General features: G+C 36.2%; 1 protein-coding gene across 2 annotated transcripts; it reads right to left on the bottom strand.

Moving 5' to 3' along the window:
* Positions 1-33,614: 33,614 nt before the first annotated feature.
* On the bottom strand, positions 33,615-67,159 carry LOC121327840 (male-specific lethal 3 homolog). 2 transcript variants are annotated; one of them, XM_041272089.1, is made up of 14 exons: positions 66,953-67,159; positions 65,296-65,378; positions 64,689-64,784; positions 61,222-61,322; positions 55,809-55,906; positions 53,427-53,522; positions 53,205-53,327; positions 51,733-51,893; positions 50,490-50,648; positions 45,576-45,838; positions 43,794-43,903; positions 43,069-43,168; positions 42,675-42,759; positions 33,615-36,481 (listed from the first exon to the last, which is right to left on the bottom strand). In XM_041272089.1, exons 1-14 carry the CDS (start codon positions 67,049-67,051, stop codon positions 36,382-36,384), a joined length of 1,674 nt encoding a protein of 557 aa, XP_041128023.1. In that variant the 5' UTR covers positions 67,052-67,159; the 3' UTR covers positions 33,615-36,381. The 2 variants fall into 2 exon arrangements, with proteins under 2 accessions (XP_041128023.1, XP_041128024.1); XM_041272090.1 differs by lacking the exon at positions 53,427-53,522 and having other exon boundaries at positions 66,953-67,157.
* Positions 67,160-72,089: the final 4,930 nt, after the last annotated feature.

Genomic DNA, 72,089 nt, shown 5'->3' with positions numbered 1-72,089 from the left:
ATCTAATATATATATATTATATATATTTTTTAATAATTTCAACCTTTTGTGTACATGCACAAGAAAACGGTTTTATTTTTGTACACATTGCAGCTATAGCTATACAACACAAGAACAGTAGAGTACAACATAAATACAAAAGTATTTATGAAATTTCGACATAAGAGTCCATTGAGTCCACTGGATTATGTTGGACTTTGTGTACCTTTACTGTTACTTTAAAGTTGCTGTTTATTTTTAATATTCTGGTGTGCATTGCATTTATATAGTGTAAGGGTTTGGCACAAGTGATTAGGTTAAACAGGAAATGAGGTAGCCATTGAAATAGTAGTGCTCTTAAGCACTTTCACTATGAAACAAATGATTTTTAAACACAGTCCCACATTTGGTAGCTTCCCCAGCGCATCGCTACAGGACTCCACTTACAGGCCAGATGCAGCCTTTTATACGCACACACCTGCATCATTGAAACCAATTGAATAATTCATGAATTAATTGGCCGACCAATCAAAGTTCACATTTTACTCCACATTCTCACATGGAAAACAAGGCTAAAATTAACCCTTTCCTGGGTTCAGACACCACACACACATTTAATACACACCATGTATAAAGCAATAAAATTAACACATTTAAATGTGAAAGTAAGGATATTAAAGATAATAATGTTATTCATGTAGCTGGTGGAATAACTATGTGCATTTATACTTTAGAATACGAAAACTAGGACCGGTGCATTTTATAATGAAAACAATAAATCACATAAATGCACAAGTACAAGTGAGGGTTTCACCTCCTCACAATGAGTCGTCCAAACTTTTCTAAAATGTATTTTCATATAGTATATCATCCCTGAACTTATTATATTCATTTCATTTTTAACTGTCAGATGAAGTTTCTGTATGACTGTAAACTAGGTAGTGAAAGAAAAACGTTGTATCTTTGTGAAGACTAAGAATTACATGTAGTCTCAGATTGGAGCAGAAGCCTATTTTGCTTTGTAATCTGAAACAAATTTTTATTTTACATCAACGTCTTGTCTGTCTGGGAGTGACCTCCAGTCTATATAAATCCCGAAACCTTCCCTGCAGCTTCTTAATGTCTTGCAAAGTGGTTGGAATTGGATAAGTGCATGGTTTGGAAGGTGTGTGTGGGGGGTGGGGGGGTGGTATGCAGTTAAATCTAGTAGTATATCATTTTTGTTTCATCCATAATTTTACTCGTACAATGAACAAGATCTATTCAGTATAGCTAAAAGAAACAGAATTAAAAGAACATAGCACAATTGTCTGTCATGCTCTATTACATTGTCAATTGCTAAGCTGTTCTTTATAGCCCTAAATAAATTATGACTAACTGTTTACTGTTATGGATGAACTGCAGTATGACAAGAGCCACTAAGTTTATTATAGTTTTTTTTTTTTTTTTTTTTTTTTTTTTTTTGCAAAATGCTTGATCACTTTTCTTTCAGAGCTTGTTTTTGTTTTGTTTGTGTTTTCCTGACTGTATACGATACATCAGGCTGTGCATGTTACAGCATACCCCCTTTCCACCATGTAGGCATAGTTTTCAGTTGGTTATTACTGTTTGCTAAAATGTAAGATTTTGGGTGTCTTGGTTATCAATAGATCTATGGGGAATGAAATACAATAAACAGAAATCTTTTGGGTTACAAAAGCACATAGGATTTAGAATATGAGTTTGGTTACCCTTGTTCACATTAATGGCTCAAAATTTTGATTTGAAAAATCAAATATCCCCCTTGTTCATCATATGGCTGTGATCTGGTGCCAGAAATATAATCAGAACGTGTCTAAAAGTCTGTGGTTCATTCACAGGAATGACTGTTTATTCTGGTCTGTTCCAGAGTTGGTGAGACTGAACAAGCCGACACTGGGGTAGCAGGTAGTGCAGAAAAGAGGGTTTGGAGCAGAATGTGGCAACAGCATAGGAGGCTGTGGGGTCCAGTGGTTAAAGAAAAGGATTTGTAACCAGGCGGTCCCCGGTTTAAATCTGGGCTCACTCGCTGTTTGACCCTGAGCAAGCCACTTAATTGCCTGTGCTCTGTCTTTCAGGTGAGAGGTTGGTGTAAGTTCTACAGTGGTCTACATACACTCGTATGTAGACCACTGTAGAACACATGGGAAGCAATAAACATACATTGAATGCAAGAAAATGTAAACAAGATGAGTCCGAAACAGCAGGGCCATCGACACTGAAACAAACCACTGAGTTTGGATCATTTCAGCATCTTACAACTGCCAAAGAACAGCATGAAACTGTTGTTTCAGATTTTGTCAAAATGTGTGTAAAAGCCGGCATTCCTCTGTACAAAGTGGATCAATCAGTAGTTCGAGATTTTTTCAGCGAGCACATTAGGGAGATGTTGCCATTCCAAAGTAAGACCAATTGCAGCTGGAATACTGCAGTTTTATTTTAACAATAGCCGTCAAGCTGACAAAAACTAACTCGGAGTCGAACTAACATGAATATATATATATATATATTATATATATATATATATATATATATATATATATATATATATATATATATATATATTTTACAACAGGGAACTACTTGTAATATTTGAAGTTAAAAAAAAGTATGTATGTTTGTTTTATTAATGGCACTAATAAGCTTGTAACTTGCTTAGAATTTGAAAGTGTAACCATTTATTTATTTATTTAGCAGACACATTTATTCAAAGCGACTTACACATGTTACACTGTAATACAAGGTTACAGTTTAAGAATAATTAAACTAAAATACAATACACATCAACTGTAACAATAACTACAATAAATACTTCTTGTGTTAATTGTTACCCAATAGTACTGTTTGTGTGTCTTATAATGTGGCAGAGAAAACCCTTTTGTTTTACTCATGGAATAACGCAGATTTTTCTTTTTTTTTATCAGAGAATTAATTTTTTTATTGCAGTAAACTTGGATCCCTGCTCATAACTCCCAGGCCATCACACAATCCTTCAAGTGGTGAGGTGTCTGGTGGAAGGAAAACTCAAATTATTCAGTCCTTGCTTTGATGATGCTAAAAAGAACACAATAATAAACACCAATGAAAATGACAGATGTTCTGTACTACAAAACACCGGAACTCACAATAAACTACAGCTTGTGTTCCTATTTCATCCTGGGGAAGCAAGTTCCAGATGGCTTAATCCGATTTATATGCATTCCTTACTCTAAAACCTCAATTTTCAAATAAACCTACTATTGTATTCACTCATCACCAGCAATTATGCCAATGGTCTCTTTAAAGGGAAGGGGTCAATGGTTACACTCTGGTGTACCAAATGTGCTAAGGTGGTTCTACCTGCTTCCAAGACCTTAAAGTAGGGTTACCATATAACTCCATATAGGAGGCTGTGTTGTCAAGTGGTTAAAAAAATTGGATTGTAACCAGCAGGTACCGATTCAAGTCCCAGCTCAGCCATTGAGTCATTGTGTGACCCTGAGCAAGTCACTTAACCTCCTTGTGCTAAGTCTTTGGGGTGAGACATTGTTTTAAGTGACTCTGCAGCTGATGCATAGTTCACATACCCTAGTCTCATATCTTACAAAATGCTTTGTGATGGTGGTCCACTATGAAAGGCGCAATATAAAAATGAAGAGATTATTATTATTATTATTATTATTATTATTATTATTATTATTATTATTATTTACTAGGACTGTTTGGGACAGCTCAGGCTTTTCAACTCACATCGCAATGCATTCTGGTACTTTTAACTGTCTCAGGTAGCTTCCACAACAGCACTACACTTACTAGAATACATTGGGGTGTGAGTTAAAAAGCCTGAACTGTCCTGGTGTACATGGAGTCATATTTAAACCCTAAATCCACAAGGATATTGTTAAAAAGACACCAGAAAATGATACAAAGTGAATCTAAACAACAAGAAAACATTAGTTAAGATAACGTGGGTATAACACATACCAAGTGGCTTATTAAGGTCCCAGCTCAGCCACTTTAAATTAGAATTTTGCAAGGAAATGCCCAAAAAAATCTGATCATTCTGTCTTAATGTTGCATCTACAGAAGTAATGAGGACAAGACAATAGATAACACAGACATGTTCCAAATACCTTTGATAAACACCTATGTGGCTAAAGTGGGAAAATGGCGTAAATATCTAAACAAAATAAATGACTGAAGTATAACTTAGAGCTGGAATAGCATGTTAGTAAAAGTAATACTGTTTTTTACCCATACTAACAACTAGTTTTTTTTAAGGAACGAGGCTATCCTTGGAGAAGGCTTGCACATTTTTTCTTTCCAGATTTCCAGCTCCTTATCACTGACCCACTTGAGTTATGGAGTACAAACAAACATATTGAAGGACGGCTGGGATTTAAATTTTGACTCTGTGCAACTGTATACTGCAATATGTGCAACATTTAATACATTTTGCTCTTTTCATAATTCATTTTCAGCACCTTGGACAGCTCCCGTATCAGTTTGATGAGTGGGTTTAGCATGGATGTATCCACTCGTTGATTTAAGTTAGGGTGTTAGATGTCTATGCCTTATTTGTTTCACTGCTTGGGTGCATACATTTTTTAGTAAAGGTGAAAGTTTCTCACACACATGATTCAAGCACAAATAAGTCTGCACTTTACAAATATGAAGTTTGTCAATAAGACATCTTACAAGTTATTTAGGAAGTCAAATCATTTATGGTTTCATTTACTATGCCAATTCCAAAGCTTTGTTCTCATGCATATTTAAATTGGATTTAAATATAATATCTAATTAAAATTATATTTACATGTTTAGATACATTATGTATGTTTTTTGTACTGTTTATTAAAAATGCTGATTGAAAAGCTGCTCTGATGCACACATTTTCTTTTGCAGCTCAATGGCTGTCATCCCTTTGGGTACAAAAGTTAATAAATTATTGATTACAGTGAAACTAACATGATCCCCAGTACGTTTATGTTGTATAATTAAACTAAGTATGCATTTAAACCTTAAAAGCAACTCTTAGAGTTGCATGGACAGTTTTTTTTTTTTACGGTGCTGGAAAATGTTACACGTCTAGTGGGTTTCACTTTTATACATGTAAAGGTTGATAAATAAAATATCAATAGGGTGTCTAAGGGATGCTACTGTACAAGTAAATTTATTGACCACCTGAAAACAGTTAACAAGAGAATTTCTGAACATGACAGGTGCCAAACCACCCTGTACATTTGAGATCATGAAAAATGCTGAGTAAATTATATGATATTCTACAATCTCCATGTTGAATAATATTTAGAACTTAATTCAAATGGAAGCTATTTAGAGCTTATGAGCAAAAAGTCTTTATTTCATCCTGACCTTGTTCAGACTCCAGTACAAGTGATGTTGGTATTAATAAATTTAACACACTTACATCTACAGTTTGTGTACAACAGAACAGTATTATCACAAGGGTTTTGTTAATTTATAGATGAAAATATATCAGCCCTGTATATGATATTTAAACTTGCATCAATAATGATCAAAAAGCTGTTCAGATACCTTATCAGACACACAATGAAAAATTGTTTAAAAGATACAGTACAATAAGCGCCAAAATATGGGCCACTTTGTGGTCTTCTCTGTACTCTGGGTTAAATTTGTACTTATGCTGCAAAGTACCCATTCACCATTGCTCCCCAAGTATTGTTTTTGTGGAGTAACAGCAATTAAATTGCCACTGGACAATGGAAAAACTATTTCCTGTTCAGATTGTGTGCTTACAGTTACACAGGCTTTAAAAACAGTACTCACTACTTTAAAACAGCAAGATACTTAACATTTTGTTAACTCATTGTATTCTGCAATGACATATCTATGACTCATTTTACTTTATAAAAAAATAATTCCATTATGTTTTTTGTTTTGTTTGTATAAGCTGCTTTATTTATTTTTTATGAGAATATAAGGACTTCTGCAGTGGCTGGAACAAGGGGCTTAAACCCACAACCTATCATAATCCAGCTGCCCTAGTCAGTGATTATATCCTTGTTAATTTAGTTGTGTATAGAGCGAAGAGACAGAAAATGAGTTTTTCTGTGAGCTATAGGTTGTGTCAATATAACATTTTACCATGTGATACTTGCTGAGATACATTTGTTTGGAGACACAAATCCTGTAGGGTATGGCAGGACTGTTCCAGCTGTGAAGTTCCTCTGGAAAACATCAATGCATTGCATACATGCTTTAAAAGGAAAAGCAGATTCTTAAGGATCCAATAGCAAAATAGATGCAAAATATATTCTTATTTATGCCATATAACATTTTACTTTAAAAAAGGGCATGCATAAGGGCATATCATTTATTAGTTTTTCCATTTGTATGAGCGCTAAGCAAGTCTTTAAAACACATTTAGCAGTACTTATTAGATGGTACTATTGTTCCTTGGTACCTACAGTAAACACTTCCTCTCCAATAGTGGAGCAGCAGTGTGACCATGTGACAAACAGTGCTTCATCGGCCAATCAGGTCAACCACTACCAATGAGCAAACCAACCGTTTCATCTTCACAAATGAAAGGAAAAACAGATGTGTCCCATTGCAGTCACACCACTTGAGCATCTCCATGTAGCTTATGACTAGGGAAGCTGGGAGGGCTGGCTCTCCACAATATTGTTGATATTTCAATCAAACTAAAATCCAATCCACCAGCCCTTGCTGGCAATTCAACAGCCAGTCTTGTTTTAGCTGAGCAAAGTAGTCCTTTAAATATGTGTTGCTCCCAACTGTGCTTTGTGCAATTTCATTTTATTGTATGTTTTAATAGAACATAGTCCTTCCTGGCTTTGCTTTATCTGTGTGAATCAGCCCCAGAAGTTAATTTAGTATTTTGAAAATATCAGTATAACCTCTTCAGGACTGATCATAATAACTAAACCAGCAATATTAAGATCTGACCTACTGTATTAAGCTGTTAAGAATCATATACTATTACGGAACCCATTTGATAGAGTATAACAGGTAATTTCTTGTGTTTAAATAAACACAATTTATTAAGAAGATTATTCATTAAGTTTCAATCTGCTGCGTTGTATTAAAAAAAAAAAAAAAAAAAAAAAAAAAAAGCAATCCTTGGTGGCTTGAAGGCGAATCCTGAGAGCTATTAACCACAGCTAGTTATTAATTCCCCTGGATATTAATAATTGCTGATGCTATTATAAGCAGTCTTATTTTGTGTTCCATGTTGATTTCTGTAGAAATAAGGACAGGCAGAAACCAATGAGAAGTGTTGTTAAATTTAAAATTTGTATCCAAAGGCAGTGCTCTGACCTGCTATAGGTCACTAAGCATTCTTGTTGCACACACTGAGAGCAGTCTGATGGCATCTGAAAGACAGCTGGTGTGATTTACATGCTGTGGCAATCTGCTGTGCTTCTAAATGTGCCTCAAACCATCATACTAGGTGGCTGGTTCTAGTTTGTCACTTTAAAGCTTTTAGAATACACAATACAGCTATTAAAAAGCTACCAACTGACTCCCAGTTAAAAAATAACTAAATAAATAAATACATAAATAAATTAAAAAAGTGGGAAAATATGTGTTTGAGTTAAACTTTGTAACTTGGAAACAAAATGTAAACCCTGCCATGTTCCAGCAAAACACAAGTAGATTTGTGCCTTTGCTTCAGCTAGCACAAGCCATATGGCAGCACAGTTAAGAAACCGACAGATGAACCTTGTGGGTACCTGGCTACCTGTAGTCCTGAAACAAGAACATGTAACACCAGGGGGGCTGTGAATGAAGGTATGGTGCCAATTCATTTCAGAAATCCAAAACAAAAACATGCTCAAAATTACTTAGATGAGTTAGGAGCTGTTAAATGGGTTTGTTTATTGCTACTACACTATTTTAAAATGTGTGGCAAACTTACAAATCAGAAGGCATGCAAAATTCCTTACCTTACTGTTCTCAAGCCAAACAATGTGGTAGCTGCACTTAATAATATACTGGGCAATAGAAAGTAATGCAGTAGGGGAAATACAAATACAACCCATCCAAACCATGACAACATGATGAGTAAAAGCTGTATAGCAGTTACCAATACCAAAGAGATTGTCTGGAGAGGGGGTGCTCTGGAGTTCTACTGAAGGGGTTATTTGGGGTCCACTGTCACTGCACAAAATCACCCTTGTGGCTGAATTTGAGAAACAATGTTCTTATCTATAGTATATACAGTAGTACATATAAGTTTACTGCAGTATACCATGATAAAAGTAAACTGCATAGGTATAGTACATACATGAGAAACTAATACATGCCTCCAACCCACCAAAATGAAGATTATTTTAAGGTAACACTGAAACACTTTCCATTCATTAACAGTAACAGATGGTGTTATTAAGCTTGCCAGCCACTGAAGCATCAAATATTATTCTGTGTTTTGTTGAAAGTAATGATGTTATTTCAAGTACAAAGCTTAGTTTAATTGACTACAAAAACGTATTGTTTTTTTTTTTTTTGTTCATAAACTGTTGTTCATAAACTGCATTAGCTTACATTCAGACTGTAATCTTATTAATATTGAAAAGCTTATACATTTACATTTTAGGCATTGCACAAGTTCTATATTGACGAGTTGTCACACGTATTCAAATTATTCAGGGCATTCTTTACATAAATGTTGAATTTTGCATTTATAAGTGCATAGCTTGGTGGGGTCAAGGACTCTCCAGAGGAAAGCTCTGCTGTTTATTTTTCAAGCAACAGCTGCATTTTGAAACATACACAAGTCAACACTGTATGTCTTGTCCTTCAATTGAATGAGCAATGCTTATTAATTCATTCTAATACAACCAACAACCCTTCACCCACTTTGGATAGTTGCCCGCCATTGTCTTTGTCCACTATATGAATCATTTACAAGGACATCATTCATATTTTATTTGGCGAATCATACCATGTACTGTATGTTGTTTAAAATACAATATATGAAATCAATCACATCATGATTAATTATCCTATATGGATATGCTAGAGCAGGGGTGCAAATTTGGCATAGTGGTGATAGATTTTAGCACCAGAGTAGCTCATATAGCACCAGCAACATTACATTCTGTTTAAAAAAACATTATCTTAGCAACCATACATGGCAGTTTCTCATTGGGTCTGGACTACTCACATGACCCACCCACACGAGAGAAGGTTTGTGTCATGTGGAAAGTTGAGGGCTCTCTGGTGTTAAACTTTCAAAACAGTTTAGCACACATTTTTTAAAATGATATTCACTCCGGTACATATACATTATATGAGAGATTCTGGATCCAGCAGGATAATGATCAAGCTCCAGAATGTATTTATATACAGTATTTATACACAACAAATGTTGAGAGATCTATCATCAAATAGCTGTTTTGTATTCAATGCTGGAGAGTGAAAATATATACAGGTTTCTTTCTACACAGCTAAAGAAGGGATTTTGTCTGAAATGTTCTGGAATAAATTATTTTGTAATCATTTAAACCTTTTGTGCACACCTAAAGAAAACCTTTTCATTTGATTTATCTATATACAGTTATGGCCAAAAGTTTGGCATCACCCTATAGAATTAATTAATTTTGCTTTATAAAATTGAATGAGACCTGCTGAATAATGTTACGTTAACATATTGAATTACAAACTGCTTTGTAGTTTTCAATATACTGTACTACCGCTTCCGGTAGACACTTGCGATATAATTTTGTAGTTTCTTTGATTACATGATGTTCAATGAAATATCCAAATTATGTTCTATAGCAGAGCAGGGAGGGGTTAAAAATCCTCCCTGCCATACGTGTATATTTAATTGTTAATTATTTTGGCAGTTGGCATAATAATTGTAAATTAGAGCCAGCTGCCCATACTTGTTACTGTGGGGCATATAAACCACACAGGTTGTTAATTCCGGACTGCTGAGTAAAAGGGAGCAGAGGGCTGTGTGAGCTGGTTCCGAGCAGTCTTCATAGTGAGTACATGTGTGTAATTTGTTAAACCATGTGTTTTGTTTTTGTGTGGTGGGGAAATGGTTTAGACGTCTAATTTTATAGCAAGGGTTGTTCCTAGAAGTTTAGTTAGCTCTCCTAGGGTGCTAGGTGTTTATTTTGTTTTTGTTTATTTTGCATTATAAAAAGTGCAAACAGTAGTAAGAGCAGCTTTCTCATAGTATAATGTTTTGTTTTGTTTTGTTTTGTTTTTTTAATTTTAGGTGATGAGACTTTTGGCCATAGCTGTGTGTGTGTGTATATATATATATATATATATATATATATATATATATATATATATATATATATATTATATATACTTAACCTCCACCATTGTTATTTGTTTTTTAAACATTCTGATCATTGGACAGAAAGACGTTTCCATGTCTACTGTTAAAGTGAGTTCCCGTAGCACACTTACAGCATGATTTTCAATAATGAAATAAGAAATAGGTTGCAAAGTGATTTCTAAAAGCTGCTTTGGGTCACATAAAAATCATGTGACATGGTTATGTTACTCAGGCTTTAAAAATAATTTTGTGACCTAGTTCTTATTTTGCCCCTTTTGAAAATCATGATGACAGTATCACCCACGAGTGCATAGAGGCCCAGATATTCAAAGTGATACGCAATCCCCTTGCAAAATTTGTGTCTCACAATTTTTTTCCTAAATTTACTAAATGGAGAAATGAAACGATGGACCACAGGATAGTATAGGCTAGTCAACATATAACTTAAATAAAAAAATATATATTGCAGTGACATTCTAACTGGATAAGTGTCAAAATGAAGGAGATAGACAAAATTTCTCTGTACCATCAAACTCCAATCTTTATTTTACAGAAAAGCACCTGTCAGCCGGTGTTCTGAGTAGCTCCGACCCTTGCTCCTTACACTATACTATAGAAGAGTGGAGTGTAAACCAAACCCACAATGCTGAGAACACTGCTCTATTCGGAAGACCCGAAGATGGGAATCTCAGCATAGAGCCGGCCAAGAACGTTGCCTGTGGATGCAGTCTGCACATGCAATGTTGGCTAAATGCATGTAATGTAAACCTTCTGCGCATTGCAAGCCTGTTACGCTAATCACAAAATTTACAGTGCAGAGTAAAAGTTTGTGAACCCCTTTAGATTTTCACATATTTATAACCTAAAATGCTATTAGATCTTAATCTAAAATATAGATTAAGATCTAATAAGGTGTGTGTATGTATGTGTGTGTGTGTGTGTGTGTGTGTGTGTGTGTATATATATATATATATATATATATATATATATATATATATATATATATATATATATATTATAGTTGTTAGTGTCTGAAAGCATTCGATTGCAGTAAATCTTTATTTTACTTCTCCAAACGAACACTGATGAAGGCTGTAGCAGCTAAACATACCAACTGTCCTCCCTTTCTTTTCTTAATAAACTAAAAGCATGTTTCATTTTTAAATGGTTTTATGCTGATTCACAATGTAGAGTGGTAGTGTTCATTTAAGTATTTGACCTGCTGGCTTTGAGAAGCCTCTTCAAAAGTCATTTTTTTCTTGAGTAGTTCGTGGTAATTAATATAGACAGAAAGACAGCATAATATATCATTGTAGGATTAGTAATAAGTAAAAAAACAAAGATAAAACAACAAGGATACATGTTCTAATCCAAGCCTATCAATGTAGCATGGCCAGGTCCTGTTGTAGGTGCGTACCCAGGGTCTGGAAAGTATGGGGTTGATTTCAAAGAATACTATGGAGATTAAAATGGCCAAGTCAAGTATATAATTTTTGTAATAGTTGTACCTGTTACATTAATAATGTCAGCCCCTATTGTGCTTTGTTTGACTAAGACCTTCATAATATACTTAATCTGAAACTGCCCACATCAATAATAATCGACACCAAAACTGGTATAAACGTGACATGTCAGCATGAGGCTTCGACTGAACATATTTAACACAACTGCTCTTTTTAAAATAAATAAATAAATAAATAAAACCTTGGATAATATTAAAACTGTAAGCTTGCATTTATCCGCATGTAAATTATCCCAGCATATCCTGGTACCTGCCACACCACTTAAAGAATAGAAGGACCTGTGGCAGATCAACGCTTGTTTCAACCAACCATCTTTTTAATAATACTTCAGTCTTCTGGTCAGTGGCCAAATACATTGCCCTAGTTATTGAATATGGATCAAGTGATGGATGATTCACAATAAAGTTATAATGCATATCTTCTTCAGAACATTTCCCCCCAGGTATAAATAATCTTTGGCACAGCATAACCTATCAATACATCAGAGGTATGTGCATGAGTTGAGAGGGCCAACATCTTCATTTCCGAGAAATAAACTCCTATCTGATTACAATAAGGGTTTATATAAAACCGCTCTTAAGCTAAATCTATCTGATTATACTGGTAGAGTGCATGCTTTCACAGATAAATAGAAAATAGGGAAGTAGGACATTATAACCAAAATCTGCTACACAAAGGGCGAAAATTATTATTGTAATATTGATATTCACTATTATTAGTTATGCCTTCACAGTATGTGAAAGTGTATTGTTGATGGCACACCTACAGCAATACTGTTTTCTTTGTGTTACGAAACCCTTTCTTTGTGATACATTTTATTGATCTGTACATTGTAATATATTAATAATATAGATATAATTTTAAAAAAATGCATTGTCATGAGAAGGGCTTTACATTATAAGCTGAAAGTTTGATTTTGTCCAGGGAAAGAGTCGCAGCGAGAATCCATACAAGACTGACCCCTGTAGTTTAAAGGAGCTAGTGCACATAGAGTAATATTTCAGTTATTTAAATGATTGTACAAACTGGCTCTTTTGTATATGTATTAGGATACTGACTGGGCTGGCAAGCACAACAGCCTAATTTACTATCTCTTAGGGTCATTCTCCCCTGGAGGCCTGGGCTGAGTCATGTTCATTTCACATGTTAAATGGCAAGGGTCCACAGGGAGTCCCCAATTAAAAGCATTGCCATTCAGAGAGAAAGGTTAACCATGCCAACAGGGTTAGAATCCTGTTCAGAAATGGCTTGGGGGTGTCAGATTAGCCCTCAATAAACTTTATCTATAACACAAAACCACAACACACTGGCACAATTTGATGATACCCATGAATTAGGCAATCTAATAAGACAAAACCTGACTCAGTACTTCCAGGGACACTAAATTCACAAGAACCTAATTATAAGTAAGAATTAAGGGAGCGAAACAACTGAGCAGGAAGTGGACAAGTTATTAGAATTTCACACTAATTCATTCATACATCATATGTGCATACACAAAAAAAAATTGAATGGGTACAAAGATATGTTATTAAAAGACTATACGAAGGAGAAATACTTTGTTGGTAGAATTTGTTAAGAATGACTGGAATCTATAAAATGCAGTTTTCTCATTCCATTGTGAAGTCACTGAACTTTATCAAATGGGCCATCTGTCTCTCCCTGTACTGGATCTTCTGTACCTTAAAGAATGAAGACATGTCAATAAATCACCATGGGCAGCCAGTAGATAACTGATTCAACAAGTATGGAGCTACTGATACACATTATTATTTAATTATTACTGCATGTAATTTATTTAGGCCACAGGGGTCCATTAAGCATAACAAACTAATCATGCACACAAATGTGTGTGTTTCAGATTGCAAGTCTGTCTAATTGTTTGCTCAATCCTTCTATGAGGCTCGAGTCATACTTAGTTCTCCATGTTTGAGAACTATATTTCCATATAAATTTGGATAAGCAGAATTTGAGTTTGAAAAAATATGCAGTCCATAAAATTACAATTATGTGGGTCTCAACCTTGAACCTTGATTCAGATTTACGTCTATCATTTTCCAAGGTTAAAACTGAGGACCACTTCCCGCCGTTCGGCACCTGGCTTGCATACAGTAGTTCAGTTTCAAATCCATTATTACAAGAATCTGGGAAAATTCAAAGTGAATTGAGAGCACAGATGAGTTGAAAGATAGATAAAGCTACTTCAGAATGTAAAAGCATTGGTAATGGTAGATAGGATTGACACTGAGCAAGTTTATTATCACAGTTCTTACAGTGCCAGCATGCAATATTTATTAATACTACAAAAGCAAAGACAAAGAAGTCTAGTTGGAATGTTTACCTTAGTTTATTATTTTTTTATTTGTATTCTTACTCCAGGTAATTTATTTTTTTTCCCATATAATCCCTAATTGTACGATGCCTGTAAAGTCCATAGGTAAGTTTTTGGTTATTAAGCAGAGTGAGTACCTGAGCTTTTAGAGCCATCTTGCCAATGTTATTATGCTTTTTGCTGTAACTATTCACAGTTACAATAATATCATCTATTTGAGCAAAGTGTCTTGTGTTCTGCTCAGGAGGATGTGACATATTGTTATCATGTTTTATTATGTTACACATTATTGAATTTTGGTTTCGATCTGGTGGTCTTAACTGTAAAGTGCACTTGATTTTATAAAATTAGGCTGCAGATCCCTTAGCAGTCATTTAGATCAATCGACCCTATTCAATATTCATATTAATTTAATTGTTCATTATGTTGACCTTCTGACTCCCTGCCCGTGGATGTGCAATATAGCAAGCTTGGTTTTATATTGTATTGTTGTATATTGTATTGTACTTCCTGTTCCAACTGTATCATTGCCATGTGTAATTCAACCTTGAGTGACTCAGCCTATAGTACTGAAATGAAACAATGCAGAACTATATTGTGTTTAATCTGACTGAAGGTGGTTCTATATTTTACCCTTCTTAATTTAGTTTAAATCCAAAGCAGTTGCACAACCTTTCAGTGAGATTTCATCTAACAGCAACAGTCTTTGAAGCTTTATGGACCCGTGGACCACAACACATTCGTGTTTGCAAATACAGTTAAATGATATCCCCCTCCAGAACCTGTTTCCTCTTCAATAAAATTGAATTTTTACTGCTGCCCAAAAGGACATGAAGCATTCTGTTTAGCTATAGCATATGTTACATTAGGTAGTCCAAGATTAGTTCTAATCGGTTTATCGGTACCTTAGGGTAAGAAACAAGATAGAGAAATGAACCACCCCATCCAACCAGTCACTATACTGAAAGCTAACTGTGATAGGCTTCAAGTATTACACTGCCAGTCAGACCTTCCCTTGCCATAGCACTCCCTAGTGGTATGCCAAACGCATTTCTTAATAAAATAGTCTATGTAGTGTATGATGGAGGCAGTAGCAATAGCTATATAGTTGTCCATATTGCCATTGTATTTACACATAGTTGTTACTACAGTTTAATTGTCGCAGGTAATTACAATGTTAACTGTCACGAACTGTGAAGTGTTACCAATCTCAGAAATGCATTAGGAGGTGTGAAAGGGTTGCATTGTAATCAAAGTAAGCGTGGGAATAGCAAATGCAGGAGATTGCTGTTCAGAGCACTTTAAGCACACTTTTATTAACAGCAAAAACAAACGAAAGATGTAAACAAAGAAATAAAAAAACTAAGCCAATGTAAACTAGCACCCAAGCAAAGGCTACAGTATCTCGGTGCAGGCACAACCTGCTACTCTCAGGCCTTTGTCTAAACCAAGCCCTTGGATTGCTCTCCCAGCTCCTCTTTGATATACTTATCACTTGGCCACATTCCACATATGATCATTATTTATGTAGTTATTATTTACATATCATATACAGTAGTGACCTCAAACATTAAACTTCAAGCAAGTTTGAAATTACGTTTGTAGTGTTCTCGTCTTGTTATTTAGAAAATACAGTTTAAGAGGAAAAAATGAACACAATAAAACCAATGATTGTTTTATTCATATTGTAAGACTCCTGTATACACAGTATTTAAACTGCAAAATCAAATGTCAATCCACGTTTATCTAATCACTGTTCTTTTTAAATAAAAGCAAGAAAGAAAAAAACTTATGCTTCTTAAACGTTTAATATTCTCAGAAATCAGACCCCGATCAGCACCAGACAGCACCGTGGCTTTGGAATAAAGATGGAGACTGCTTTTTGACAGCAAGAAACCCTTCTTAAAAATGTTTTTATTTGAGATGACAACATTTTCAAAATAAACCATATTGAGAGCTCCACTGGGTCTCATTTAAAACACGTTTTGATTGTTTAGATAATAAGTCAGGCAAAATTAAAGTAGTTCAATCAAATTTGATACATATAAAGAAAACATAATGAGAGTACATTTTTAAAAAAATAAATCACAATTTACATTTAGAAACATACAAATCACTGTATTAATTTTTGCAAGGCTTGCTGCTGTGGCATTTAGAATTGCCCTTACAAAAAATGAAGCCTTGCATAAGAATTAGCTTCTGCTGCTGTATGAAGAGAAAATTTGTTTTCTTGGGTACTTTGTCCAAATTAAAAAAGAAGTAATGGACAATACGACTGTAGAGATCCTCCAGACCAAAGAAGCTGTCCCTTCTGTTATGCATTGTTCTTTGCTTGTTTGATATTGTAACGGCAGGTCCCAAGGCAGGCTGGTGAGATGGGTTGGGCGGGGAGATGGGCTGGAGTGAACGAGAGAACTTAGCCTGACCTTTCCATCCAACAAGGTTACCTATGGTAAGGCTGGGGCCCAGCTTCCTTTCATCTAGAGTGTTCCGATTCCCAGACTGAGGAACCTGGGCTGGGGGATTTCCACACAGCTGTTATTTTGGAACCTTCCAGCAGGGTGAGGTGTCCGTTCTGGATTGGGTGGAACAGGTAGCGCCTCCTTCCAGCTCTCCTATAAAAAGGAGCGAAGAGCTGGATCCTGAGGAGAACAAGCTAAAGAGAGAAAGAGCTAAAGAGAAGAGAAAGCTGACTTGTAGAAGGGTGAGCTGTGGCTGACAGCAGCTTTGTAAAAGCGATTATTAAGGCGAAAACAAATTAAAAGTTTAACCTTGAAACCTTATCTTGCGTCCTTCTTGACAATAGTTTTAATTTCGCAATTTGATCAAAATAATTTGCTCAGAAACCTTTATGAAAAATGTACAGCCATTTAATTCCATCTAAAAAGGTATAGCAACTCAAAGCATTGTGTGTAAAATTTAAAGGACAGGGGATCACAATCCATTTCAGTGTACAGCACTTGCATTGCATCAATGCAGCTTTCTACAAGCTGCCGGTGAAGCATAAATCCTACCTTCAGAACTGTGATGGGAACTACTTTAACACCAATACCAGTGACAGACATTCAATTAGTGGTGTATGGCTTTGTACAGGGATTACTTGTTTAATAATTCTCAAATTCACAGTGAGCTATATTGACAGTACATTTTAAAACTGCCCAAGAGACAAATAGTAAAGCTAGTGGAAGCTAACAAGGGTTTCCTTAGAAACCACTAACAGGGAAAAACAACAGAACCAACTGTCCTTAAAGAGTAAATATTGAGTTATACATCCTCATGTGTTGCTACAACTGTTTAAATTACATTATTTAAACAGTTGTAGAAACATGTGGAGATGTATAACTATATTTCTCGGAACGCCTGCTACTTACTCTTTAAGGTTAAAATAAAAAAGCTAAAATAAGAGAGCTAAATGAATGTTAAGTTTCTCAAACCAAGCATCCTTCATTTTCAATTTTTTTTTTTTTTTTTTTAATTTAGTATTCGCCAATTCATTTTACCCTGTTTTTTCTCCCAATTTGAAATCTCCAATTGTATTTAGTCTCAGCCCATTGCTACCACCCCTGTGCTGACTAGGGAGTGGCAAAGACGAACACACGCTGTCCTCTGAAGTGTGTGCAATCAGCAAACCATTTCTTTTCACTCTTCAAGCCTGCCATGTAGCCAACCCAGAGCTACAGCATTGGAGGGCAATGCAGCTCTTGCTAGCTTACAGGCAAGCCTGCAGGCGCCCAGATAGTCTTCAGGGGTTGCTGGTGCGCGGTGAGCAGAGGACACCCTGGCCAACCTAAGCTCCCCCCCCCCCGGGCAGCAATTGTGCACCACCCCCTGGGAGCTCCTGTCCACGGTCAACTATGGAATAGCTTGAACTCGAACCAGTGACATCCAGGCTATAGGGCACATCCTGCACTCCACGCAGAGCGCCTTTACCGGATTGCACCTCTCGGGAGCCCATTTTCAAAAAATCTTAACTCAATCAAACCACCTGATGTCAAGCACGAAATAATTTTTCTCTGATATTAGATTTCGATGAATGCATTATTATTCCATTCAACAGCATGTCAGGTGCTGATGAAGATTATAGACTCAATGGCATAATTTTCAATTACATAGAGGTTTTAAGAGGTGGTTGGGTTTACAAACAAACTAAACACATTTCATTGTGCAATTTCATTGGTTTATACCAATAATACAACGCTTTATAGATATATCTCCCAATCAGTTATTCACACCAGGCAGAGAGGAATGCAGATAATTGTCATGAAAAATTACAGTTCACAGCCTCCGCTGTCTCTTGGCAACCGGTTTCCCTTTGTTTTGCCATTGCTGATAGACTCTTTGCCACTGTGGTGCCTGCTCTATGTGCATCCAATATCATATAAATGCTTTTGATATTTGCCTTTCTGGTAGACTGTTTGCAATTGTGCTGCTTCTGCAGGTCTATAATGCTGCAAAGATCACATGTCACATTACAACTTAATTAGCATCTCTAATTCAGAGCGATGCCAAATACAATTGGGTTGACAAGTCTTAATAAAGTATTAAGGCAGTGCATATGGCATTTCTACTACAAAGTGACTTCAGCACACATACAGTACAGCTAAATTCTGCCAAGCAAGAGACCACTTTAGAGAAAGTGTTTTCATATACATAAAGCAAAGCAATTGAATTAGTAATCTGAGAAAGAATAGGCCAAGTCAAGATGAATCTAAGCTTGATTGTTTTACTGCTGTAGATTTACAGGGCTGGCATAAAATCAGTTGTCTTATGGAATATTAATAATAATAATCTTTATATAGTGCTTTTCACAGTGAACCACAATCACAAAGCGTTTTACAAGATACAAACTAGGGCGAACTATGCATCAGTTGCAAAGTCACTGACAACAACGTCTCACCCAAAAAGATGGAGCACAAGGAGGTTAAGTGACTTGCTTAGGATCACACAATAAGTCAGTAGCTGAGCTAAGATTTGAACCAGGGCCCTCCTGGTTACAAGCCCATTTCTTTAACCACTGGACCACACAGCCTCCTATCCACACATGACGTGTCTTATCCAACAGTGTTTCACTGTGGTACTGGCACAGAATATGGAGAGCCCAAAGCTGCAATTGTGGATAGGTAGTGCTGCCTATAATTGAGACCTCATTCCTTCAGCATTGTATCTAGCAATGATGTTGACACTCCTGGTCAACTTACTATGTGATAATTAACTAACCCATGTGATCCCAATGGTTTTTCGTTGTCAGTACCAGAAATCCAGTACTCTACATCTCTTGCATAAGTCACAGCATGAGTGGACATTTAGCAGTGGACTTTATTCTAGTCTTGTATAATACAGTGCAGTAAGGTGTTAAAAAAAGAACAGGCTGTGACTACAGCTCATACTAAAATATTCTCTCACTGCAAGTTTTATCTAATCTATTTGTACTGCAATGTCAGAGGGACCTACGGTTGCAGGTTTGAGTGGAAAAGCAGATTATCATGAGGTCACAGATTAGTCACACTTGGAGAACACTCGTTTAGTTTCATGGCTCCGACTCTTTGGAACTCTCTGGCAGCTTTGGTGCGTGACGCTCCCACAGTCACTCACTTTAAATCAACCCTCAGTACTCTATTTAATGTATTATGCACTTTCCACTGTATTTAATGTGCTCTTTCATGTATTATGCTACTATAATGTATTATGCACTTTCCACCATATTCAATGTGCTATTTCATGTATTTTTTTTTTTACTGTGTATCATGTATTATGCATTTCTCTGTATTATGGATTTTCTTGGTGTTACTGCATCTTGTAAAGTTCTTTGTGATGATGGTCTACTATGAAATGGGCTATATAAAATTAAGATTGATTGATAGTCAGACGTTGAAACATGGGAAAATATGGATGTATATATAACTTTACATGCAGTAAAATCATAGACTGTAGGATAGATGTCGCGAGAATAATGGAAATACAGATATACAGGCTAATGAAATAATCCAACAGCAACGTAACCAAGTATTTAATTCTAGATTAATTATGTGGGTGTTTACCACCAGGGGGTGCATTACCCCAATCACCTTATGAGCAAGAGACTAGTATTATTAAAAAGATCCATCACCTATTAGCCTTTCTCTCTTTTCCTATGGCCTAGATAAACTGATTCTTATAAATCACATTATATTGAACATGTATATGGGGTTACCATTAAACAAACAGTTAAACCGTTCATTTAAATCAGTTCCGTATAAACAGATAATGGATTGATGCTTATTAACTATATATTGAATCTGGTGCTTCCAGCTTGTAAGGAGACACCATAGCCAGTCTAAAAACGACTAAGGAACTTAATTACGCGTTTCGGAGTGTATTAGTGTCATCACTCCGAGAGTGTATATATACAAACATAAAGTTGGTCCATTATAATATTTGTACTGTATTAATATGCCTATTTTGTTGCTGCTATATTTATTTACAGTGTGTTAGTGCAGTGCAAAATTGACTGCAATTTTGTACTATTTTTTTTTTTTTTTTTTTTTTTTTTTAAACTTACTTTGTGTCTTGGGTTGCCATTGTTGGAAGCAACACAGTTCTCAGTTTTTGTATTAATTGATTTAAACAGGGGTATAAGATCAGTGCTCACTACATGAGCTTGTGGAGCTGAAAGAACAGCTGTGTACAGAAATGCCAAAATAAAGACAAGTGCCTATGACATGTGCAATACTTATTAATAAACCAGTGAGAGGCTACTCTAAAGACTGCATTGAAATCTACCTAAAGTGTTTTCATCAAGAAATAGTGACATCTACACTCTGGAGTAAACTGATTTGATCAACAGACGTCACAGTGCTCTAAAAAGTACATCAAACATTATTTCAGTCCTGTCACAAAGTTATTCATGTTGTTCAACATCTACCTTGCACAACCATAGTACTTCCTAACCTTTGTCACATTTGCAGCCACTTTTAAACATGTGTTTTTTTATGAGTAACAGAACCCATTTGTAGTCTACTGTACAAGCACAATGAAAGAGATAATGTTTCCCATTATTGCATCCCAGACATATGATATCAGGGCAAATACCTCAAACCTTCCATCTCTGGTGCAGAGGGAGGATTGCATTCAGTGTAACCATCAATTATCTGTAATGCAGGAGAAAATCAATATAAAAACGGTAAGCTTGAAAGGTCAAAATGTAATCACTGTTGCTTAAAAAGGCAATATGTCTGCTGTTAACAGTTTTTATTTTACCAATCTGCTTACAGCAAATCAGTGCATTCAAATACTTTTGCTTTTGCAATTTACTTAAGGTATTGTCATTTTTATATATTTTTAAGCATGAGGAGATCTCATTTATGTGGTGAGGCCATTTTGTTTGTATCATTTCTCAGGTCTTACATTTTCCTATCCTATATGAAGCAATGTGAAATAAGATGAAAGGCTGGGCATGAACCAGCAACTTAACAACATCTCACCGACAGAATCTGTAACAGCAGTGAATCACAAAACATTGCCTGCCTGTTACACTTGCACACATTATGGTGAATTTGATGGTATTGTATTTTATTTGAAGCTCATATTTGCATTTAGTGGGGAAGCGAGGTGTGCAGGGGAAAAAAAGTTATTTGTTCGTTAACTTACAAGTAAAAAATATTATCATCACAATAATGAATGTCTCCTGTTGGTTTTGGACTGGTAATGCATAGATAAAAATGTATATAATATAACCTGAGTTATTTAATACTGCCATAATGCTGTCAATGGGTATAGCGGGTCACCATGGCAACCAGGAGCGCACTGATACCTCAAGGGATGATGGGGTGAACATTTTCAGCAATCACTGTTCGTCAAAATTGGTTTTGGTGAATCTATCAATTTTGAGACTATTCCTTATAAAACATCTAATTTGTGCAGTCTTGGATACACAAGCACCTGCCAACCAAGCACCTTATGTCAGAACTTCTGTCTGACTGGCAACAGGAAGATGCAGTTTTTTTTTTTTTTTTACAGTTATAGCACTTGTCTGGGATATCATATACAAAACAAATTAACTACTATATTCAAGTTAAGGACAGATCATTTACATATAGATGTGTACTATGCATTGATGATGTTTGGGCAATTTGGCCCCTTGGGCTACTGTAGTAGACGCATAACACAGAAGTTGTAATAAAAGAAATTTCACGATTTATGAGGCCAGTGGTGTAACTTTGATTTAAAAATGGGGTAAGGGCGGGGGGTCAGTTTTTGTAGCTGGGGCATATAGTATTACAATTAAAAATACATGTTAATTTCATTCACTTTGGTGCCTTTGCAGTTGTGAACTCCCTCTTCACAGCTACTCTACAACAATGTTCAAACAGAAAATATTTTATAGTATTGAGACCACAGACATCGGAAATGGTATCACGATTTAGAAATTTCACAATGAAACTAAATAATAATATCAACTGGTAGAAACAGTTCCTTTACTACTGGGCTCCGCTTTCTTCTCTCTGCTTGAGAGAGCCCATAATGTATTATACGCCAGCGCTGCTTCAGATGCTATTTCTGCTGGGTCCTAGTGGAGACTCCCAGTGGAGTTTTTAATACTTCTGCAAAGTAGGGGACATGTCCCACCAACAGTCCCTTGTGTAAATTACATCTATGTTTACAGGCTTATAATAACTAATCCATATCACAAGTGTAAAGACACCAGTCACTCCTGTTCTTCAGTCAGCATCCAATGAAGTAGAAAGAACTTAATTACAGAACAAACTGCCTTGATGATTTTCAACATGTATGCAACATTCAATGTAATAAAATACTCAATTACTGCATCTGCAAAGAAACTGGTCCGCTTGCAGAGACCAGTTTCAGCTGCATCATCTCAGGATATCACACCCAAACATTTCACAAATTGGATGCTGAGTTCATGACCAAATCAGAACAAAGTTACAATTTCCAATAATGTAGCAGAAGGAACTTTGACAAATCTGTACTTTTTCAAGTGACACTTTGAGATAATTGACAGTCTGGCACTGAGGGTGCAACATTGCTTTTACAAAGTGAAAATTGCCCACAGAAGTCTTCAGCTTATCCAACCTACTTTAGATCAATACGTTATATAAAAACAATAATAATAATAATAATAATAATAATAATAATAATAATAATAATAATAATAATAATATATAATAATAATCCAATTACAAAAAAATGTTTTAGAAATAGGAGAGAGAATGGCTGTTATAATAGAGAGAGATAGAGATAAATATATATATATATATATATATAATATATATATATATATATATATATATATATATATATATATATATATACACACGTATATCTATTCATAATTGTATTTGTTTTCGCTGACACTAATTATTTATTAGTTATCTTAACTAATACAATTACTTTCAGCTAAAGAGTAAAAAATCTACATGTTTTCTGTTATAACACTTAGATGTCACCAAAATTTTAACCCATTAACAATAGTTTCTAATATACATGTTAATTGCATTGAAAAGTCTTTCTTAGCATAGGGACAATAACGGTGCAGTAGGTATAGGAACTCACTCCTGCTGGTCTGCAATCGGCTCATCCATGCTCTTGAATTCCCAGGCTGAAGGTTGATTTTCCTCTAATTCCACATCTCTATCCTGCAGTTGATTCCATTCCATGATCAAAAAAAGAGGCAAAGAGTAAGCTTCTCAGTACAGCCTTATAGAAAGCAGCTTCTGCTTTCTCTTTTCAGGGTAAGATTAGATTTGTGGAGAAGAACTGAGTTCCTCCTTAAGTAAACATCCTAAAAGGCAAAGAAAAAAAAAAATCAATACCTTGTGGCCACTTGTACTTCAGAATTCTATGCATTAGAAATTAGATACTGTAATGTTCTGTGTGCCGCTTAGCATTAGTGTTTTTTTTTTTTTTTAATGCATAGCAGTATATCGCGCTCATAAAATGAAATTATTTGAGTGCTGGATAATATTTCCTATAATGCCAGTTGAAATCCTATAATCAGTTGGGACAGGACAGCTATATGAAAAAAAAGACAGAGAATGTTGTTATTGTACTGAAATACAGGTAAAACAACTTCCAAATGATACAAAAATTCTACTCACATATAAAGTATTACTAATAGTGGACTGCTCGTAGAAACTCAAAAAGTGCTTTTTGATTAATATTACAACAGACAGTTTAAAAGAATACTTTTCCCTCCAAGTCTGCATAATATCACTGGCAAATTTGACCTATTTTACATATTTCATTTTGACTCTGAGATATGTGGAATTTCTGTAATAAGAATAAAAATTAAAAAACACACTAGCCCCAGGCATTTCTTCCACCCTGAATCAAGAAGTTTGTTCAGTATGTGCATTGTCAGGACTGCCATAAACAACCCATGTGACCCTTTGGGGGCTTCAGAGTTGTTAAACTATCCTCATTTATGGATTAACTACAGTGCAGTATTTTCATGGTGTACTCTCTTGACCTTGCAAGAGGGGTTAAAATGCTATAATGTCTGTCAGACTTCACAAGGGATTTTAATATTTTGTTGGAATTCTCGAGATGGCTTTTTAAATTACATGTAGTTACAAAAATTTCCAATGTGTTAAGATTTAATTGTTTAAATGTAATTAATCCTAACGTTTAAATAGTTAGGAAATGAAACATCCCTACACTCTAGAGCTTTTGTCTGTAATATTCATTTGACTTCAGCTTTCTTTGTGAAGAGCTATTACACCGTGTAACAATTTTTTTTTTTTTTTTGTTCCTGGGTAGTAAGTGTTATTTCCTAATTGCTTATGCCTCAAAAGTATAGAAAATGGCTATTATTCCCCACAAACTTTGCTTTTGTGACCAGGACAGTGATATTTCAAAATATCACTATTTCCAATGGGAAAACGGGCAAATGTGTGTCTTTTTGTTCACATAAAGTCAGAAAAAAACAACATATGAATCCAAATTAACATGTATTTATACTAGAGTAATACAAAAATGACTACAAAAGATTTAGAAGTGAGTAGTTTTTCGAGATTTACGATTATACAGTATTTGCCCGTTCATGGTGGCACAAAAATAGGCTAGTTGTCTGTTATACTAAACTGCACTAAAGACAATACTTAAGCAATACAATAGTTTCAGTGCACTTCAGTGGGATCACACAACTACAAAACGCTGTGTGGAAACCAATCAAATTGCAAATCAACCTCTTTTCAATTTAACCACACTCATCTGGTACTAATGACAAACAGTAGATCACCTAACCTTGGATGTGTGGCCCTTAGACTGCCACAGCTCAGACTGCCCTTAAATGTGTGACCCTTTGACAGCTGGCGCTATGAATGGCTGGCGTTCTAAGACACTGTTTGCCTATTTATGCTGTCCTGCAGGTCAAGAGCTGGTCCAGTTTACACACTATCTAAATTCGCTTCAATCAACCACAGCTCTGAACACTTTAGACAATTAATTCCTTCAACCAGCTAATGTAGTTACATCAGCAACAAGCATTCAATTGTACTTATCAAAATCACTAGTGTCTTGCTTCTGAGTGCAAACAGCAAAACACAATCCAAGCAAGACGGTCACTAGAACAAATGATTAGCCAAGGGAATACCAGATACAAAGGAAACAAAAATCCATTAGATGTAGCATTTACATAACAATGAACAATAAATCACTTGTTTTGTGACTTTTAGTCTGAAAGTACACCACTTGATTTGGAAATTGCAGGTTTAATTTAAACGGCAAGTGACTTGCAAGTGATTTGAATCGTGGTTCACTTGCAAACCAACCTTTTTTTATCAAGTTTGCTCTGGTTCGTTTTGGACCAGAAAAACTCAAGCAAACTTGAGTTTGCATTCAAATGTGTTTGTTTGGTTCACTTGCAGCTCCATCTAGACTAGAGTTCTATTGGTTTCACATTGCACTTTCCAAACGCACTCATCTCCCTTGCTGATTACTAGAACAGAAATTCTCTCTGGAAAAGCATTTTTCATCAAACCCAACATGGAGAATACTTTATGTGATGTGCAGTTGTTCATGTTCTTTTGTTTTATTTGCTGCTTACAAGATGGAGGAAATTTGTGAGTGACCGTTGGTGTTTAGAAGACATTTCAAGCAAATGCAAATACTGTATTACAGTGGCGTGCCTTTAATCATGCCTTATTGACCAGTGTCTTTCTACCAAAAACAATCATCCTTTACCAGGTGATTATGAAAAAGATGTACATAATGTACCTTCAACAAACTGCAATTAAGCTGTTATTGACAATAATATTTTTGCACGATATATGTAAGTACACAGTTGTATCAGAAAAGGGTTTGGGTTTTGGATATAGCTTGCAAAAAGATTTACAAATTAAGTATATTGTAACTATACATAATAACAGTGCAATTATGTAAATAAGTAAGTACATTTAAACATTTATATAGCGCCTTTCATACAACAGTATCTCAAAGAGCTTTACAAGTCAATAAAAACAAATTACAATAAAATGAATTAAAACTATTTAAAACATCATTAACATGAAAAAAAATAAATCAAAACACCAACAAAAACATCCATATTAGACAGGGACATGTTTAACATTTAGTATAAAATGCTAGTCTAAAAAAGTGAGTTTTTAATCTTGATTTAAAAATATTAAGTGACTCTGCATCTTGTAGTTTATTCCACAATCTGGGAGCAGTGTAACTAAATGCTCTTTTTCCTTTCCTTTTGGTCTTAATATTTGGGAGGGAGAGAAGACCAGAATCAGCTGACCTTAAAGCATGTCTAGGAACAGGGACAAAAGCTGTTTTAGATAATCAGATGCCAGGCCATGTAATGTTTTATAAGTCAAAAGTAGGATCTTATAATCAACTCTATCTTAGTGGACGTCAGTGTAGAGAAGCAAGCATTTGGTCACTTTTTTTTTTTTACTAAGCACATGTGCTGCTGCATTTTGAACAAGCTGTAGCCATGAAAAGGTATTCTTTGGTAACCCAGCAACAAGAGCATTGCAGTAAAAGTCTAGATTGGACAAAAGCATGAATTAGCTTCTCAGAATCAGTAATGAAAGACAAGACCTAATCTTATAAGAAATATTATGTAGATGATAAAAAGACACTTTGGTGACAAAACATATATAAGCCTCAAAACATAAATCAGAATCAAATATGAATCCCAAATTTCTGGCCACTGATTTTGGGTTTGAATTTAAATTACTCAATTTCAGAGATTTGGTAAATTCCAGTTGTTGCTGAGAACCCAAAATTAAAACTTTTGTCATATCTTAGTTTAACTGCAAAGAATTCTGAGAAATGCAGATGTGTACATCATTCAGAAACACTATTAAATCAAAGACTACAGAGGTATCCCCAGGTTTTACAGAAATATAAAGCTGTGTATCATCAACATAGCTATTTCCAACAACGGTAGCATGTATAATAAAAATAATATGGGACCAAGAATGGAATCCTAGGGAATGCCGCTGGCAACTGTAGATAATCCTAATGCTGAATCTCCCAAGGAAACACAATTCTGCCTATTAAGATATGATTTAAACCAGTTTGGTACAGTTCTAGACAACCCTACCTAGTTTTTAAGGCGGTCCATTAAAATGGTATGATCAACAGTATCAAATGCTGCACTTAGGTCTAATAAAACCAGAATGGAAATATATCCAGTGTCTGCATTTACCAACAAGTCATTTACAACCCTAGCCAGTGCAGGCTCTGAGCAGGTTGAAAGCCTGATAGGAACTTTTCAAGAATGTTACTGTTATCAAGAAACATATTAGGTTGATTAGCTACTACCTTCTCCAAGATCTTAGCTATAAATGGTAAATTGGAGATAGGTCTAAAAATGCTCAAAACTGCAGGATCTAAATTAGATTTTTTGAGTAACGGCTTAAGCATGGCAGTTTTAAAAGCAGTTGGTACTGTTCCAGTTGACAAAGATCTGTTAATAATTTCTAAAACAAAGTCACATAGATCACTAAAAATGCCTTTGAGGATTTTCATTAGAATTGGACCAAAACAAGTGTAAGCGTTCATCTGCATCACTGACTTATTCAGATCTTCTATAGTAATCAGGGAAAATGATTCCATAAAATAAGTCTAAATCAGCACTATTGATCAGAATCACCCTGAAAAATATGATCCCTAATATTAGTAATTTTACTTTCAAAATAATTAAGCAATGCCTCACAGTTAGCTGCTGTGGCTTCGATATGAGGGGGTGCAATCCATGATGGGTTGAAAAGAGTGTTGGACTTCTTTCAAAGCATTATTGTACTCCATCCTATGCTGTTTCCAGATATCATGATGAATATACAATTTTGTAGTCCTCCATCTGCATTCTAGTTTAAGCCCTTCCCTTTTCTTTCGGCATATGTCAGTGGTTACCAAGGTGAGGTTCATTTTGAAGAAACTTTATGAGTTTTAACCGGGGCCACTGCAAAAGTATTTGATAAAAGAAAATTATAATTATCAAGCACCCTATTAAGTGAAAGAGACGGAGCAGCAGTGAGCAATGATTCCCTCAGTATATCAGAGAGCCTGGATGCAGTCGATGCATTTATTTTTAATGTAATGCACGGCACTCTTAGTCTGTAAAGGCAACTTAATCTCAAAAAGAATAGCCAAATGATCAGATATAGTAGGATCCAATGTTGATAATGTTTGAACATCTAAACCATGAGAAATGACTAAATCTAATGTATGGCCATGATTGTGAGTAGGCCCTGTAGCATGCTGAGTGTAATCAAGAGAATCTAAAAGCCTTAGAAATTCCATAGATTTTGGATTAGATTCAGCATCAACATGTATATTAAAATCTCCAAGTAAAAGGACCCTACTGTGTTTAGCAGAAAGCGATGACAGGAAACTGGCAAATTCTGTCAGAACAGATTAATTAAATTCAGGCAGATGGTGTATGACTACAATTAGAACAGGTAATTGCATATTTAACATTAGTGTCAACAATTGAAATGAAAAATAATATGAATTATTTTATTGATTAATACTGAGTGACAAATAGTGGCAGCTCCGCCTGCAAAAAGGTAAAATGTTGTAGAGAAGCCTCTATCAGGGAAATCCTATCATCAACACTGAACCATGTTTCCATTAAACATACACTGTCAAGGTTGTGATCTGTAATAAAACCATTAATTAAAAAAAAAAAATTTGATAGCGATCTAATATTTAATAATGCGAAACATAATATTTGCAGCTGGCAATGTTGGAGCAGGGTTAAAATTTTGGAGATTATTAAGGGTAGCCCCTAAGCTTTACATACAGGCATAAACAGGAGCCATTTAATTGTATAATTTCTATTTTCTTAAGCAAATCAGTCTCAACTGTATTTGTTCTCCCTCCTCTCTAGTTTAAATGATTAGCTAAATTAGGTTCCATACTTTCTGACAATCTACTTGCCCCCAGTTTGGAAATATGCTATTCATGGATAGCAGATACCATCCATTTTGTTATTGGGTATTCAGTCTGTGTATGCTTGTAGCATTTAGGTTAAAACAGGTATATTATATAAAAAAACAAGGTTTTCAGAAATCACAAATACATGGCATATAATTTGTAATGTATCTGTCACCCATCAAATTCTTGAAGTAAAACTGCAGACAAACGTTTGCTTTCACACAGTATATGTATTCTCAAAGGTTTACACCCTCCATTATACTGTAATGAGAGTCAGTAGTTCAGCCATGTTTCAGTTCATAAGAGGTATCTTTTGTGAATAATTATCTGAGCAATTACCAGTGGATGGGAACGCCATTTACCAGGGATTAACTAGGTTTTAATTAATCATTCCTGCTTTGTTAAATGAACATAATGATGACTAATTAGCTACAATATGACATTTAATAATTACAATGAAAATAATTACTTCATTTAAAATCAACTCTGAGCAAAGGGTACTTTCTGGACAGGGTGGCCCAAGCACATAACCTTTCCAATGCCACACTGGTCAGTTGGTTAGAGCCAAGTACACCACGATACTGTGGTCAGTAAAATAATGAGGGATGTTGGAAATATAAAGTCAGGCTGACCAGGCTTAGAACAAGCTAAATGTGACAGAACTAAAAAGCTAAATAAGATAAAGTCAACACAATTCTGAGAATTGAAGGCATTAACAAAACGGCATCTCACTGGCTGTGAGCTTGCCCTCATGGCTCTGGGAGTATGACCTCAATCCTGACCTGCACACCTCCTTGAAACCAATGTCACTTGTTACCCCAGACATTGAGACTTGAGGCTTGTGGAGCAGCTCAATGCACCACCTAAAATAAGATTATTTAGCTATAAAATGCCTGTTACGTTTTATTTTAAGAAGCCAAGGTACCAATTACTATCCATTTACATGGCCGTTATTGCAAAGGAAAACATCTCTCTCTGCGTCATTGGATTGGGTCATTTAACTAATACTGTGTTGAATTATCAAGTTGTTTATACACACTACATCTTGTTGAATTGCTTTGACAATGTAAATTTGCAATAATAGCCTGTTTCCCTGTGTTTAATATGGCACACATTCCCAATAGTAATAAATAAAAGTGAAACCTTTTAGAAGTAGATCAAATTTAAAATCCGGTCCTAGAGTGCCAGAATATTTGTATTGTGTGTGCAGTTTACAGTGCTGGTACTGGCTCCGTTTAAGCTGAAAATGAAACACACATAAACTATTTATTTATTTATTTTTATCTTTGCAACATTAAAAAGCTTTAAATCGTAATCTAAATGTGTCATTATTGTTAATTAATGTCTCTTGATTTTACACATTTAGGTTAATGCTTAACGACTGTAAATGTTATTTCAAGTGTGTAGTTTTCCTTTTCATCTTAAAAAGAGCCAGCAACAGCACTGTGCACACACACACAATACAAATATTCTAGGACTATATTTAATATTTCATGGTTTACTTTTATTTATTACTATTAATCAACATTTAAAAACTTGAATTTACCTTTTCAAACTTTAGCTTTCCTATACTGCAGTAGCCTTTAAGTTCTACATTTTGAGTTTTTTTTTTTTTTTTTTTTTTAAGATGATACAGAAATTGATAGGGGCAAATTGGAAATGGACAGACCAATTGGAGTTGCTAAGTTGTGTAAAAAAGGATTCTTGTCACCCACTAATGCAGTAAAACAACCCAGTTACCCCTAAATTGTTAGGGGTTGCACTCCTGGGAATCAGAACATTTGCTATTTAGAAATACACCATTTTTAAAAAAGTTTTTAAAGAGTCAGCTTTCTGAGCACTGAAGTTGAAGAGGCCAGTGATAAAATCAGGTTACAAGCTCCAGCACAGGGTTGTTTGGAATTGCACTGTTCAGGGAATTAAAACAGATCTCACAATGCAATACTGCTCCCATCAGATACTCTAATTGGATTTGCTTTAAATCTCATAATATTTATTTGCATTATATAACACTGTTTTAGTTCACCAAGACATCTGGATGGCTTTGCACATACAGCATGCAGTATATTAATTGTCAAATGACACAACTATAGGTCAGACATACAATTCTCACTGTAAACTAGTTAAATTCCCTGGAAATGACTAAGATAAATTATATAAAAACTAAGTCTAGCTACATTTAAACAGCACATATTTCTAAGAAGCACATGGGGCCATGCACTATCCTGAAGGAAAGATAACCACTGGCCTGCACACATTATTGCGGTAATCAAATGAAAGTGTGATGCTGGAACTGTGCGTAGGCCTTCAACTGAAGCAGATGTGTGCAAAGAATAGTTAATTTAATTTGTACAATTTGTACCCAAGGCTTAAATCAATGCATTGGCATGTAATGCAGGAGAGTATTGCAAGATATTTTAAATTTGAATGTATTTATCTACGAATGCAATTAGCTATATTGTTTTAATCTCATAACAGTTTCTTATATTAGAAGCTACAGTATAACCCGATAAAATAAAAAATAAAAATAAAAATCACAACCAGTAGCAGTTTCGATTACAGGTAGAGAATTGCCATTGGCATAACTATCGTCTCACACACTGAATAGTTACCACAGCCACGCTAGAACGTTGTCAAGAAGAAATGACAGTATAAAAGAGCTGATCAGTGTTAAAGTATCAGTATCACATCCATAAATATGTAAGGTGTATTGGCCCTTATTGTGCAGTTTTTATTGTGCAGTTTCCTGTCTTCCCAGGTCAGTTGAAAAAGCTTGATGTACTGTGAAAGTGTGTTTGCTGGCCCTATTTAAACAGTATATGGTTCTGGTGTTGGTGTGTCAAGAAGTCTCAGACTCTTGGTGGCCTTTCACACCTAGTTCGTTTGATTGTTTGATGCGGATTGCAGTGCGGTTCGGTTCCTTTTGGAGCTATATGTGAAACCTTTGACAGTGATAATCACAGCAGGATGCAAATCAAACCAAATGAACTTAGATCACTAGAAAAGGAGGTCTCTTAGTTTGAAAGCAAACATTGGAAAGGGTACTTACAAGATAGTGCTCCTACATTGTTCAGGATAAAACCCCTATTTAAATATATTTAGAAAATAATTTATATAAACTACTCGGGATTAATAGAAATAGTTATACAGGGCCAAAACAAATGGTGACTTAACAGGCAAACATGTACGTTTTCTGGCTTCCTGTGAAGGCTGGTAACATTCATTAACCTTTTAGAGAGAATGGATTGTCTATCTTGGCGTAACAGCTCTACGATGGTAACTAAAAGGGAGAACACTTAATATATTACTAAATACCTGAATACTTAGTGTAAAATACATGGTTTTCATTTGCATAAATCAATACTGTGAGGTACAACACATTCATATTTTTAAATAGGTGACATGAATCCAGAACTTCAAAAACACTTCATCATAGACAAGGTAAAACTCGTAGCATTACACGAATGAAGGCACTAGCTAAAACATTTGTCTCATTAGTTTCTTATTTATTTTATACTTTGGACATTGCAGAGGACACATCTGGTAAATTTAAAAAGACCCAACTTCCATGTGATGGTTTTAATATTCTAAAGAAAACAAAAAGATAAAAGTTCTGGAATGGCCTTCAATCCAATAGAAACACACTAGAAAAAAGCTGCAGCCAAGCATTGTGTATCCCATCTGTCTGAGCTGAAGGAAATAAGATTTCACAAACAAGATGTAACATACTGGTTAAGAGTGAGAATAAACATCTGAAAGCTATAATAAAGCAAAAGGAGGACACAAAATACTAAAGCAGGTGTGACAATACTTTAGTCATGAATGAATACTTAAATGAAATGCATTTTTGTTTCTTAAGAGTAATTGTTAATTACTAGAAATTGTATATTTTGCTTTTTGATTTATTAAAAAGTGGTTAACATTGTCTAAATGCTTGTCCTTAATCTTATCTTGAATTCTAGTATAATAAGCAGAGGGAGCCAACACTTGTCTGCGACTGTATTTCTATAACAGAAGTACACTAGATGTAGCACTGTAGAAACAGGTTTCTGACCCTTACTTAACCAGATAGCTATTCATTCAAAAATAGGAATGATGTTGTGGCTTCTTCAACCACTTGCTTGATGATGCTACAGATGCACTCAGGAAAGAGACAAGTGCAGAACTCCTTGCATTAAAAGCATATCAGGTTTCCTGGACTACACTTTTACAGTGCATTAGTTTCACACCCCACATTAATGACAATGAAGATATAAGGCTGCATAAACAATACAAAAGTTATTGTCTACAGGTACCAACCAGAAAATACAATTTCAATGGTTCAGTTAGAGAGAGAGAAAAAAAAAAAAGTAAAAGTAAAATGCATACTATGAGCCATCTCTTGTGTTTAGATTTTTTATTTTATCGCAATAAATGTTTTGTTAGACTATAAACGCTACGGCTAAAAATGTTGCATCCTCTAGAATTTTATGAGAATGTTTTGGTATGTAATTCAGTATGTTAACGTAACATTATTCAACAGGTTTCATTTGACGCAAAATGTGTTAATTCTATAAGGTGATGCAAAACATTTGGCCATAGTTGTACTGCACACTTGATTGTTTACATAATCTGTAGATAAAATAAGATTTGGCTGTTACTTACTACAATGCTGCAACACTAAATTGAATCTTCACATAAAAATCGAAGATTGACTGTATTCTTGTTGTCTGTGGCAGATTAAACAGTCATTGTTTAAAATGCCAAGATGACAGCACTAAATGTTTGCTTGGAATAAATAAAGGATTACCATATTGATCTCTACATCCAATTTCTACAACAGCACTTTTTTTTTTTTTTTTTTTTTTTTTTTTTTTTTAAATTGGAGCTAACATTGAGGTACTGTACTGTGCTATAGCGAATTACCACCAACACTGCAGAGAGTCCATGTAGAATTCTGGACCCCACCTTAAGGGGTCCAGTATGGATTCATCCAGAGAAACAGCTACTTGAGGTGGAGGTAATATTATTATTATTATTATTATTATTATTATTATTATTATTATTATTATTATTATAATACCCAACTGTGCTGTGCATAATGAGGCTGTAATTATATCGAGAGTTAATGGCAACATAGAAATAATAAGAGCGCTAGCTCGAGTGATTCATCAATGTCTCCAGAAGCCAGAGATGATGATATATGTGGTGACATACCAGACAGAAATGTTAGAACTAGCACTATTTAACAACTGAAGTAGTGTTAAGAACACCACCAGAAAATATAATTAAAAAAAAAAATAATTAACAATTCATTTTAAACGTCATTATTATTTTTACTTTATTAACATCTTTTTGGGTGGGGGGACACTACATATATTATTACAAAAGAATTTAAGTAGAAAAGTTTCTTGGCTTTTTTTGGAGAGTGCAGTTGGATGATTTCCTTGTCACTCAAGAGCCTCTGCTTTGGGCATGTGTCTGACATAATTTCTTACTAAATTTCTGTTGCTTATTATTTTCTAAGAGTACTTGTATTCTGCTGTTCCACAAATTTCTCCTCGTCTTCTGTAGATAAAACTTAACCTGCAGCCATTGCTGTTTGTTTTGATATTGACATTGTTTTGTCCCTGTACTGGTGGCAGAGTTTGTTTTTAAAAACAGGTTAGCAGTTCAATCTTATACACAGGCATTATCTTATTGTACCTCAACTGTGTACAAGACTAAAACACCAAAACTATCGTTCACCATGTTTTATAATGGTATTAACAACAACAACAACAATAATAAATAAACACAGCAACAACCCTGCTCCTTGTGGATGCAGACAATTAGTCAGTTTCAGCAAGGACCTCATCCTATTACAGACAGGTAAAAGAAAAAAAAATAAATCATACAATTTTCGCAATAATGTCGTACCAGCTACAAGCATACCAAGTACATACCAAAATACATTGCATGTAACCGGCACAGCTGCATTTATCATGTATGTATTATTCTGTTACCAGAGCCTCTCTGCTGCTCTATATTCTGTATCTCATGCACTCACTTCTCATGTGAAGTGTTGTCTTCCATGTGCTCAGCAGAGCTGCAACAAGAGCAAAGCATTTCAACGAGTCTGAAAAACAGCACTGATGCAATAGGGCAACATCACAGACCAGCCATGTCCAACCATTTTATAGACATATTAGTTCTAACAATACACGCAAATATTTTAGAGAAATAAAAAGGGCCAGTTATGCAATCAAGAAGTACTTGCCCTGTAGTGTTACTTACTCACATACTAGAAGTCACTAATTGTGACTCTTGCTTGTTTTTAACAGAAGAGATGTTGTACTGTAAACAACCAATGTGAAGGAGAGTTTATTTAAGAAAGAAACATACTTCTGAAACAAGATTTTTTTTCATATTATATTCAAGTTCCTATTGAAAGTGAAATAGTTTCTTTACATTAAACCATTACGAACAAGTGGTTCTATTCCATGGAACTGTATTTAAAACAACTTCAAACTGCCACAGAAACATTACATAATGAACAGCATATTTACAGTAATGCTTGTCCACATTTTCTGCCCAAAAACAAAACTGAACAGCTACACCAGGAAGAGGAATGCAGTCATTTAGCATTAAAATGTCAATGCAAGGCTCATACAAAAAAGGATGCAGTGCAACAGAGAAACGACAAAAGATTAAATGTGGTTCCAGTCTTCACCACTGTATATCACTTCCAAGCAGCAGTTTGTTATAAAGGTACTAGGCTTTATGAAGGTCGTTCAAAGTCCTCTAATGCTTCAGCTGTTAGCGACAGGGCAAAAAAGCTGTAATGTATCGTGCATTAAGTGAAAAGTTCCGATCCGTTTCCATTATTGATTTCTGAATCAGTAGATCGCTCGTGGGTGTTTCATACTGTAGTGGGCCTCTGACGCAGATACATATGCAGATTCGGGAAAGAAATCCTCATGGAACTCTGCCAAAAACCTGAAAAAAAAAAAAATCAAATAAAAAAATCAACACAGGTTTTTAGTTCGCTTCTGCAGGTGATTCATAAAACGTACTCTGTTTGCAACTCTGAAGAGCTCAAAAAACTCTTCCAGTCATGACAACATTGCAAACTGCAGAATGTAGCATTTGCTGTCCACCACTGGTGACAGTTCCAGAATGTGTCGTGTGAAAGTCAGTATCAGATATTATATATAATACACACATATATTATATACAGATCACAACATCATCTTGGTTAACCATTAAATTGGCTTATATAATGACATACACACATATATATTATACAGACACACACATTATCTTGGCTAAACCCATTCTTAATGCTTTAAAAATATTTAAGCACATCTGTAATGATTTTTCACATACAAAAAAATAAACAAACCACACCTGTCTACTGATAAAGTAGTTGTTTTCTACGGGCCCTGATTTTGAGGAAACTCGGTAAAAAAGCAAACGTAAGGACCAAGTGCTTCATGTTTGCGCTGTATTGCACAGTCCCCGTCACGTTGTGATTTGGAAGGGAATTTGAACTGGCCACTAGCGAAATTCCGTTAGAACTGACTTTTGGTCTTCCGAATATGTTTGAAAACTAACATTAAAAGAAGGAGCACTTAAACGTGACATGATCTGAAATAAAATTACTAAAATGCTGGTATGAAATATGGGCTTTATATTATTTAAGAAAACAGTTCATTTTTTAGAAAGCTGAGGTACAGTGGTAAAAAAATACCTGAGCTGTCCTAAAAATAAATGGTACACTGTAAACAATTAGCCTTTACTAAATAATGTTTAAGTCAAATAAGTCATGCACATAAAAGTTAAAGTTTTATACTAGCCCAGGTGGCACAGTTAAATCAGTTACTTCAATTGTACTACATTTCTTGTTGCTTTGCTCTTAATTTTACCTCATAAGAAATCCAAAAGTTATAATCCAACATGTGTCCAAAAGCCTCTAAGACTTCTTTCCTGTGTAAAATACAAATGCCCTCATTGGAGCGCAACCAGAAAATACAGTCGTTTTTATCAATGTATATTAAATAAAGGGCTTCATGCACACCTGTGTTTGGGTCAGTGTTAACCATGAATGCAGAAAGATTGTGCTTTACTGATTAGTACTCAATTATGTAACGAGTTGAAAACTGCAAAGATCATGAGCATTACAGAACGCTCAGAGCAGAGCTCTCCATAGGCAGAAATCGCCAAACGCCCGCCTAACATCAGAGTGGAAATTCACTCAAATCGAATTCACGCATGCATACAGGTGGATGATAATTTTGAAAATATACTAACCTTTGATCTGCTAAAAAGAATACGTAATCCCATTAAATGAAATCAATTCAAGGTCATTTGCTTTCCCTTTCATTTTTATGCCAGTAACTTTCAGTCTGATGCACCATACCCTGAAACACTTCATATGCATACTAAGCGCACATCCACAAAGTCAGAAAATAGTTTCAATGTAAATCTGGTTGGCATTATATAAATATTTTATATAGCTCCTTTCATAGTGGACCACCATCACAAAGCGATTTACAAGACCGTGGCAAAAAAAAAAAAAAAAAAAACACACCAAACATAAAAAAGCATAATACATGAAATACAGTGAAAAACAATGCATAATACATTAAATACAAGGCTAAGATGTAAAAAGAATTCTAAAACATTGTGGATGCAGGAGAGAAAAAAAAAGTAGCAACAACACAACAGATAGTAACAGATATCAGGGTTAAAGAGCATGGCAATCGAGAGAGAACAAGTGGGCCTTGAGAATTGATTTAAAGTGAGCAACAGTGGGAGCATCACACACCAAAGCAGGGAGAGTTCCAGAGTTGGAGCAATGAAGCTAAAACGAGAATTCTCAAAGTGTGGGAGATAACAATTAGACCAGAGCGGATGACCCCTTCTTGCGGGAAGGGACACAGCGGGTCAGCAGGTTGAGCAGGTACTCGGGATCTGTGTGCTGGACCACAGCAGAGGGGCTTCCAGGTTCGAGTTTTAAGTAGAGCTGGGTGTCATCAACATAGGAATGAAAGATGGCGGATGAGGTGACCCAAGGGAAGCATGTAGATGTTGAAGAGAAGAGGCACAAGGACAGACCCTTGAGGGACACCACAACTGACTGTGTTTGCGACACCACTGCATCCAGCATAGAAAACAGACTGCATGCGTCTGGAGAATTAAGAGGAAATCCAGGACAGACAGGTTCCAGAGAACTTCTGAAGGCAGTCAAGAAGAATGTCATGATCTATTGTGTCAAAAGCAACTATTAGGTCAAGGACGACAAGCACAGAGAGAGCAGCAGCACCAGTATTCATCAGGAGATCATTTACAATCCAGAGCAGGGGAGTTTCAGTACTTCAATGTGGCCGGATACCAGACTGCAGAGATTCAAGCAGATTTTTGTACGTGAGATGTCTCATCAGCTGACTAGCTACAACCCTTTCAAGAGTTTTGGACAGAAAAGGGAGACTGGAGGTAGAACAGAAATTAGATAAGACAGCCAGGTTGAGGGAGGGTTTTTTGAGTACCGGTGTAACTCGGGCAAGCTTAAGGACAACAGGAACCAAGCCTGAGTCTAGGGAGAGGTTGAGTGTGTGCAGAATGGAAGAAGCAAGAAGCATAGAGACGGACATGATTAGTCAGCAAGAGGTCCAGGGGGGCACGTGGCAGTACTTGATTTGAACAGTAAGCCGGAGACATCAGCAATGATGAGAGGAGAGAAAGAGAAGAGAGCATGAGGGGCAACTGGAAGAGCGTCAAGGTGGTCAAGCAGTAAACTGTGTGATGGGAGCGTAGAAAGAAAAAAAGAGGAGAAATCATGACAGGTAAGAGAGGAGGATGAACAGAAGATAAATCTATCTGTGGCTGGGTGTTAGGGTTGAGGCAATAAAAAAAATTATAAATATTTTAAAAAGGAAATGCAACCCCTTTAGAATATTCTCACTGTCCCAGAGCTACACCACACCAGAGTCTGCCAGTGGTTTTCAACCCCGGTCCAGAGGATCCACTGTGTCTGCTGGCTTTCATTCCAACCGAGCTCTCAATGACTTAACTAGGCTCTTACTTGAACTGATAATTACCTTAATTAGACCTTTAATTGTTTTCAGCTCTTGAACAGTTGCATATTTCAAGTTAGTTAAAACATTTTATAAGTAACTTGATCTCTGCAAATGTTTAATAGCTTAAAATTATTAAAAAGGTCTAATTAAGTCAATTATAATTTCAATTAACGGTCTAGTTAATAATTGACAACTCAGTTGGAATGAAAGCCAGCAGACACAGTGGGTCCCCAGGACCAAGGTTGAAAACCACTTGTCTATAACATTGTTTTAGCATAGACTAGTGGCGACACAGGCATGTTCACTTTATTTCAGAACAGTACAGCAGTCAGAATACATGAACAGCCATAACAAGAATGGACAAGCATAGATTAGATTAGTCTTTTAATCTCCTTTTTTCTTTTCTCCCTACATGGGTGAAAGTGGCCAATGATCATTTTGACAAACAGCTGGGGCAAAACCAGTCTTTCAGCTGGAAGGCTGGGGTTGTACATGCCGAGCCATTTCAGGACCACTACCTGTAGCAAATTTGAACTTGACTTTGTTAAAAAAGAAATTCAGAAATTACTTCACTTACAGCTTGTCATTTTACCAGATGGACCAACCAGACAAATCACACAAGAGGCTAGTTAACAGGTTTTTTTTTTTTTAAATGTAGCGTTTGCTCCAGGACTTACTGATTACCAAATTTACCAAAATTTTAGGGGGGCATTTTCTATTGAGGGGTCAATATGTTTTATGATTTCGAATTCAACACAACCACAGTATTTTTTATACAAACCAACACTTTACTGACCTTGTGTTTCTGAAGAACAATACAAAATAACAATCTAAAAACAAAATTCACAATATAATTTAAAATTCAGTCAGTCAGTCAAAAAAAAAAAAAATAGGTAGAAACAATGTGTCCCTAAATTACACAAGTCACTTTTTTTCAGCTGTTGTGCAGAAGATCCTTCTTTCCTTTACATTTCTGAATTTTGCCAGGGCCTTCCCACAATCAAACTCCTTCCAGTGAGGTCCCTTGACTCTTATGATAGGGAGGGGATTCCGTCTGTCACTTGCCAGTCTATTCCTGAGGGCTGTCTTCAACACAACACAGCCCTGAAGTCCCTCTCCAATAAGACTCAGGGAGAAAGCGTCATGGGACATAAGACGGTATATAATAGTATATATGATATATATATATATAATATATATATATATATATATATATATATATATATATATATATATATATATATATATATATATATACACACACACACATATACATATATATATATATATAATATATATATATGTAGGTTTACATTATATAAACCCCATTGTAAAAATCTGATATGCTCCAAAAGGGCAAAAATAAATACATAACACAATCTGTATTGTTAATATGTGAAGTAACATTATTAGAAAAATAATGAGTTCGCTAAGCCAACTAAATAAATAAATAACAAAATTACAACTGAAAAATTGCATATTGAAGCATAACTAAATCAGGCAGGCAAGACTGTGGTTTGGTCTAGCAGACAGATATGTTTACAATGTCCTGTTGTGTTTCATTGCCTGGTGGACCGTGTTCTTATTGTGTTATAAAACTAAAACATCAAAACATAACGCTGCTCTTCGATCCCTTTTTAATTCCGACACTGCAAGTTGCCGCTAGGAAGGTTAAAAAAAAAAAAAAGACTCGGAAAATCAAATCAAGCTCCACTGGTGATGCTGTCCCACTTATCTGTATATTTTTAGAAATGCAGTATTTGGCTATACCACAGCTTTGCCCACAAAGCACATCATTTTCCTTTCTCCTATATATAAAAATAAATAAATAAATAAATAAATAAATAATAATGCATAGTTCCCTTCCTGGAATTAAACATACAACTAGTGTACAGAGGCATTTTATTTATTTTAGTTGGTCTCAAATTATAGGCCTAATTACAAATTTAATAGGAAAGCATAACTGTGAAGCTTATTAGCTGAGGTACTGCATTAGAAATGACCACAGCAAATAGTGATTTGAGTCATTGTCTCCGATTCGGATGAAACTGATTTTACAGAGAAAAACAACTAATGCAGAACGGTTGGCCTTCACCACCACCGCCATCTTTCATTCCTATGTTGATGACACCCAGCTCTACTTAAAACTCGAACCTGGAAGCCCCTCTGCTGTGGTCCAGCTCTCGGCTTGTATTCAAAACATCGAGGCCTGGATGACTGGCTATTTTCTTCAGCTTAACACTAGAAAATCACAAGCCATAGCACAAGAAATTAGGGATGCACTGAATCCAAGTTTTTGTGATTTGGCCGAATATCGAATCTACATAAACTGTCAAGAAAAGTGTTGAATGAAAAACAGACTGGCAGCTACCAACAAGGGACGCGCACAATCTATAGTTCTGAACCTTTTAGTTTATAGTATTTCTATTACCGAATCGAATATCCCTGAATACGATTTCAGTTGGAAACTTACACAAATTTACCGCTAGCCCCCTCCCCCCATAATAGAAATGCCAAAATACAGAACTGTTTACTTTACCGTTACAAGAAAGGAGCTCACCATCGTTGCCATAAACCAGTCGTGTACTCAAGCCGGAATGCTCCGGAAAAATGTTACGTTACTTTGTTTCTATAGGCAGAATCTTGACTTAAGAATTAACTAAGAACAGAAGCCTCAACCTGGGATTTCTAATTTGAAACACCAACTTGCGAACAAGCTACTGTACTGCACTGCTCATCAACACTGTATCATATCCATACATGGGAGTAATACCATTAAATTGTGTAGCAACATATTCTTGCTGAGACAGACTAAAGTCACATTATCATTCAAAGCACAATACCATACTGCAGAGTGATTAATCTAGATTGATTATGATTAACAACGTATTAGACTGAACATCCATACTAATGCTTAACTGAATCTTAATTAATTATGGAAACTGTAGTGCACCCTTGTAAACTGACTAAAGGCAAGCGTCTACTGCTCAGGACAGACAGATAGATAGATAGACAGACAGATTAGACTGATATAGAAATGTAAAGAGTAGATATAGCTAATTTTTACTGAGACCGTAAAGTCATAGTTATTAATACAAGTTAAATGTTACCTCAGGAACAACTCCAGATGCTTCACTAAAGCCTTCAGATTTTTGTCAGGAATGTGCATCTTTCCCAGGATTTCCGGAAGCTTAACTGAAAACAAACATTTGTTTAGTTTTTTTTTTTTTTCCTTTCCAAACCCACACTATTTGAGGTCAACAGCTGACAAGTAGTAACACAAAGTTAAAACATTATAAAATAAAAAAATTTCGGTGTTTTATCCGAATTTTTTTACTCTCCTTTAAGAATTCAATTGATTCCTTTTAAGCATTTGTGTATCTCAATCACAACTGAAAAACACATTAATAGTAAAATTGATTTTACAAGTGTCCAGGGAGATTCCAAGCATGGTTACAGGGATTTTTGGAATAGAGTATGTATTTTATACACACACACACATACCAAAGAGGCGGAGCAGATGTTGTGATCCATACATGTATGATGGAGGAGGAGGCTGATCACTCTGTGGATAATTGTCAGGGGTCAGTTTCCAACACAGCACCTAAACAGAGGGAGGGAGGGGAAAAAAAACAAAACAAAACTTCCATTCAACATCAATTTAAGACTACAAGAATACCCCAAGCTACCTCTTCTCATGGTAAACCAAAATAACTGTAAATAGTGCAGGACTAAGACTATCAAAACACCACCATTACTAAAAGCATATATATCTCAGCTAGTTTGAATTCGAGGCATGGCGAATTTTAGGGCGCTCCAGTCTTGGTCTGCTAGTTGCTCTCCGGAAATATGAGAGGATCCCTAAAATATATAAAATCTCAACCAATGTGTCTGCATTAAAAAGTGTGCCAATAAGACTACACAAGTACACCCTGGATGAAAAAGCAGTTCAAACCAGTTTCAGACTAAACATTTCTGCGTGAACAAAAACAGTCAGCAAGTCTTTTTGCATTTATAATATTTTCATCCAAGGTCAGTTATTTTATTCTATAGTTTTCATATGTTGAACCACCTCACCCCACCCCACCTGTTTTCAAATGCAGTAGCACTTTACCTTATGTACACAACATACTGAATTCACAGATGATGCTAAATGTGATTGCAGAAAGGCACAACAACTTTCAGATGACCGAATAAACAATTATAGCTCATTTTATTCCCCACTTTACCTCATTCAATTCATTATTTCTCCTCCCTTCCCGTCCCGATAACACTGAGCTTCCCTCTTTGCTTGGTGTCAGTGTAACAGGAGAAGAGGAGCCGCTGTGAACAGGAGTTTCTGCAAGAAAAATAAGTTCCTGAGATACAGTACATCCGCAGGAATGACTACACATACAAAGATAGCACTCTGCATATCATGAGAAAGTAAATCACCATGACCAGTATCCACTTCAGCATGTATCTGTAAAAAGGCAAGTGTGACATTACTAACTGACAGTGACTAATGTAAATCCACAGGCTGGTACTCAATAACTATGCTAAAGAATGTTGTAACCAAGTTTTACCACAATTGGACAAGCAGTGCCCCAAATACAAGCAGGAGAGGACACACTGTATGCAAAGAGAGACAGACAAGCACCTCTTTATACCCACAGATTCTAATACTCTCAGTAACTTCTGCACAATCAAAACTGAACAACGAATTCTCAAAATATATGTAAAACTCCAAAATACATAAGTACATAAGCAAGTACAGGCACTTTCCCATCTGTATTGCCAGTGATTAAATAAATACATTTTCCATGTAGGTATGTACAGTTATAACCACAATGTTTGCATCACCTGGAAATTTATATATATACCAGTCCCCAGAATAGTAGTAGAGTATTTCATGTCACATTTTTATATTTCAATTTTTCATTACGTATATAGAAAACTACAAAGCAGTATGTAATTTAATATGTTAACATCTCATTATTCAGCAGTTTTCATCTGACTATAATGCAAAAATTGTTAATTCTATAGGGTGATGCAAAACTTTGTGCCATAGATTTACATTTCAGAAAGTGTCTCCGAATGGCTTAAACACAGAATATACATTTAAGTTGCTAAAATACATCTCAAACTACATCCTTTAAGTTGGTCAGACTTCAGGGCTTTGTACAATCCAATGTAGAAAGAGATGCAGAAGAAATAGACTTTTTTATATACAGTACCATGGGGTTTTAATCTTTAACCTTATTAAACCCTAATCAAGCCCAAGGATGACAAGAAGCTGGATTTTCAGTGGTCCTTTACTGACGGTTATGGCAAATTTCTTGCATAACTAAAGAATTGAAGGATACACTAATCCCTACAGTACTTGTCTCTGAAGAGAGACATGGGGGGGAAAAAACTGCCCGACGGCTTTCAATTAAAATGTACATCGGGACAATCCTACAGAGCACAAAACACACCACGGCCCCTCCAGTCTTCTTTATCCAGTGAAACGAAGGCCTAATAATTAGATCTAAAACCAAACACAGGTATAATCAATTCAAATTTATATCCATGCCTTTTGTGGTACAGAATGCAAGGATGTGTTTCATTAAATTCTGCATGCTTAGCTTCTGTTGCAGAAAAAAAAAAAAAAAAAAAAAAAAAATCAAAATCAGAGTTAATAACAATGATAAATGACATTCTTTAAACAGGGATAAACATGTGCCACAAGTGCATTCAGCATTCTATTTTAGAATTAGAGATCAAACTGTTAATTGCTCTAGTGTCCTATTAGAAGCCTCATGCAAACATTATATTAACACATTTTCCGTCGTACTTGAAAATTGTGTGAAGTACACAGTATATACATATTCTCAACACTTTATGATTTCCCAATCATTACTGGATCGATATTCAATTAAAAAAAAAAATCACGATTTAAAAAGTCACATCTTGTCTCCTGTAAATACCGTACAAGACACACGCTTACATTACATTTCAAACAGGATTAAGCTCTTAGCTTGCCTACGTACTCTTGTCTAAATGTAGGAACAGCTTTGGCAGTGGAGCAGGGGTCTCTGCATGACGGCGCTTGGGCTGTGGGGAGGCACTGCTTTCGGAGAGGCGATCTCCTCCGGATGCGTGTCTCGTCGACCTCCGTAGCGGCTGCAGGGCTTCGGGCTCCGCCTTCTTGCGCTTGGGTGTGGAGACTTCGTTCACTGTGGGCTGGCTATCCGTGGACTGGGGTGTGGAGGGGTGCAGAGGAGGGGGGCTGGGAGACAGCTCTTCAAGGCTCCTGCAAAAAAATCATAAATCGTTAAACCCCACTCAACAAATCAAAATGTTCAGTATATAATTTATCAAATGGAACACAGTCAAATCTAAAGAATAAATCTGGCCCAGGTCTCTTCTAAAAGACCATAAAAGACCATCTTATCAGTTTAGGTCAAAGAAACAGAGCTGACAAAACTCCCAGAAAACCGTAAGTCACATGGACAGCAAATGAAAAGTGTCTTTGGCCAGCACAACACTTTCCCACCCAAAGTGCTCAAGTCAAGACAAGTAAACAGAACATAAAACAGAGCCCTTTAAGAGTTAACACACCCGTCTACACTATTCTACAGCATATTTTGATATTTACATTGTTTATTGTCCCAAACAATTAAAAAATAATTTATTACAATTTATAATACTTCTGACTAATGAGCCAGTTGCTCGTCCTAAAGTGTTAAAGTAGCCTTAGGTCCTGTCCACACTGCATAACCAATCTCAAGAACCATACTCAAAGGTCCACACTGAAGTAACATTTCATGTTTAGTCGGGCTTAATGCATACAAACACTACTGAAATAGTTTGATTACAGTTCCTAGCAGCACAAGGGACTGTGGAAATTAATACGATAGTATCCCACCATGCAGTGTCTTGCAAATATGGAAGACATAGTGCTGCTTAGAATGAACATTACGGGTTTGTTTCTTAAAAACACAAGGCATCAGCGACAGAGAAGGCAGCAACGGTCTCGCCATAGGCAAGCCTTGCATGGGGTCCTACACTGGTTATGTTCTTTCAAAGCCTGCTTCTTGCAGGCAAGTAGACATTTGATCATAAATGGCTATTAATAGTCGTTCTCAACTCCTTTAGGCGCCTGTTCCGAGTACTGTAACTTCCACATGACAAAACATATCAGAAAGCATTTTGGGATATTGGAGGATACACAAAAATCGTAGTTCGGTATTACAGCGTCCACCGGACTTGAGACTACCCCGAGGTAGTCTCGAGTATGTATTAAAACACTGCACAGTGTAGATGCTAACCGTATTTAGCACTTTTAAGCCGGTTAAAAAAGGCAACTAATATGGTTTAAAAGGCATAGTGTGGACAGGGTTAAGTGACCGGTCCAGTCCTCCAAAATAGATCTGGAAACTCACCAGGATCACAAACTTCACAGAACTGTGCTTGTTAATGGAACAGTTTATATAAACACAGCAGTTTATAAAATATATATCCAGACCAAAAAATATTTTTAAATTAATTTACAGAACAGCCATTCTTCCCTCTAACCCCATTATCTTAGCATTTATTCAGGCAATTAATCAAACCGATAACAGTACACAGGGACTAACTATCAAAGAAACAGATGATTTGTGGAGTCAACCAACTGCTTTTGTCAATATCTGAGTGGGGTCGATTCAAGGACATGTTCCAAGCCGAGAATTCTACATGCAGCACAGCCTTTCCGATGCTAATAAACAATGGATTTTAAATGTAATAGCTTGTATTTGAAACATTAGATCCCTTTGTTTGAATTACATTTTGGACATAACAGAAAAATAAATACATTCAGAGCCGACCCTATTTGAATTAGTTGTAGTTTTAAATCTACATACTCTCCATCTAGGGCAAGTGCAGGGAGATACAGCTCATCTGCTACACTGCAGCACTGATATCAACTATATCAGCACCTAGATAAAAATGACAGTCAGGCTGACACACAGCTTAGGCCATGACAGTATTAGTTAGTTAATCCTCAATATCATGAAATTAAGATGGGAAGCCACCTCAATCAGCTTTAGATTTCAGTGTTGTCTAGGGGGAAGGGGGTGGGTATCTGAGGATCTGAGGAAAAAGTCAAGAGGCCAAATTTAAAATTGTTTAATATATTTAAGGGAATTTGCCTTAACAATGACTGCTGTAAATTTAACATTACAACCATTACTATCAGGAAAACGTAGACAATACATATATACACACACTTTTTAGTTTTTAGTTTATCTTGCAACTGAGGCCACACATGCTTTTAACAATTGAAATTAAAAGTTTTGTAAACTGTGCTGGGCTGTGTTGAACTGTGAGGTTGATTAGACTATTATGTTAAGTATATGGCTCCAGTATAACTTGGCAAACAGTGTCTTAGAACAGCAGCCGTTCTAAGCGCCAGCCAGTCTAAGGGCCAGACGCTCAAGGGCAGTCTGAGCGAGGACAGGTAGAGAACCTTTTTCAAAATCTCTCCCAATGGCTCCTAGAGGCCTCAAAGCAGGCTCTCTCATTCTCCACTCCCAGAATGAACACTGGTAAGTACCTGTTCCACATACCCTTACTAACTCTTTCCCCCCTAGACTGTGCTACAAACTTGAAAATCTCCTTTTTCAATTGTCAATCTCTGACAAACAAATCTTTACTTCTCAGCGAACCTATAACCGATACTAATCTTGATCTTCTCCATCTAGCTGAAACCTGGCACGGCGTAAACGACATGCACTCGCTGCATCTTGCATCCCCAAAGGGTTATTTCCTCTGACAAACCTTGCCTCACTGGCCGTGGCAGGGGCACTGCTGTTATTGCAAATTCTGTGCTCCCTTCCTGAGTTCTTTCTTTGCCTATCTTTTCTTCATTTGAGCATTTTGCCATCAAGCACTCCTCTCCCACTTCCCTCACCCTTGTTGTCATCTACCTTCGACCTAAGAGCAACTACGCTTTTATTGCAAAGTTTTCAGAATTCCTCTCCCTCGTCTGCACTTCTACTGACAAAATCCTACTCCTAGGTGGTTTCAAAACTCATGTTTACATTTACTCATGATCTCCTGCTCAGTGCCGATGCTCCCTCTGTGCTTGTCCTCCTTGACCTAGCAGCTGCTTTTGACACCATAGATCGTGGCATTCTTCTTGACCGTCTTCAGAAGTATGCTGGGATCTCTGGAAACTGCTTCTCCTGGATTTCTTCTTACCTATCCTAGCAGTCTGTTTTCTATACTGGATGCAGTGGTGTCGCAAACCCAGTCGCATGTGGTGTCCCCCAAGGATCTGTTCTTGGGCCCCTTCTCTTCAATATTTACATGCTTCACGTCACCTCATCCGCCAACACAGCCTCATGTTTCAAACTCAACCCTGGAAGCTCCTCTGCCATGATCCGGCTCTCAACTTGTATTCAAGACATCAAGGCCTGGATGTCTGCCAATTTTCTTCAATTGAACACCAGCAAATCTGAACTCCTTCTAGTAGGATCTAAAACTCAACTTAAGAATCTCAGGACAGCTGCCCTGAACCTCGGAAACTGTCTGCTGCTGCCTTCCCCCACAGTACGAAGCCTTGGTGTACTTCTTGGTGCAACCTCTCCTTTGATGCTCAAATCTCCTCCCGTGGTCAAATCTTTCTTCTACCATCTTTGAAACATCTCCTATGTTCGTCCCTACCTTTCCCTCCCAGATGCGGAGATACTCTGTCATGCATTTATCTCTTCTAGACTCGACTACTGAAACTCTCTATATGGTGGTCTCCCGGCACACACCATAAACCGACTGCAGCTAGTTCAGAATGTCGCTGCCAGGATCCTTACCAGATGTAAAGAACGCGATCACATCACCCATCTTCAGGATCCTGCTCACCTACAATGCCCTTCATCACAGTACCTCCTCAACCTGCTGACCTGCCATGTCCCTGCCCGCAAGCTGAGGTCCTCCGACTCTGGTCTGCTTGTTATCCCCAAGCAAAAGTGCACCACACTTGGAGAACGTTCGTTTAGCTTCACGACTCAGTCTCTCTCCCAGCTTTGGTGTGTGACCCTCCCACTGTGGCTCGCTTTAAATCAAGTCTCAAGACCCACCTGTTCTTTCTTGGTTTCCATGTTCTTTAAGCCTGGTATCTGCTATTAGCTGCGGTGTTGCTGCTACTATTTCATGTATTATACTACTATCAAGTATTGTGTACTTTCCACTGTATTTAATGTATTATACATTGCTTTTTTTTTTTTTTTTTTACTGTCTAGCATGTATTACGTATTTCCCTGTATTTAAAATATTATGAACTTTCTTGTTAATGCATCTTGTAAAGTGCTTTGTGATGGTAGTCCACTATGAAATATAAATACTATATAAAATAGATTGACACTGTATGCATAAAAATGTGTCAAGTCCTGCGTTTACAGAAGTCTACAGGAACTTTAGCCTTTCTCTTTCTATTCTTGATCGCAGGTGAGGGTCAACTGGTTTGAAAACAAGAAAGAGATCCATCTCTTTTGTACAAATACACATATTGATATGGGGGGACTAGTAAACAACACACTAATTGCAATAAAATAAATAATTACGATTTTGGATTATGTAAGTCTGGTAGTGTTTTCATATCATTGTGCGACTCCGTTTATAATAGAATGCGACCAACTGAATTGTTTTTTTTTTTAAATCCATTGAGGTGTTGAATCTGGATCAGAGCTGACCTTTAAAGTTTTTCTGTGAACATTTTAAGGACATCTGTGCTTTGAATATGTGCTCTTCACCAACATTTTAACACATTGCAAATGTCAAAATGATTATTTTTTTAACACGGTACAATTTAAAAAAGGTCAGATTTCAGTCATTCTGTTCCTTCAATGGACATAACCACATTTGTATTACAGCAAACTACCAAAAGAGTGACAGTTACATTCCCCATAGTGTCCATTTAAGTTTACCTGCTGGAACTGGCAGAGTTGTCTTTGATTGGTAGAAAGAACTTGGAAGAGGTCACCTTCTTGAACTGGCCATGTTCATAAGGGTACAGCAAGATCATCGGAAGTGTAAAGTCAAAGGTAATCCGCAAACCATCCACCATTTCTTTACAAAGTTCAACACTGTAGAAGGGAAGCACCCATTTAGTAAAGCAATTTAAAATCTAAAATTAAGCTGTCACAAAATTAGCAAGTACAGCAACCCCTCCACACCTGGGAAAAAAAAAATCACTAATTTACAGTAACTTTATACTTTGCGTAAACAAACATGTTGCAGTTTTTTAACTAATTGATTAACTTAAATTTGTGTTTCATTTTCAACTGTTCAAAAGTGTAAAAACCCAAGTCTCAGAATAGTTTATAAATCTGAGAAATACTTAAACACTATTCAAACTACTCATATTAAAAAAAAAAAAAATTAAATTTAAAAAATCTAAATTTGTTTGACACTTTCTTGTATTCCTATATTCTGTGTCGTACAAAGTGTGCTAAAAAAAGGTTTTCTGCACAGGGATAGCTAATTATATTTCGGTGGTTGGTTAGCAAACATAGGATTATGCCAGTTTAATAACACAGACAAATTGCTTGTCAATTTCCAAATCAGGTGTATAAACATGGCTGTCAGGAGAATTAAAAGTAGGTTAACAAAGCACCATGGCTGTGCGAGTGACTAATAAGCACAGTTGAGTTTATTTTTAATAAATATTCTATGAGAAAAAGAGAGCTAAAGTTCAGTTTGAGAAGTGTAATGTCATTATCAAAGCCCAACATCTGTTTAAAATTCAGCTTCCTTTGTTACCGTCTCTTTGTTCATACATAATTAACTGACTTTAAAAAACATACAATTCTCTTTACACCATTCCCCACCGATTCCCCATGATGCACCAATGAATTGTTTTTCTAATACAAGATTTTCCAGCTTTGCATATAGATGCATTTGTACAGACAGCATTGCGCTTTTTTTTTTAGTGCTCAAATGTCATTTCTTGGGGTCCCCGGTGGCTCATCCAGTAATAGCACCACTCGGGAGTTGTGACTATATGAAAAGTAGTGCCATCTTCTGGATTTTGCGCTAATGCTAAATGGCAGGCTTCTTGTACTTCCTTATAATTCAACTACACTTTTCAGCACTGTTGCAATCCCTCATGCACAAAATGTAACACTCCAGGGGTGAGGAATGTTTGGTCACTATAGAACTGGAACTTACTTCTTTTCTGGTGGGACATAATGAGGATTTAGATTCATCTGCAGGGTGGTCAGATGATGCCGGCATCTTTCATTTGCTGAAAAAGCTGCATTAATTGCAAAATGTTTCACGTAGGACTCCAAGATGTTGACAATGTTCATCTGGCAAGGAAGTTTCACAAGCTGTTAAAGGTAGAAAGACAAAGCCCAGTATAAATACATAAATATGAATTTCATACATTAAAATTATTTTGTTGAAAGATTCAAGAAGTTGTTTTTTTTCCCTTTTGCTGACTATTCTGCATTCACTGAGCTGCACTTCCTTTTTGTATTTTTAAAAGACCACAAGAGATTGATACAGGACTCTCCAGGATTAAGGATGAGTAAGCCTTGAAATAAAAAAAAAAATAAAAAAAAACAGTAGGAAACAACAATACCATTAGCCTTGCCTTTTTAAAGGTAGACACTGATTACAGTCAAACATGGTTGGTGAAAGAGCTCATCTGTTTCACTGTTAAGGACCTGATGAAATGGACTATTACCAGTTTTGGGTTGACAATCATGTTACTGATTATACAGCACATCATAAATGGCATGTTCTCACAACTTACATCAGTGTTAAATAAAATATTAAAATGTGTATTGTTATCAAATATTAGATTGGTTTGGAGCTACTTTCATTTCTGACCAAGTGTGTAGGTTCCACTTGTAAGGCTTATGAAACCACCCTTCTATCCAAGCAAGGAAAGGCTAGTGTATTACAACGAGCATGTTCATTTTGTACAGTATTGCCTGATATATAACTGGGCAACATTTCTTTTGAAAGAAATGGTGGAACTGCTGGAAACAAATCTCACATCTTGGAGACACCACCCAGTGGTAGCCTCGTCTCGGTTTCCATTTCAGGTTTCAGTAGTAAACTAGTTCATTATTTCTGCAATTTCAAACTAGATGTTGATTTTTTACGCTGAAATTTGTCCTGCTATTGTTCTCAATAATATTGTTATAGTTACAGTAATACTACTATTCCTAATTACATTGGAGCAGGAATTGCAAAAAACCTGAGGATGTACATAAAAGAGGAAGCAAGGCTAGACAAATTGTTTGGAAATTGCCCATATTTTACAAGACCTCACTCCTGGTGATGGCCTAATAGCACAGAGCTTCTGAAACCTCGACTGTATAATGAAATATACAAGAACCAAAGTGCACTGAAAATGGAAGTTATGTTTAATGGAACTGAAATTAAATTACTAACAATCACTGGCTGTCAAACAAAAAAAAGATGAGCTTACCAAACATCTTAAATTGGCAGGAATAGACAATGTCCCATCTTTTTTTTTTTTTTTTTTTGTTCCCCCCCCTCCCTCCCAGAAGTCTATATAAACTAATCCCTTGGCAACACTTAACTGTTTTTCTGAAGCAGAGGTTCTTTTTATAACACAGGAGTTCCATTTCCCTTTCAAACACTATACTACGCATTCGGTCCATTACCTTTTTTCTCTTGTTAATGTAGTAACAATCATCTTCCAGCTTCTTCTTCAAGACCTCAGGGATTTCTATGTTTATTGTTTTATCCTCCATGTCCTTTTTCGGGTGAACGTCTTGTTCTTCTTTCTACAGGATTAGGGGAAGGAAATGTTGTGAGTTACTGCAAATGGACTTTGGCCTTTTTTGGGAGAAAGTAAGATCTATTAAACACTAAAGTACACTTACAATAGACCCCTGCCATGGATTTCTGAGGGACTGATCCAGATGGATCAGCTGGGCAATGGATGGACTAACCTGTCCAAGTATGAACTGATCCTCGTTCTTAATAGGAAAAAGAGTTGTACCATACTCAGTTAGATAAAAGCAACACAAAAATATAAGTTTTAGTTTCTGAAGATACTAAATCATATCTTTTGTCTATTCAAAGGGAAACTGGGTATTTATCACCAAATGCAGCAAAGAAACCCACTGTATACAAACTCAGTTTATCTAACCAGGAGCATCAGTTATCAGGGATCCTAAGAATTAGTTTGCTGAGGAAAAACACTGATTTTCTATTCTGGTCGAGAATTTTTTGTTTTACACTTGGAGCGGGGCAAAAAACATGCAAGGCTTTTTTTGGTTGTTTGATAACCAAACCAATATACTTAGCATATATAAATCAATCAACACAGGCAATTCAGCTTTTACTTCAATATCCAGTGCACTTACTTATGTTACTACTGAACAAGCTGTTTAAAAGATGCTGAAAATGATAAAAATCACCTCTAAAGATCAGGTCAATGAGTTTGGCATAGCCATCCAGGTGTCAAAGACTGACTCAAGATACACTAATATGAATACAATTTTTTGGTTTTCATTATTACTATACAGATGTATTTGTAATGTTTAAAATTAAAACGTTACGTTTGTTCCCGACTGATGGCACGACTCAATTTTAATTGAGTGGTTATCATATTATGAAGAAAACAACTGGGAATTCCACAACCATTCCCCCAGCTAAATTCCAGATATACAAAACTGATAACACCATGCATGCATGTGTAAATGATGCAGATTATACCATGACAAGGCACAGCATTTAAAAGATTAAACTCTATAAAAGTAATAAAGTCACAAATAAAATGAAATATAAAATGGCTATTTCCTGAAGGTGTCTCTGAAACGTAATCATGTTGCTGGCTGGTCATCAAGTCATTCTAGCCAAATAAAATTTCACATTTATCCACAACACAGCCTTTGAAAGATAAAACAAATGAAACACTAATTGCTCTGAAATACATGGCTGTAATTGATCACATCCCTCAATATAAAACTGAAAAAGAAAGAATACATTATAGATGTTTATGTGTGTATTAGGACAGATAACCACATTTGCCATAAACAGATTATTAAATAGATGAATGGTATGAACCTTACGCTCCATTTATCTGCATACAGTATTTTAAAATATTTATTTTGTTGCTCTGGTTTTCTCCATCAGCATATTTGAAGTAGGACTAGCAAATTGTTTAAATCCAATTTTAGAAAACTGTAAAAGCAGTGAAAGATTTTTAGTAATAACTTGCCAAAAATGCAATTCACTAAATAATATTTTAAATTAAAGCTAAAGTGTACACCAGTAGCTATGGCCAATAGTTTTGCATCGATTACAATTTTTGGGACTGAGACTATATGAACATAATTTAAATATTTTATTTAACATCATGTAAATCAAAGAAACTACAAAACTATAAAATCGTAAAAGACTACAAAATGTCAATTATTTTCATTTGTCAGTTTTTCGTAAGTATATGAAAAACTACAAAGCAGTAGGTAATTCAAAATGTTAACGTAACTGTTTCAGTAGGTTTCATTCGGCTATGAAACAAAATTAGTTAATTCTATATGGTGATGCAAAACTATTGGCCATAACCGTATTCCTAATTTTGAATATAAGGTAACAGTAGACTAACGTTTTGACAAAGTGTTATTAAATTCCATGTGTGTAGAACAAACTCAACCACGGGCCCCAGTGAAATCTGGCATTTGCTTCACGGACTAGAAAACCATAATAATGTCTTCACTGTTTTGAGATGGTGGTGGAGGAACACCAATCACATCTAGGTGGTAAAATAAAAGCGTGCAATAAAGCCAGCATTATTTAGACTGTCCAATTAATGTCCGGTCAGAAGAATCCGCTGCAGTGTGGCGAGGTGACTTGACCCCTGCCATCTATGCCTCACAAACACAATGGCAACTTTGCACAGCCAGGACCTGAAAATCCACTCCCTGGACTGCATGACTCACTCTGTACACCATACTGTTGTGCCTTTACTAGGCCACTCAACGTAACATATGTGTTTGCAAGTGTCAGGTCAAATGGTCACTGTGTATGGAGCACACTTGTACCCTTGATATCAAATCAAACTTTAAATTCAATCAATCCAAGCTTTTAACTTTCTACTTTTACCTGAAGAAGAGTTCAATCATTGTTTAATTAGTCCACTAAAAGGAATCACCTCTCCTTCTCTTTGTCCAACAAGTGGATAAGTGGATGTTTGTTATGCAAGACTTCTCTGTAACTTTTTGAAATTCTTAATTCCACAACTGTTTAACACTCATTACCATTTCTGCAGTTTCTTCAAGATCACTCTCCTCACTTTTTAATGATTCGACGTCATCAGAATCTTCCTCATCACTGTCTTCAGAAGACGAAATTAAAGCTACAATGGAAAAAGTATAAAAAAGTTATTTTAAAACTTTAGACCAAACTTTTGGATCATTTTCTCTTTTTTTTTTTTAATTTCTTCTATTCTTGGTATGCTTTTTCTGGCTCTTAAAACACCCAATCTTTCCCACTACCGATCATGAAACATTTTTAAGCAGCACAGCTATTTCATTAAATCAGAAAGCAAAGCAGCAGCTATGAACATCACAAACCAATTCTCATGATAGAAACTGCAATGCCTAGAAAACAATACCGTATTCAAAACAAAAGCAAATTCCTGCCCTTAATGGACGGGTGGGGGAGATGCATACGTTAGTTCGCACCATTTGAAAAATGTAAAGCGAACATTAATTTTAATAATTAATAAGATCCTTTATGTTTGATGCCAAATTGGGGTGTCACAAACGCTCAAGTCGCTTCTGGTCAAATGTCCTTGCAGACCTGTGACTATTTACAGTATAATAATTGTAGATTCAAGATATTGCTTTTTTTTATGTAACATTTTCATTAATTTCAACATTCCACATGACATCTATAAAAAGACAGCATATGCAATGCCAATACAATTTTTAGCAACACAAAAATGTAAGCACTTCATGAACCAGATCAATAAAAAAAGAAATGGGAGGGTGTATTTGTTGACTGGGCTCAAGGGCATACCAAAGAACAGGACTGGTTTCTGCTCTGCTGTGTTAAGTGTAATTATTTTTCTACACAGCAGTCTGCAGTCCTGTGTGGAGTTATTAATTTTTTTAAATGTACAAACACATTTAAAATATTTAAATAAACCAGCCAGTCTGTCCCTGCCAAGCTGCAGGTACTAAACAGGGCTCATTTCAGTTTCAATATAATCCTTAAGATTACAGGAGTAGCTTCTTACCTCTAAGGATTACACAGTTCAATTACTATTTTCATTAGCAACAGCTGAGTTTCATTGAAGATCTAATTCAACATGGGGACATTCCTTTGCATGCTGTGTTGACCCAGAGATCAGGAACAAACCCATTTGGTTGGTCTAGCATAGGCTCATATGGTTTTTCCGGCCATTGGCCAACCCTGAATAAGAGTTTTTCCACATTTATGGTCATATAAAAGTGCTGGGACTAGTAAGAATAGGTTGAGAAGGTCTTGCTTTACTCCATTAAACTACAAAACAATGAATGCCATATAGTAGTTTAAGTTAAACATTACTGTTGTGTGTATTTCAGGAAAAACAACAAACTATATAAAGTAGACATAAACCAAGTGCCCGAAGACACATTTTGATAAAGTATAACACTACTGTGGCTTGCTGTGCCTTTTTTGCAGTAGCTGTTAGAGTGAACTGAACAAGCAATCAAATTTAACTTGAATAAACATTTCAACATCCCTTCAAAAAATAAATACATAACGAAAGAAAAAAACACCATTTTGGACTCTTATTTCATGCCATATAGTATAAAATAGGATCACTTCAGCAAAAATAAATAAATAAAGAATATCCCTGTACATAACATTTCCCTTAGAAACTGGGCCAGTGTCGGAAAGCAAGCAAAAAAGGTCTTTATGACAGTCTGATTTTGTTTTTGTTTTGTTTACTTTTTTTATAATTAAATACAATAAAATATGCTAAACATGCTGTTAACTGGTTACAATATACTGCTTTTCCATTATGGCTTCCTGGATCGCTTAGCAGGTAAATCAATTAAAGACCTAAAAGACAGGCAAGATTGATTTCTGGTTGGATAATTTATAAGAAGTCTGATCAGTTAACAGATTTAGCAGGAGCCTGATTGCACACATTGCTGTCCTACACTCCTGCTAGCCACACACCACAACCAAAAGGTTTTCCTCTCTGGCTCAACAAATTTTCACCCAGTTCGCAACGGTGGCAAAGGCTTTGAAAAGTATACTAGCGTAAGACTATGCCAGCATTATTATTTTGAACATGTGCTGCTACACCAGTGGTCCTCAAAGTCGTGCCCGCGAAGCCAGGCCATCATGCCCGCGAAAGCTGTTCTTAAATTATGGGTCCTGAACACATTTCTGACGGGTCATAGCATGGGGAAAATAAATAAAGCTTTAAACACGTTTTCCAACAAATGCGTCACAGCAGTCTGTTGACAGTGCTGCTTGCTTATGATGTGCTTGTACGTACACTGTGATACGATCAACCAATTGAATAGCTGCATTAGGTCTGCGGTAGCCCAATCACAAGTTAGCTGAGAGGGACATAAACTGTGTTTCAGTTGCAGGTACTGACAGTAAGTTTAACCAATAGGATAGTCAAATATCTGCCAAGTTTTACGCAGCTGTCCAATCAAAAGCAAGAAGAGGCCGTTCACGGTATTCTGCATGAAAACTGAAGGCCAGTGAGTAGCCAATGGGAAAGTAAAAGATCTGACAGCTGTCCAATCATTCGTGAGCAAAGGCTGGGTGTTAATATGGCAGGTAAGCACTGAATTGCACCGACTTATTGAGAAAAATAATACATTTCAATATTTAGAATTTAATTCTCTGTATATTGTTTAATTTCACCAGACAAGGGAAACACCGTATTCGATTTAGTTACGAATCCACTTTCATTGAATAATTGTACTGCAGATGAGTGATCTTTAAAACAGAGTAGTGTTGACAAATTTGCCAAATTGAAACAAAGCGAGACGCTACCTATCCTCTTATTTTAGTTTATTCATGGTTATCTGTGTAAACATGCTATTCAAAAATATTTGCATTGTGTATTTTATATAAATTGTTTAAAGTGCACCACGCACAATTACTATTGCCTGAGAGACTTGGCCTCCCACTAAAACGATATAAGTATTTTAAAATGACAGGTGAAAGGCATGACGATTTGGTAAGTATGCCTGTATGCCTTTCCAAAAAAGACACATCACAAGATTGGACATGATGTAATTCCGACTTGTCGCACAAGGTTGGAGACCCTCGACGCTGACCAGAAATGACGCCGGAGTCTAAAGTATGTACTGTAAGTTCTGTACTGTAAAGTAACATTTCTACTGGTCAGTAGTCAAAAGCAATGGTCTTAAATTATCAGTTTTGTTGTACCATTTAAAAGCTTGTGTATGTTGACATAGCTAAAACTACATTAATTGGTGACCTTTCTGTGAATTCTTAGTTTTTTACCATACCTCGCCCATGAAATGTACTAAAAATTACTGTGCCAAAATCATAGCCTTGCAACTACAGTTGAGTATTACAATATGGCTACAATTTTGAGCATAAACAATACCGCTTTAGAATTTTAAAACAATATCAAATCTTTCTGCTCCAGAGGAAAAATAAGTCTGTTAAGTGGTTGCTATAATGATAAGAGTGTTACTAAAGACTTATTTATTTTTAAATGGTTACCTCATTCTACATGTCTTTGTTTTTACTGGTTTGTTCATTTGTATTAATAACTTAACATTTTAAATATTAACCTTTCAAAGTCTGTTTTCACATTTAGCTTCTTTAGTTATGCCAACGAGGCAAAGGATCACATGTAGGTCATTCTGTTCATTGTACTGTGTACAATAAAAGTTTCAGTTTTCTTTAACATTCTTTGGTGTGGCTTAAGTTTGTTTGTTTTGTTACGTTAGCCACAGCGGCTAACTAAATGAAAATCTTGGAGGGACCGTAGCTGGCCCATGATTATTATATTATATTTTAAAAAATTAAATAAAAAAAAATTAAAAAAGAAACAGACTAGCTTTATGACAAATTACAAACACATCATGTATGTACCTGCTATCCCTTTTGAGTTCTGGGGTGCTGAAGTGATGCCATTTCTGGCCTGATGTCCACTCTCGTGGCTTGTAACCTGAGCAGTATGTTTTTCACGATAAACAATGGCTTAGTTCAGTCTAAAAATAGGTCTTTCACAATTAAACATAAGATTTATCAACAAAGAAAAAAATGTGTTGTCACACATTATCATTTCTCAGTTACTATACAACACGTTTCTAAATCTTTAAATGCCTACCTGAGCAACAGTAAAAGTCAAAATTACAGAATCTTTCATTTATGTCCACCTTTTAAAGACTCTATTTTCCTCATCTGTCAGTAGCAGTTTTAGGCACACGCAGCCCACGCAATTGCACAGGTGCCCCGGTTGTCGTGGCTCAGTTACTATTAAACTTATATTCACCTCAAGTCTGCACCAGAATGAATGGCTTACTATCTATACACTACAAGCCACAAACAGAAAAAACACAACATGTAGGGGTTTAAAGCCATGCGCAAGTTCCAGTATGTGCCGCGTAACAATGTCACCAATGATTTAACCTAAAAACAGCAAGTCATTTAAAAAAGTACTAATTTCGACACGCGGAAAACAAAATTTGCTTGCGCGTGCCATCAGTGCTGCAAACTTAAGGGTAATACATATATTGGATTTTTTCATCCACCACAGGCACCTCCGATTATAAACCCATAACTTCAAACATAATGAGAGTTGACGCAATCTTTTGGGATTCTTCATGAAATAATTCTAGGTATCTCCATATGTGATAAATAATGAGGGGGGTGAGGTGGGGAAGATGCAAAAATGCAGTTCATTTGGTGTCGAATAACCTAGCAGCACACTCATTTTGTCCAGGGAGTTGCCATAAAATATGTCAACATCTGAAATGGTTTAAGATATATTTGTTCCAAAATATAAAAGCCCCCCTCATGAGGATGCTAAAAAGTGAACAGTGAACTCCAAGGTAGTTTGTCTACTTTCAAGGTTAAACACTAATGTAATCTGGCATGCCATTTTATTAGAACATACAGTATTAATCCCCCTATCCCTAGGGTATCACAAGCAGAATACAAATGTAGTCTCATGGAACAACATGACCTATTCTCAACACAGTACAGTCGGTCTGACATGCTTCAAAGCTCTTGAAGGGAGGTTTTTAAATCAACGATAACCAAAATGTGAGCACTGTGACTTTTTCCCACTGCAATCTATCAAGGTTTGCATTCCCTTCCAATTATGAATTGTTATGAGTTTATCATTCTTGTACTTCTTGTGTTATTCATGATTTGAACTGTTCATTTATGAAGAAAAAAAAAAGTAACCTTCTGCAATGACAAAGACACTGTAAAATGTTTCTTAATGCTGGCTATACAAAGAAATCCAACAGTCCAGTTTTTTGGTTTCAACCAGGAACTAAACATTTGTTTTAAATCTGCATTGTTTTCTAGTGCACACAATACATCGCTTACAGAGAGCTAGTGGTTGCTCTAGTTATAGTCACAGACAGATTCCAATAGAAATGTAGGGTAACAGAAGTGCAGTAGAGGACACTGCCAGGCTAGCAAAAAAAAAAAAAAAAAACTTACAATTGTCATCATTTTCCTCTTTTTCCTCTTCAGGAAGAGTTTTTAACACAGAGTCAACACCAGGCAGATGACAACGTCGCTTCCTTCTTCCCTTTCTCCTCCTGTAAGAAACAAACTATTACAACGCCATTCACTTTTAGCACCAAGGATAACCAAACCCAGACCAGTGAAAAGCCCAGTGTCCCATTTTTATGTTCTTAAGTTGAATTTTTACTTACAGTACAGTTATTTAAAACAATATTCAATAAATTTCAACAAACAGTACAAAAAAAAAAACAACTTGTAATGGCCGTAAATATGATCTTTAAATCATCTTAACATATGTGAACTTTCAATACATTGTGTTTACAAGTTTCATCAACTAAAACAATCGGCGACATATCGGTGGTAGCAGTTTTAATGTTTGCAAATGGATTCATAATTGTTCACTTTACTGTATTATTGCTGGTTGTATTAACTTGAAACTTGGAAAATGTAACGACATGGAACAAGCAAGCATAGGCCAAATAAGGTAGGTAAAACTTTCTTTATTTCCTGAATAAGCAGTGTGAGCATGGTAAAAGTGGCAAGTGCTACTTTACAGTACATTGTTAATAACCCTGTTTTACTTTCATTAGTGTCATCTTGCTTCATTCTCCCACCATCTCCCCTTTCTCCACCTCACAGCTGGTTCAGTCTCATTTTGAGGGTGCATTTTCATTAATAAACTTTCCACCTGCCTTGTTTTATGCTATAGGCAGGTAGCTAAGGAGTTAAACCACTGGGACTAAAACATAGTAGCAACATTACTTAATGACTGTCAGCACATTCTTTTCTACACTGTGAAAAAATATTGCCATAAAAATAGTATGCTGCAAATAAAGTTTTGTAGTAGAGGGAAAAAAGAAAGAGATGAGTGTGCAATAACATGCAATAATTGCAAACTTTATGGAATTCAGAAAATAACAAAATAGATAGACAAAATAGACAAGTGAAACAAGTCAGAGTTTTAGCTTTAAAACTCCTACATAAATTGTGTTTTTTGTGCATTATTAATATTATCATGGTACATGTGTTTAACTTGGACCTTGGTATTTAATAAATGGTTCCCGTTTCCGAAGGTGATGTTTCCCGTGTTTGGATTGTGATGTTTTACTGTGTTCTATATTGAATATGTATCTTTGTAAATAGACCCAACATTGCATCTCAACCTTCCGGCAGCTTCGTGGTTGTCCGGTTACTATTACTGATGTTTAAATCTAATATCTCTGAACTTCATTTAGGTCCTGTTCACCTGACTTACAGTGACTCTCAAACGTATTCACCCCCCTTGGACTTTTCCATATTTTAATGTGTTACAACATGGAATCAAAACGGATTTAAATTAGGAGTTTTTGCCACTGATCAACACAAAAAAAGTCCATAATGTCAAATTGAAAAATAAAATTGACAAATTGTTCTAAATTAATTACAAATATAAAACAGAAAATGATTGCATAAGTATTCACCCCCTTTGCTATGACACACCTAAATAAGTTCTGGTGCAACCAATTGTCTTTAAAAGTCACATAATTAGTTGGAGTCCTCCTGTGTGCAATTAAGGTGTTTCACATGATTTCAGGTTAAATACACCGGTCTCTGGGCGGTCCCACAGTTTGAAGACGAAGGAACATTCAAAGCAAATCCGGAATAAGGTTCTTCAAAAGCACCAATCAGGGGTAGGATATAAGAACATTTCCAAGACACTGAATATTCCCTGGAGCACAATAGTCTGTTATTAAGAAATGGAGAGAATATGTCTAGAACAGGCCGTCCTCAAAAACTGAGTATCCAGGTAAGAAGGGCACTAGTCAGGGAGGCCACCAAGAGGCCTATGGCAAAGGAGTTCAGTCTTCTACAGCTGAGCTGGGAGACACTGTGCATACGGCAACAATAGCCCGGGTGCTTCACAAAACTGGCCTTTATGGGAGAGTGGCAAAAAGAAAGCCATTGTTGAAAAAAACTCACATTAAATCTCGGCTAGTTTGCCAGAAGGCATTTGGGAGATTCTGATACCAAGTGGAAGAAAATTCTATGGTCTGATGAAACCAAAATAGAGCTTTTTAGCCTAAATGCTAAGCGCCATGTTTGGCGCAAGCCTAACACCGCACATCATCCTGAGAATACCATCCCTACCATGAAGCATGGTGGTGGCAGCATCACGCTATGGGGATGCTTCTCTGCGTCAGGGCCTGGAAAGCTTGTGAAGACAGAGGGCAAAAATGGATGCACCAAAGTAAAGAGAAATCCTGGAGGAAAACACTGAAGTCTGCAAGAGACCTGGGACTTGGGAGAAGATTCATCTTCCAGCAGGACAATGACCCCAAACATACAGCCAAAGCCACACTGGAGTGGCTGAAAAACAATAAGGTTAATGTCCTGGAGTGGCCCAGTCAAAGCGCAGACCTCAATCCAATTGAGAATATGTGGAAAGAGTTGAAAATTGCTGTTCACCAAAAGGTCCCCATCCAACTTGATGGGGCTTGAGCAATTTTGCAAAAAAAGAATGTTCAAAAATTGCAGTGTCCAAATGTGCAAAGTTGGTAGAGACTTATCCAAATCGACTCATGGCTGTAATTGTTGCCAAAGTTGCCTCTACCAAATATTGACTCAAGAGGGTGAATACTTATGCAATCAATTATTTTCTGTTTTGTATTTGTAATTAATTTAGAACAATTTGTAGATTTTATTTTTCACTTTGACATTATGGACTTTTATGTTGATCAGTGGCAAAAACTCCTAAATAAATCAATTTTGATTCCATGTTGTAACAATAAAATGTGGAAAAGTCCAATGGGGTGAATACTTTTGAGAACCACTGTGTGTGTGTATATATTTTTTTTTTTGGCCAAGTAATAAATGGATTGAAATTATAGTTTCCACATCTCTGTGAAAAGTTCTATAACCATCAAAAGATAGTGGGTTTTTTTGCCAAAATACATGAGATTGTCTATTTTAGGAGTTTACAATGCAGGCTTTCAGACCCCAAAGTTTAGGTGGGATTGGTCCAGAAAAAACACCACATCAGGAAATCAGGACTTCCTTTCCAATGATTTAATTAAAAATAAAGTAACGATTTTCTGACTGATGCCTGGGAGTCTGGGAGAGTTCAACTATACTATTGTGCCAAAAAAATTAAATGAATTAATCTCACTCCTATGTATCAAACAGAATTTATTTGCATAATTTCAGATTAGCACGTTCTACTCTTCAGGGACCCAAAAACAACAAAGAAGTCTTATACAGTTCTATATAAGGCTCATTTAGAGCACAAGATGGGGCCAACACAGGTAAATGGCCCTACTTCATTGCACATTACAAACCAAAATACACCCTAAACGTCTAACCTGTTGTTTTGGGGTTTTTTTTACCTGCAGTTCAGAATCAACACTCAAATCACTAGAAATCTTACTTTACTTATTTTTTAAACAAACAAACATTCTCCTTACATGCGAGCCACAGCTTTTCTGGCCAGTTTACGTTGTAATGTGCGGTTTTCATCTGTGTCACGAAGGACATGATCCTCTGCTGCCCATCTATCCCAACTGAAAGGAACAAGAAACTTAAGATAAAATTGAAAACAGATACAACAGGGAGAAACTGAACTGTTCTAACTGAACCCTACTGCTGTTTAAACTTTGGAGGTAGGATGGCAGACAAGCGTATATACAAAGACACAAAAACCAGTGGGTGCAACATCTAACTCCTGAATTAAGCAAGGAGGCATTGTAAAATGCAGGGTAAAGAGAGCAGAATGCATACATGATTTATAGTATGTATGCTGATAAATAAACATTTTCAAGTAGAAACAACATCTCACCCATCAGTTATAGGCAATGAAATTACTCCCAGGGTCCCGAAATATATAGCGTTACACATCCCCATGTGTTGCTACAACTGTTTAAATACCTACAATTTTTCTTGTCATGATTAACAACCAGACAACTTTTACACTTACAACTTTAAAGTCTGGTTCAAAGCTCTTTTCAAAATGGCCGCTCTAATGCACTGGGTTTTTATTTATATATATATATATAAACAATGAATGCAGCTTACCTTCTGTTCCAACCATTAAAGTGAATTAGATACTCTGGGACTTTCCTACCCTTTTCATCTTTTCCACTGACAACATCTACAACCTGTTGAAAAATAAGATCACATGATAAAGTAAAACATAAGTCCTGTTTTACTATGCCTGCCAGGGTCAAAACCAAGTTACAAGTCAGGAATATGCTTTTGAACAAACTGTTTACCTTAAGGCAATATCATACCATTACAGACTTTAAGTCTACTGTACTAAGTGTCTAATGTCACAGTACCCTTGCTGCTGTGTGACCAAACAGTCATTTTAGGTCTTGGTTACTGTAGCAAACAAATTTTGTGTGAACAAAAGTACTGGGTTTAACAACAACACAGTGATGACTTTTAATGAAACACAGAACTAATGTTTCATGTTTTCTACCAAGCCATAACATAAACAAGTATGTCAGTAGCAAGCTGTTAATTACAAATTAGAGATAATGGTATGGCGGAAAAATAATGCTGACCATGATGTATATCAACAGTATGTAGATGACATTATAGAATAAGAAACGGCAATTAATATTTCAATGTTATTGGAATGGTATTTAATAGCTAAATGTCATTATGCAAGCCAATGAGGTTGTAGTATCATGGCACATATGAACAGATACATATATACCCACACCCAATAAATGATGCTAAATAATGTTAACAAGTTCCACCAGAAGATATAAGCAAACACGGCTGTACATTTTGCACACACACATAATCTAATCCTCTCAATAACTTTTGTTAAATAATGTTATTGTTAATGAGTTTCATCACAATTGGAAACGTGTTCTTATATGGGGAAAAAATGCGTGTGACGTACGTCTTACCACTATGGCTGGGTATTTTAAAACGACCTCCTGAGGTCAAGTCTTAATCTGAGATAAGTGCTTCACAAGAGTCATGGGAAAACGTACAGGTTTTGTTTTTTGACACAACATATTTTTTTGTCTGTTTTCTGTTTCTTTATTTTAGTTGGGTGTTGACACTGACTGAATCATCAAGACCGCAAAACAATTCTGTGAACATAACTAATTCAAGTCGGTTTCACTAAATGGGAGCTAACAAAAATAAACTGACCTGTATTTATTTCTCTGTGTGTGTCTATAATATATATATATATATATATATAATATATATATATATTATATATATATATATATATATAAAATATATATAAAATCGCACACACACGCACTATAATATTTACCGTGTTTTGTAATACAAAATAGAAATTGTATGTAACATTTCTCAGTCCATTTAAACTAAAAAAAAAAAAAAAAAAAAAAGCTCGTTCAGTTCCAGTGCCTATTTCTGTACCGCCCAGAGTACAGTGTGTATGATTGGCAGAGCTCCTTGGCACGGGGAAAAAAAATAAAACAAATAAAAACCAAAAGTAAAAGGAAATACGAACACCAATTCGATATTACGTAAATACTTGTACATTTCTAGCATTTTGTAAAAAATAAAAATAACGCAACTCAGTTTCACCTTTCCAAAAGCTAAAACGACGTATAATTCTAATATGTATTATTAAAATATGACTAAATTAAAAATGTAAAATGGCTGCAAGTTACCTGCTAATCGAAGACGCTATCTTATTAAATCAAATATATTCAACAACAAAGGTTTGACACCCCACCTTAGCATCGTAAAGCACTTTGGCCTTTGTCGGATCTGGTTCGAAGCAGAGGACTTTCTCTCCTTTGTGAAATTTAAATTTCATTCCCCGAGAGTTCATTTGCTCATCATGGCGAACAAGAGAGGAGGAATTGGGACCCCTCCCGCTCTTTAACCTGTTCTGCGCCGCTCTTTACTAAATCAAACCTCCTCCTAAAAGCTGGAGCTAATGTTAGGATACAATAATACACATAGAAACGCAGAAAAGACTGAGAACTGGACCTTCGCGAGATCCGTAGTGGGGCACGTATTGTTAAACTGGCATTGGCGAGAGACGCCTATTGAAACTGTGAAAGACAACAAGGAAAAGGGACGGCCATGGGCTTGTTTTTTGTGCCAAGTCATTTTGAATACTGTACTCCTCAAAGTATAGCACCATTTTAGACGTTTGTTTTACCAAAGTTTATTTTGCACCAAGTGGAATTTTACCCCAGTGTAGGTCTGCAGTATCACCTATTAATATTTTTGAACTATATATGTGTACTGCACGTTTTCGAATAACTTTGATTTGGTAGTTTCCTATCTGGGTTACCGTATTATCACTAATATAAAGCGGATTTCACACTGGTGCACCTAGCGGGTTCTGTCCCCGGTTCTGGCCACCTGGGTCACAATCCCCAATAGTGTGAAAACAATTACCTGGGTCTTACTCGGGTTGACCCGGCTCAGGCGTGACAAAATGCCTGATTGTCGTTCGTAAGCGACCGAAGTAACAAACGACCGCTACGCCTGCGTGAAGGTTTAAGTCGGGTAGAGCATGTCAGTATACAAGGAGCTAAACAAACGCCTTTGCGCTTTAGGTGAAAAATAAACAAGTCCGTTTGATCTGAAATGTTATACTTTAACTCCCGCACACTTTCTGGGTTCAGTCTGATCTTGTAACTTTGAATTGTTTTTATTGGAAGAATAATTCATTAGATTATTGTTCTTATTTGCATATTCAAATTGTTCAAGCGCAGATTTCAATATTGAATAATTTTAGAATTTTTTAGTAATTTCTCAAAGTGTGGCCTATAACAAACAACCCATTATTAAACACAAAATGCTTTTTTTTTTAATGCAACATCAAAATTAGCTTCCTGTGGGAAAGAAAGTGTCGGCCCATTTAAAAAAAATGGACAAATGTTTTTTTTATACAAAAAACACGCAAATGTTCTTGGTAGCAAATTTGTGTTACACTATGTGCTACAAACCATGCGGTTTTCAGTAATCTTATTAAATATTTGTTTTTTTAAACATCATTTTTTAGTTGTTGTGTTTTTATTTATTTATTTTAATTTATTGTAACTAGCCTGGAGAGTCAATGATGGCTTCAACTAAAACTAAAGTGTAAGGTTCATGTCATTAAATTGGGTTGCAGTGTTTACTATGGCAAGGAAATTTTAGGAAACTTTCGGATAAAAAAAATTTCGGAATATATATTATATATATATATATATATATATATATATATATATATATATATATATATATATATATATATAATTTATTTCAATCAGTGTTAAAATGGTCAAATGTTAACATATTCAGATGCATGAAGCAACACTTGAATTACATTTTGTATGCTATAATGTGTTCTGTGTTACTCCGAACTGTATTTTCATTTAAGTACCTTTTTAGCCCTTTAATCCAAACCCCAGCATGGTGCAGCTGAATTGGCCTGTCATCCGAACCATGCTTTCATAATGAATTGCAAGCTGTTACTAGCAGCTGTATTAACTTCAGTATCATAATTCTGAGACGAGTGTGTGGTGTAAAACACAAGCCACTGTCTCCATTTTTTTTAAAGGATTATTTCAATTTTTTGAAAAAATGTAAGTGTCAGTGACATAAAACAAAGACAGAATGTGATAAATCATTAATCTGAACATGGTTCACTCTGGTTTAACTAGTCTGCTGTATAGAATTTGTTTAATTGCACTGTTGCATTAGCTGCTATTTATACAGTATTATTTGATTTAAATCTTCTTACATATTTAATGTAGTGCATTAGATACTCTGTGATTGTGTTTTAAATACAGCTTTCATGACATTCCCCCAACAACACTGCTAACGGTACTAACAGGTGATGTGTAGTAAAGAAAAATTCCTTTTGAACTGCAGTAAATCACTTTACCGACCTAACTAGCTTATAAAATAAATAGTATAACTAGAATTAATAAAGAAAAGCCTATGTGCTGGCAAGTTGCTTCTAACCCCCATGGCTCATTTTTAATAGTTAAATTAATATAAGCTTGTTTTGATACACTTTTGTTTGTGTTTAACACCCACATTCTTTGACATATTTTCATTACGACAAATATGTTTATGTATTTTCATGGAGCATTTATGTGTCAGCTGGAGCATTGCTGTGAATTGTTGCACTGAAATGAAGCACGGAAAAATCCAGAACACTATCCCCACTGCCAAAAAAACACTAAAGAATTTGGAAATGATTAGATGGTATTTTGAGTTTTCAAATCCCAAACAACTGAGGTGATGTTTTAGAGCCAATGGTTTAGCACATGATGCTACAAATCAGTGTTTGCTTTATTATTCTCAGACGTTATTTACTAACTTACTATATGATAAATAGTTCAATGTGAATGTTAATGTATCAGGTAATAGCAATATCAGCACAATATATTTTGATATAACCCACACTTTTATTTTGTTGGTCTAAGGAAGTGGGAGTTCATTTGAAGTTATATCCCAAATGGGAAATCGGTCATAAGCTAAACTATTAATTCTTGTTTGTTTCACTTCTGATTGTTGTCTTTGTCAGGCAAGGTACTGAAACAATAGCATGTTGGCTGTTGGCTAATATATTAAAGATTATAAAGAATATGGGCTCCCGAGTGGTGCGTCCGGTAAAGGCGCTCCATGTGGAGTGCAGGATGCACCCTATAGCCTGGCTATTCTACTGCCGACTGTGGATGGGAACTCCCAGGGGGCGGCGCATAATTTCCATTACATGTGAGCAGAAGTTAAAACTTCATACTGATTTGAACTCGGCTTTCGCCAAGATAAGCACCAACTAAGACATAGCTTTGCAGTAAACTAATATGATCCATCTGCATCTCCATCATTTTGTGTTTCTTTCCATCTGATGATGTAGGTATCCTTCTGCCTGATGTTGATGGCTGAAGTGTAATGCTGGCTCCAGGGATCCTAGTGCATCAGCACACACAACGGCTGCAATACTGGCTTTGGGGATCAACCACAGTGCGGTCTCCCCAGTTCATCAGCATAACAACTGTCTGTATTGAGATTAGTAGGGTACATCTCTGGGGTCTTCAAGTATTTACCTTTGATTCTCTGTGTTTCTTCGACTAGCCCACAACACCTCAAAAGGGCTCGACAGTGATTCTGGCATCCCAGCATCACCCCCTACAGCTCCCATTCAACTCAGCCCAGATTACCCATACACCAGCGTTGCTTTCTTTCTATTGTACTTGAGATCCCCAGCCAGAATATTTCCATCTCAACCACAGCCAGTTGCTACTACTTTCTGCTGCTTCAGATAAGTTCTTCACTGTGCAACGCAACTCTTGGCCACTGAACCCGACATCTCTGAGAAACCAGGTTGTAGAGTGTGTCACAAATCCCTGACAACCCACCTCCACTGGGTAAACCCAGACTCTCCATCCTCGCTGTTCCACTTCAGCAGCTAGTTGATCATACCAAAGTTTCTTCCTCTCATACACCTCATCCACAGCATCCTCCAATGGCACTGTTAACCCTACCAGCTGAACAAGGCGTGCTGATTCAGACCACAAGACAATATCTGGTCGAAGGTTAGTGCTGCAATTTCATAAGCAGTTTACCAACATCTGCCAGCATTTTCCAGTCTCTAGCAGCATCCAGTTGACCTGGGCGAGGCTTGGTTTTAACACCTTTTCTTGGTGGTTGTCCTCCTGGATGGAGGAATATTGTCTTTTGTGTGTAATGCTTTGATGGAACTGGTGGCAACTTATTGATCATGTTACGCTTGTCTTCCAATGCTAAGGTCAATCATCGCAGCACCTAGTCATGGCACCAAGTAAACCGTTCTTGGCTACATCTTACATCCTGAAAATGTGCCTTAATGTTGCAGGTGATGAACACAAAGGACATGAGGGATCTTCACCCACCCAGAGGTTTAGGTGCTGTGGTGATGGGAGAACATCATATGTTGATCTGAAGAGGAAACTGATCATGCTCTGTTCCATTGTCCATAGGTCTTGCCAAACAATCTTGCGTTTTTCCAAACTCTCCCATCTCATCAATTCTCCCTGCTTGGCCTGGGAAATGACCTTTACACATATCATCCTCTCCTCCTGCTTTTGCACCTCGCTGACTACCAGCTTCCTCCATTGACCTGGGGTTGCCTTGTGCCATATAGGAGGAGCTGAACTGAGATCAAGACCCCCTTTTCCATGTTAAATTTGCCCCATAATATCACCGATTCAAATGGCAGCCTTAGCATCTTCCATGGCTTTCTTTGCTGCCCACTTTCTTCCAGTTTTCAAAGCAGGTGCTACCTCCTTTATGCATTTGTCGCATGAATCTACTAATGTAATTTCCAGTCGGACCTTGGCGCACTTAAACTCTTCAGTTAGAGCAGAGACTGGTAGCTGAAGTATTCCTTTACCATAAAGTCCCACTCTGCTAAGGCAGCATGGAACTCCCAACCATTTCCTGATGTATGAACTGATTAAAGCTTCCAGCTTCTCAATTGTTGTTAAGGAAACCTCGTACAGTCAGTGGCCACAGCAGCCTAGGCAGTAGACCAAACTGAAAGCACCAGAGTTTCAGTTTGCCTGGTAAAGCGCTGCTGTTTATGCTCTTGAACCCTTCCACTGCTTGCTGTCTAACTTCTCCCACACAAACTGGGTCCTTTAGATCCCCGTCGTACCATCTCCCAAGACTTTTCACTGGCTTCTCAGACACTGTTGGTATTGCCTCACCGTTAGTGTAGAACCTTTTATCTACTACTTTAACTTTAATTATAGAGATGCACCTTGATTTAGTGGGCTTGAATTGCATTCATGCCTATTCGATGTTATTGGTTAATTTGCCCAATAACCAATTAGTGCAGGCTACTGTTGTAGTCATGATTGTCATGGCATCCATGTATG

This window comes from Polyodon spathula, chromosome 15, assembly GCF_017654505.1.
Source record: "Polyodon spathula isolate WHYD16114869_AA chromosome 15, ASM1765450v1, whole genome shotgun sequence".
NCBI classification, from domain to species: Eukaryota; Metazoa; Chordata; class Actinopteri; order Acipenseriformes; family Polyodontidae; genus Polyodon; species Polyodon spathula.
Note: the sequence above shows the minus strand (reverse complement) of the source record. Positions and strands in the feature narration are given on the sequence as shown.

Coding starts and splice junctions, on each gene's coding strand:
- LOC121327840 (XM_041272089.1), bottom strand. CDS start 67,051: ATGAACTCTCGGGGAATGAAATTTAAATTTCACAAAGGAGAGAAAGTC. Junction 64,785..65,295: donor TTTAATGGTTGGAACAGAAG/GTAAGCTGCATT, acceptor TGTTCCTTTCAG/TTGGGATAGATGGGCAGCAG. Junction 43,169..43,793: donor GAAATAATGAATTGAATGAG/GTAAAGTGGGGA, acceptor CCCTCTGTTTAG/GTGCTGTGTTGGAAACTGAC.